Consider the following 65,518-nt stretch of genomic DNA (forward strand, 5'->3'; position numbering starts at 1 on the left):
GACACCCTCCCCTCTGACTGTCAAACCCCTCATTTGCCTTCCATTTCCACTCCACCATCTCTCATCAAAGTGACAGGTGTGAGGCCATGGATCTCAATTAATGGATGGAATTTGACAGAGTATAAAATGCTACTATTAAATGCACAAAAATAGCTAAAGGTAGGCTGAAGTGCACATATATAAACAATTATATATGTATGTATATATGCATAATGCTTTCTCTCAAGAAGCCAGTGAAAAGTTATTGACTTTTATTCCCTTCTGAGATACTTTCTGATTATGTACAGCCTTGACAATTATTCCACTGCTTGTTATATGAAACACCAGTGTGTCTCATGTAAGAAATACTCTTCCACAAACAATTATCCTTTTGACATAATGTTATATATATGCATCTTTGTTTAGGCATCCTGCAGATTAATAAAATCAAAAGCCAGATGCCTTGAGACAAATTAGCTATTTCCTGTCAATAAAATATGATATAGCACACTTAATTTATAGGAAACACTGGTGCCATGAAATGCTTTGGGCTGCCTGTGCTGCTCATCCCCATGGAAGCACCACTGCAATTGCAGCCCTACAACCACAGAGCATTGGTCCATAAGTGTGGAAGATTTATCTAAATAATAGACATTAACAACATAAGATGGTTCTGCATCAAAAAGACCCATTTGACTTTGAATTTGCTTAGTCACTCTCCAATTCATTTTTCTTCTACAGGATTCTCTATTTTCACTTATAAAACCAGGTTGTTTTTATGGATGTTTGAATAATGACAGTGCTCTGCAGCTGTTTGGCACTGCTTATGAAATGGCATTCGTGACAGGGGAGATGCCTCTGACAAGACCAAGTGATCACAGAATCATACAATCTTGAAGGTTGGAAAAGACTTCTCAGATAATTAAGTCCACATCTAACTGATCACGCTGTTTTTAATAGATTGAGAGAAGAAATATTATGAAAAAGTTTTAAAAAAACAACCCCTACTATCATCCTATATTTTTCTTGCATATTTCTAACTTGTTGTTTTGTTCTCTAGACTTTGATTAAAATACTTTGTTCCTAGTTTGGAACAAATTGGTGAGACTCATTTGCAACAGGCACAGTTATTTTTGGAAGACCTGTTCCCATGCCATAGTTAAGCTGCATTAAGTTTTATCATGTACTTTAACATGCAAAATGTGTTATCACCCTCAAATGTTTACCACATACTCTCTTTTTTAAAACTTGACATTTGTGAGATTTTCAAAAAAAGACAATAATTCAGGCTGTAAGTGCTAAGTAAGAATTAGTCCCCAAAAACTAATGTTTTGAGTTCTGTGATTTATTATTCTACATTGACAAGGTCAAAAGAGAGAAGGAGAAAACATACTGAACATTTCATGACTTCTCAGTGGCTCTGGCTTTATTTTACTCTCAAAATTCAGACTTTCAGCAGTCAATTAACATAAAACAAAATTTATGACAGTTTTTCCAATTCTTCAATGCTGTATGAAAAGCCATCTTAATCAGCTCAAGCAATAAGTACAAACTGGTCACACAGGACCCTCTGTCTCTGGGGGCTCCCAGCCCCCACCAAGGAGACAGAAATAACCTCTGCTGGGCTTTCTTCTTTAATATGAAAGTTATGCAGGGAGAGGAGGGAATTTACTAATGATTTGTTAAGACAAGGTGGAAGTCCTGAACTGGCCAACTTTAATGGAAACAAAAAAATCTGTTCCTCAGCTAAAGCTTATGATTCTCATGGAGTGCCCAGCCCATTTCCAGTTCCCTTTGATTTATAGCAAACTGATCCATTCCTTGAAACAGACAGGTTTTTTGCACTCTCCTCACGAAAAAACTAAACAACAAATCCAGCCAGTAAAAACAAACAAAAAAATTCCTCTATTTTAAACAATAGTGACCTTTTCTCAAGAAAATACCAATTTTGATAAAAGTTTATTGTTTCCCCCAGACTTCTGGTGACCAGGAAGGAAAAGGTCAAGTTCCCACTAGAGCATTTTTCATCTGGGCAGTTTTGAGAGGACAGAGGGCTCAGCCTGCTGAAGGTGAAGCCCCAAAGGTGACCCTGGCAGCCTGAGCACTGCCTGCCACCAGTGCCCACACCCACCCAGGCTGCCCCTTATCCTGCCCCAATGCAGAGCAAACCCAAACACAACCTCACCCAAGCCACCCTGACAGAAAACTCAGACAGCAGGACAGGCTCTAACAAAGCAAAAGACATCCTTTTTTTTTTACACAAAACAGAAAGTTCTACTCAGAGCTATGTGGGTCTGTGAGAAAGATTGGATGCTGGGCAGAAAAAAAAAAATCTCAAATCTTTTCCATCTATCTGAGTAAGTGACTGGTGATTAGATGTGCACACTTGGGAAATTACAGCATGTGGCAAGGACGAGGCACTGTAATCCTTTCAGGAATACTTGTGGTGCCAGAAGGGACCCCTCAGACACCCCAGCAGACCCCCTCCTTCTCCAGTTCTGCCCTGAGAGCCCCCTTACCCCTCCCCACTCTGTGCAGAGAGTTCTGCCCCTTGCTGGGAAGCAGCAGCAGCAGGAGGTTCCACAGCTCACTGCCCTCTGCCCTGCAGCCTGAACTCGGGAGAAGAGCAGGGACAAGATCATGGTGACTTTGATGGAGCAGAGGGACGTGGATATTGAATTGCAGCAGAATATGGATCAGAGGCAGCTGCACCTGGCTGGGCACAGAAAGTCTGCAATGTCTGCTGCCTCTGCAAAGCCACATTTGGCCAACCTGCTTGTAGCTTCTGGTAAGGTTTGCTTATTGCCCACCCTTTCTTTTTTGTTCATGCACAATTAGGAAGTGCAGAGGACGGAATTGAACAGGGAAATGCCTCCTTACATCCCATGGAAAATGAGTTCATGGTGTCTACCTCAGGAATTTTCTGTTCAACACCTCTGGATCATGCATGAGTTACAAACTGATGTGCTGTGGCTGATAGGGGAGCTCTTTCTGCTCTTTGACATGTGTCTTTTTGGGTTCCAAGAGGAAGGAAGGAGCTTAGCAGTGAACTCTAGAAAATAACTTTGATTTATATATGTGAATTTCCCCACTAGAGAACATACTCACACCAGGCAAATCTCATGATAAAGAACTTATTTAACCAAACAGGTTGATTTAAGAGCCCAGCATACAAGATATAAATGGAAAAAATCTGTGTATTTGGTGCATGTTTTCACAGTGTTCAACTCACAATTAAACTTTCCATTTTAAGGAATATTACAATCGAGTTTTAATTCAACAGCATCTCCAGCAAAAGATTTATACCTCATACTTCCATATTTATCATGTCAAAGGGTAGAAAAAAATGAGCACTGTCACATTCTGACACTGAATAAAATGTCATGAAAGCCAAATGACACATGTAGAATTTAAAAAGTTTTATTCCAGGAAAGAGAGAAACTGTTAAATATATTTAAGAAAAAAAGTAAAGCAATCAAACAAAAATAATGAAAGAGAGGATCTTTCTTGTTTTATTACCTCTAGAATGCCAAGCTCTTCTTTTTAACAGCCAGGCAGACAAAGACCTGTCATCCAGTATCTTCACAAATTACAGTCCAACCTGTAAATACAAACAGAGCACTTGATATGATCTTCAGGCATTTCTATTTTCTATTTAATACTGTTTCATGCATTCATGTGCTAATAAAGGTTAAACTAGGTGATCCTTCAAGCAGCCCTCTACACTTTATCTGCCAGAGCAATAAAAGCCAAAGAAAATTGGTGCATTTATATTGTGAAAAGAGAAAGACTCCAAGCATTGTAATGAAGTATGGTATTTCTTCTCGTGTATCATTTCAGCAGCAGTTGTTTACAACAAAAACATTTAGTCAGAACTGGATTTTTATGAGAAATCCTCATGTGTTACTAATCTTCTGCTGACATCAGACTGATTCTCTTGGATCTTTCATTTGCTTCTGGTGAATCACCCTGCTCATAAAACAAATTGCCTTGTCCTGACTTGGATTTCCACCTTGATTTTCAATGTGGCTTCAGATATAGGCAGCAGTTTACCCTTGAGAAAATTCAGCATAGTCATGCTAGCACAGTCTTCATCTTAAAATAACACACAACACCATTGTGCAATGGATAAAATTTTAAAAATGGAGGAGTTAATTCTAAAACTTCCAGTATAGAACAACCTTTTTACCTCAGACTCCAAAACCAGAATCAGATGCCTAATTAAGTACAAGATGGCCCACATAACCACAGATGAGAAACAGATAAAAATTTTTATCAAAATATCCCCTTTGACTTCCCAGCTTTGACTTCAGCCAAGGGTATCAATTTCTCCTACTCTATATTACAAATACACAAGTCCCCTTTAACCCACTCAGTAATCTGAAATACATACCATAATAACACTTGTGGGGCTCCACAAAGAACTTTTGGGCAAAATAAGCAGCTGACTAAAATCACCTTTTCAGATCTCCACATCTTCCAAAAGGTAAGAGCACAGTCCTGAACAGGAACAGTTGGTTTGGCTGAGAACTGGCAGATTTGGTTACAAGATGAAGAAAAGGTGCAATGAAAACCTTTGACAAAAAAGATTGCCCCATAAATAAAGAAACACAGGGATAGAGAGACTGGGTTTAGCAAAATTGCTTCCTTGGTTTCACCCAACAGCTGAGATAAACATGAAAGGGCAAATCTTGATGCATCCACTCATCAGGCTAGAGAACAAATTGTCATTACAGAATAAATGGCATTCTCCTTTGGGCAGAGCTGATAAACAGCAAGCTAGAGAAGGAAAAAAGCAAGAATGTCCCTTGCAAAGGAATTACAATAAAAACCCCATGTGTTACTATGATGTTTCATGATCACACAGGATGAGCCAACATCAATTAAAGGCCAAATTCTGCTCTGAAAGTACAAGCTCATCTCCCTTTTACAGCAGCAATGATAGAAGAGGCAAATTTTGGCCATGACCTCATCTTTTATTAACATTCTAGGTGCCAGAGAGCAGATTTACAAAGACATTTTTCAAGCTAAAATTGCATATGGGCCCATTGACACAAAAACAGGGATTTGCAGAAAATCCTCACAGGATGCCTGAAGTGGCTTTTTAAATTTTTAATCACAAACAAATGAGTCATGTTAGAAAGAGTACACAGAAAGAGAACTACTACCATCACCACCAGCACTGATTGTTTTCAAAAAACCTAAATTAAGCTTGCCAATTCTATCACTTGAAGTTTCTTTTCTCTGTCAGACACACACAGTCTGACAAAGCACTCCCAAAATTATAATATAGATTTAAACAAAAAAAAAAAAAAAAAAAAAAAAAATAAAAAGAAGAAAAAAAGAAAAAAAAACTGCACATTTTTAGAAACACCCATTATGGTGCAGCAAAATTCTTTCATTATTTTCCCATCTTTTCATTTTAATTTGATAAATGTACACATAAAGCTCTTCTCTCAATATTTTTTTTATAATCAAGTGGAATATGATTTTTTCCAACATAGTTATTCTGACTACTTCCTTCTTTTTTCAAAGGCATTTATGGACTTGAGTTGCTTTTTTACATTTGAAATGGAACAACTGAAATTGGAATTGAGCAAAACATTTCGTTTCCTTAGATCAAGAGATCCTTAGGACTTTTCAGATATGCTTTAATTATTTTGGAAGAACAATGTTAGCTTTTCTTACTAACTCAGGGCAGGTCATTCCCTGTATGGCAGGCTAGTCAGTGCTTCTTCAGCCTAAAAAACAGCTCATCTTTTAAAATATTGAGTTATGCTCTTTGAACAATGTGTTTTGCCACATCATGCTGCTTTTTGTGGTTTTTTTTTTTCTGCAATGTCTTCCTTGAATATTTTTTACATAAGTTGGTGAAACATAGATTATCTAAATGTCTACAATTGTTTGCATCATCCTCCTCCATTTACTGCAATCTACAGTCCTCAAGATGCTGGATTTGACAGCAGTGCCACTGTCCAAGGCACTTACAAAAAAACCTAACACTGTGGCTACAGCAAGACCTAGAACCATGTGCTGGAGGGTTTCTGCATTTCACAGTTGCTGTTCTTTGTTTTGAGGTGGTGCCTACACTTCTCAACAGCAAACTGATCCCTCCAAGGCATCAGGTGATGTGTAATGAAGACTGAAAGGGAACATGAAAATAATAACTTGTTGACTGCTCTTTTTCCCCCAGCTACCATTTATGCCCTCACCCATACCTTCATTTATGTTTCCAAGTTAATGTTTTCATTTTGACCAAACTCATGCTGAAATTTAACAAAAAGCTGTTTAAAATACTTAGGGTCCAATCTCACTCTTGTTCAAGTAAAAGGAAAGAAAGAGGGATTTTATTACTTTATTTTAGAGTAGAAAATATTCCTTTATTTCTGCTGAGACAAAGGCCAATGCAGGACATCAAACCTCTAGATTCCATCTGTCAGAAGCATTTCCCACATTCTTAACAACGTGAGACACAGATGAAAACAAAAGCCTTTTTCCCAAGCAACAGCACCACACCAGACCCATCCCAAGCTCCTCCTCACTCCTTTCTCAGTTGGGACAATTGCTCAAAGTCTTGTCCACATTTTTTTTTTTCTATTTACTTTCCTTATATTTACTGCCCAATTTATTCTGGCAATGAAGCCAGCCAAGTCATTCCTTTTTGTCTTGAGGAGAACAAGGTGGGTACTTGTTTGTAAATCATTTTTAAATATACAATATTCATAGTGCTGGAGATGAACTGAAAAATGTACTGTAAGGACTGAGCAGCTGTTCTTAAACAAACTTGCTTGATTTTATTGATGGTGCTTTATTTTTCCTTTCTCTCTCCTCTCTTGCTGTCTCTGTCACCAGACCCAACCATTTTCACCCCTGAGATCACACTGTAATTTAAGAAAGTTCTTGTTCTACGGTTTAAAAAACTATTTCAAGGATCTCCATTATCTCAAATGCACTTTCAAGTCTTTATGCTATAGCGATTAAGGCAAGCAGAATTCTCAAAACATCTGTGAAAAGTATTTATTGAAAATTTTACATCTAATAAGACTAGTTAAGAAATCTTTTCACAGGCTTTGATTCCATGAAGCAGCCATGATCTTCCTCCAAAACCAGACAGACAATAAAAAGCCACTGAGGGGAAAAAAAAAATCATAACACAGAAAATACTATACTGAAGTAAGAAGAAACTCAAGGACTGCATAACATCTACTAGGATGTTTGTTGTAGACATTGATGCAATGCTTACATCTCTAGTAGAAATTACATGTGTACTACATGTAAATGAGTGTCTCTAGTGAGATAAAGGATGGTAGAGCTCAAGAGAAACAGGGCAGCACCTGAGCCCTTTGTTTTAAGCATAGAATCATCATATAATCATTAAGGCTAGAAAAGACCTCTAAGATCACTGAGTCAAACCATCCAGCTTTATGGCACAGGAGAGGTGTCTTTTGAGATACAGCAGCTGTTTGTGTCCTCTTGCTTGAAAAAAATTACCCTGTCACATGCCTTGAGTTTGCAAACCACATATCCTTGCATGTGAAGAATAATGTGGAGCCAGACTCATGTGAAGCAGAAGCAAGAAGCCCACAGGACAAGCATTCCTCTGCCATGGCCTCCCTGCATCACCAGAACAGCTTCTGCTGGCTCCCAACCCAAAAGGCAGGACCCAGGAAAGGGACAGAAGGGGTGGGAAGCAGGACCATGGGGAAGCTTGGCTCCCAGAGCAAACCAAAGCATCAGGGGACACAGGGACAGGAGACCAGGGGGGCCTGAGTCCCCTCCCCCTTTGCTGAAGGAAATCCAGTGTTCACATCTGCCTGCAGCACAGCACTCCCACTGCAGAGCAGCCTTTGCCCTGCACCTGCACAGCCCTGCAAAGCCTCATCTGAAACTGTTAAGCACAAGGAAGTGTAGTTTTAAGTTCTATCTGTAACTCACAGAGCTATTATAAAAGGAGGAACATTACCCATATTATAAATGTTACATGAGTAAACAAGGAATATGAATGAGTGAGAGCTATTCATCTCAATGAGCACTTCTCTCCTGGAGAGTGTTACAAAGCCACAGGATGTCCCCAAGTTTCAAAATTTGCATTCCCACCTTCGAGTTAGATGAAAAACTTGCAAAAGTATATGTATCTAGATAGCTCCTTAATGACCCTGCCTCTCAGGGGAATCTTGTGCATTGAATATTCAGGAGAAAGATGGCACTAGGTTGTACCACGAATGCTTACCAATAATAATTGCTATTTAAACAGTCATTTTCTCCTGCAAAAAAAGAAAAAAAGCTTTACTGGGCACATACTATGAACCCTCTGAATGAGGGAAAGACAAACATCTTCCAAAGATGTAGATGGGGAGCAGTGGAGCAGCAACCAAAACCATTTCCATTGCCTAAGGCTGTGTCTGTACTGCAATTAAAAGATGTATGGGGAGACAAATGCTTAGTCCTGAAGACCTAATGCCACATTATTTAAAGAAAAGAGGGAGGGTGGAGAGTGGGGATGTATTCAGGCATGGTCTAGTCTGATCTGATGTGCTGGATTAGCAATGTGAGGTCTGGTCTCCATCCAGGAGGAGCTGTTCCAAAATGCATTCCAGATCTGAATAAAACCACTAATGTAAATGCACACCTCTTCATCCTGTTCCTCAATACCTTTGGAAACACTGAAATAAGTCATGCACAAAGGCACAACTCAAGGAGAAGAAAGATGGCACATAATTTCTCTTTTGCCCAAGCTTCTATGCTTTTCATCTTGCTTTGATAATTAAGGGAATGAAAGTCTGAAGCAGAACTATTCAACTAAACTACACTCCATTGCCTGGGTCTAAATAAAGAAATTTCAAGCTTTTCTACCTTGCCTATTATGCTATTCCAAGACAGAAAGATTTCTATAATTTTCAAGGTTTGATGAAAGATTTGTTGACTTTTTTTCCTTTGCATTAATGAATTTTTTTTTTCCCTCTGAGAATTTAGCACTTTTCTCACAATTACCATTCCACCTCCAGTTTCTTTAACACACCTGCTTTGCACAGCAGACAAGAATGAGCTGGTTTTCTTAGGTGGTGTCTTCCCAGTGAGATGCTGCCACTGCAGTTCTGAGCCCTTCTCACAGCAACACCAAACTCTCCTTTATGAACCTTCATTGCCAAAGCTGCACTTGGATTTTGCTGCACCAGAATTCCATTCAGCAGAATTCATTGCTGCACCAGAAGCATCCTTCCTGCAGAATTAACAGGGGTGCATCTGTGCCACTACAGGAACTGTAATGAAAGCAGGCAGAATTGCAGCCTCTCTCTTTCTTCCAGGCTGTCTGTGAGGACAGGTGCTTCATTTAGCATATTTCATAAACTAGAAATTATTAAAAAAAAAAAAAGAAAGAAAAACACACAAAAAAACCCTCACTACTCCTTTTTCAGTTCTGGTGCTAAAAGAAACACCATTTCTTTCAGGTACAGGGGAGATAAATGACAGCTTTAAACCAAAGTGACCTGTTTCAGACAAATTAATTTGATTTTTTTTTTTCCTGAAACTTCTCTCCTTCTCTTCCACATGCCCAGACTGGAGAACAGGCAGTGGATGCAGAAACTCCTCTGTGCCAGGAAGCCAAACCACAAGCAGTCACCTCTGGGTGTGAGCACAGGGCAGGACATGAGCCCAGTGAAAGCTGTTTATAAACCAGACCCACACCATGGATGCCCTCATTCCCCCTGGGGCTGCCCCCTTACCCAGGCAGCCAGCAGCTCCTCAGTGGCTCTTCCCTTTCCAAAAACACTGTGGCCCCAACCTCAACCCCTGCTTTGGTGTGGGCAGCTCTTTCCCCCTGGGCTGGGGACATAGCTCTCTCCTGATTTTGGAATTTAACCACTTGTCTAACAGGTCTCCCAAGATCTGGGCACCATCACAAGATGCTCAAATCACCAAAATTTTCACACCTAGCTGGGTTAGGAAGTTAGGTGGACAGCAGAGCAGCATTTTCATCTGGAGCCCAAGGAAGGAACATGTTTGCTCCCACTGTGAAAGCAGCAAAGATTCACACTGCCCTGCAACCAGATCGTTCCATGATGCCAACCTGAGCTTTGTGAAGGAGTGGGGAACATCTCCACTGCCTTCACATGGTCCCACCACAGGATCTTACACCTAACTTTACTATGCTTAAAAAAATATATCTGATTTATAGGATTGGTCTGTTTCTGCTCCTTGGTGATGTTCATGACAGCAACACAGCAGAAATATAGCACAGGCCCTTAATTTAGTCCCTGTAAAGCTCTCCTGTTACTTCTTAATGCAATCAATTACTGAGTAATCTCAACTGTGCCCACAAAATGAGCATAAATTGGCTTCCAAGCTAGGACAATGCAAGTGGTGGTGTTAATTCCCAGCCATCTATTGTAATTTGGTATTCATTGGAGAGGTTTCTCTCCTGGTAAATTTTAGAAGCTCTTTACACAAATGACTACTTTCCTTTGATGCGGAGCAACAGGGAATGTCTTTTTAGCACTAAAATTACACAAAATATACTATGCATATATGCACACAAGCAGAACTGAACAAACAGTATTTATAGAAATTCTGGACTCATTTGCTTCGGTGGATAAATACCATATTTAGGTAAAGTCCATTTACAAAAATACATGACAGATCTATATATGTGTGTGTGTATATACATACATACATATATATATATACACATCCCTTCAGCAAAGAAAATTCCCTTTAAAAGTGTTCAGAACTACACTGTGCATTAAGTACAATATAAGCCACAAACTGATGACAAACAGCAGAGAGGGGATGATGTGCATTATTGTGCATTACTGTGCATTACTGTGCATTCCTGTGCATTATTCTGCACTATTGTGCATTATTGTGCATTCCTGTGAATTACTGTGCATTACTGTGCACTGTTGTTCATTACTGTGTATTATTGTGCACTATTGTGCTTTATTGTGCATTCCTGTGCATTACTGTGCATTCCTGTGCATTATTCTGCACTATTGTACATTCCTGTGCATTCCTGTGCATTATTGTGCACCATTGTGCATTATTGTGCACTATTGTGCATTATTGTGCATTACTGTGCATTATTGTGCATTACTGTGCATTCCTGTGCATTATTCTGCACTATTGTACATTCCTGTGCATTCCTGTGCATTCCTGTGCATTATTGTGCACCATTGTGCATTATTGTGCACTATTGTGCATTATTGTGCATTACTGTGCATTATTGTGCATTACTGTGCATTCCTCTGCATTACTGTGCACTATTGTGCATCCCTGTGCATTATTCTGCACTATTGTGCATTCCTGTGCATTACTGTGCATTATTGTGCATTACTGTGCATTACTGTGCACTGTTGTGCATTACTGTGCATTATTGTGCACTATTGTGCATTATTGTGCATTCCTGTGCATTCCTGTGCATTACTGTGCACTATTGTGCATTATTGTGCATTCCTGTGAATTACTGTGCATTACTGTGCACTGTTGTTCATTACTGTGTATTATTGTGCACTATTGTGCTTTATTGTGCATTCCTGTGCATTACTGTGCATTCCTGTGCATTACTGTGCACTATTGTGCATTCCTGTGAATTACTGTGCATTACTGTGCACTGTTGTTCATTACTGTGTATTATTGTGCACTATTGTGCTTTATTGTGCATTCCTGTGCATTCCTGTGCACTCCTGCAGAGCCCTGCCCTCCGTGTTTCGGGAAGGGAGGCAGTGCTGGTTCTGGGGAGGCTCCCGGCCGCGCTCCTGCGCTCCCTCTGCCTCTCGCCCTCCCCAGACTTTCCCTCCTCACACTGCCGCAGAGCTTTCCAAATGAAGAAGCTGTTTCCATGACACCAAACCCTTAATTTGAAGCATACATATAAACAGCCTATGATTGTGATCACAATGCACCATTTCTTATTTATTTTATTCCTTTTTTTGGTTCTGCTTTGGACAGAGACAGGCAGTTCTTATGAAATGCAACATAAAAAGCACTGGTTGTAAATGGCAAGCAGTTTCACCTTTAGTGTTTTACAAATACCTTGATTTCTGTATTAAATTTCTTGTCATTTTTAATAAACCTAAGAAACAAACTATTTGAGTAATCAGACTCCTTTGTGTTTATGCTTTGTACTTGTATCCAGACACATCTCCGTGGTGCTTTGTTCTTTTGGTGAGGTCTTAGCTTAGTGCATCCTTTCCCCTCACTATTTACTTTTCCTCAAAAGCTGTTTTTTGGACACCCTCTTCTCCAAAACAGTGTTTTATAGCCTTCTGTCATGGCAAATTTACAATAATGAACTACAAATGTAAGTATTCTTTCTTTTTAAATTTCTCTAAATTTTTATCTATTTATCTAAAAGATAAGTAAAAAAACATTCTTCTTGAATTAATAAAAAATGGAAGAAAATATGTGTCACATTAAGAAAGACATAAATTTAAACTTACATTGAATTTATATACCGTTAGTGGAACACACCTCATAAGCAAACATTTTATTTTTTAATTACTTAATTGTGCCTTCTTAATCACAGAATGAAGATTTATTTGTCCTTCTAAAGAGAAACTTTAATCAAAATATTCTCTAGTTAAAACACTGTAAATTTGTTTGATTCCCAGTGAAATGGAATCAGAAGGTAAAGATGGCAGGAAGACTAATTTTGTGCATCCACAGCATCCTCTCTCTCACCCAACTACTGCTACCAGTGAACTGCAGTGGCAGGAGCACCATGCAGTTAAATTTTATTCATATCCTTAACTTTATTAACAAGTCTGAGACACCTACAGCATGCACACCCACACACCTGCTAAGCCAATTTACAGGCAGGGAAAGCAGGCATTTGCTGAATTCCTGATTCCCCATTGCTCCACACCTGAGAGGCAGCTGCCCATGGGATGTGGTGCCCTCATCTCCCCTCAAACACAGCAGCTCCTGCCCCCCTGCTACAGGCAGGAATTACAGGCAGGTAGGGACCACAGGTAGGGATTACAGGTAGGGATTATAGGTAGGAATCACAGGCAGGTAGGAATTACAAGTAGGTAGGGATTATAGGTGAGGGATTACAGGAAGGTGGGAATTACAGGTAGGAATTACAGTTAGGAATTACAGGCAAGTAGGAATTATTACAGGAAGGGATTATAGGTAGGAATTACAGGCAGATAAGAATTACAGGCAGATAGGGATTACAGGTAGGGATTATAGGTAGGAATTACAGGTAGGAATTAAAGGCAGGTAAGGATTACAGGTAGGGATTACAGGTAGAAATTACAGGCAGGTATGAATTACATGTAGGGATGACAGGCAGGTAGGAACTACAGGCAGAAATTATAGGCAGGTAGGAATTACAGGCAGGTAGAAATTATTACAGGTAGGCATTACAGGTAGGAATTACAGGCAGGTAGGAATTACAGGCAGGTAAGAATTACAGGTAGGGATTATAGGTAGGAATTACAGACAGGTAGGAACTACAGGTAGGAATTATAGATAGAGATTACAGGTAGGAATTACAGGCAGGAATTAAAGGTAGGGATTACAGGTAAGGATTACAGGTAAGGATTACAGGTAGGAATTTGCCATAGCTGCAATTCCCATGCCATTCCCTGAGTGTGCAGTGGGACACAGGAATGTGGCACATTTCCATCTGGCCATCACTGGTATGTTCACTGTGGAGAGCAGCTTGTATCTTTGGGCCAGATGTTTCACTGTCCTGAAAGACAGGAAGCAACAAACAGCCAAAACAATGTTGGGAGCAGCTTTTCAGTATGGAGCCTGGAGACCAATCCTGAAATCAACACAAAAAAGACAGTGCTAAGTATGCACAAGTAATTTGATGTGACAGCAAAATCAGCACCATCCCTTTTCCTACCCCCAGATTATCCAGAAATTCCTGCACGCAAAGGAAAGGAGAAAATTCCATGGCTTTATAGGAAAAGTCAACCACTGATATACTTGCTTGTATACTAGGGTAAAGGTTGCAGGGGGATTTCAGAATTGGAGCAATAAATTGCTTTATTGATATATTTTCCCCATTCATTGAGGCTTTCTTATGATATAGACTTTTCCCAAAAGCAGCCTGCTCCAAAGGCCAAGGAAGGCAGAAGGAGTCCCTGTGCTGGAGACACCAGGTGTCCCATGAGGTAAAATGTGCTACACATAAACATGAGCATGTGGCTGTACTATCCATGAAGGACACATCCACAGAAACTTGCAGGAAGCAGCAAGATGAGTAAAGCCTGAAATCCCATAAATAGCAGAGAACACTCAGGCTGTAGAAATGCAAAACCAAGAGCAACCAGCAAAGCCTAGGGCATGGCACCCAGAGTTGAAGGGGATAAGATTCTAGGTGACCACAGGACTTCATGCCTGGGATATCCATTTTCTGTGTGCTACTTCAGCCAGGCATGACTTCCCCTCCACATGAGACCACACAAGAGCCAGGCTCAAGCCTGTTCCATGCAGGTTTTCTCTGCAAACTTCAAGCAAGTTTTCAAGCCATCTGTCAGGGAGGAACAGCAGCAAGGCCACACATCACAGGGACAGGGTGCAGACAAATACATGGCAGCACGTGAGGCTGCAGCAGCAGGTACTAACAGAGATGAAAAACCCTGAGAGAAGAAGCAGATCTGGGGTTTACAGCATCCCCATCCCTGTCTTACTAAAGGGCTTCCTTACCTTCAGGAAATCCTTGTGCAACAAGAGAGAGCACCCAGCCTGGAAGGTGAAGTGTGATCCAGGATCTGTTGGGGGCTCTGAGCATCAAGGCTTGTGCTCACAGCTTTTTCATTGCCTGTGGAGAGCCCAACAGACTCTAAAAGCAATTTGGAATGTGACAAGGAAATGAGATAATGATGCATTTTAAAGTCAGTGATAGGAGAGGGATGGGGTTCCTCAGGAAGGACAAAGCTACTTACTGGATCACACTGACAGGGTGACACCAGAGACAAGTGATTTGAACTGAGGGAAAGTTTTTCAATTGTAGTGTAGAGTTTATACCATCAGGATGCTGCCATTCTGTGTGTTATTCTGAGAGCTATTCATGCATCTCTATCTTTTAGTTGAATTGTATTTTTTCCCTTTAATAAACTTGCTTATTCAGTCTCACTATCACACTAAAGGACTAATTTGGATTTAATTTATCTTTCTCTGTGTACTTCCCATAGCCATTGCTTCTTTTATTTTTTCTCCTCTATCTGCTAGTTTTTTTAATTCTCTGTCTTTTGTGTGAGCCTTGTAGGGCAAGGATTATACCTACTTCTATTTTTGGAAACCATCTACAGGGAATAAATTATGGTAATTACATCCAGCAGAATTAGATTGTAGTGACTGCCAGACACGGAATAGCCACTGTCAGAGATCCTCAGAACAAGATCATCTGGTTTTGCCCTCAAGTAAGAAAGAAACAAGGAAGATCCACCACCAAAATGAGTATTATGAAAGTGTCTCTAATCTCTGGGAAAGTACATAGTGAATGCTGCCTACAGCCAGGGAATCACGGGCAGAGCCAGGCATTTGAGCATTACTACAGAAAGGATATAATAACATTAGTGACTGCTGAATTTAAAATTTAATTCTACTGAAGTTCCCATATGAAGCTACACTTATTCCCCTGCTCGAGGCTTTGAGGGTGGGTAAAAGGGTGGGAAATAAACTTTGAATGCAATCTTTATTTTACACATTTCTGATATTTAAAATGTTTCCAAATTATTAATGTGCTACACTTGCTCTCAGTCCAAGTGGTAGCTTATCTAATACTACTTCGTGAAAAATTTGGAAATAGTATTTTCCATATAATTCAGCTAAAATCTGTTTATTTATGTAGCAGAAAAAATGGTCAAATATTTTAACATCAAATTAAGTGTGTGGCATAGATGTCCCAGAGGAAAAGAAATAGACTTGTGTGAAGGTGCTCGGTTCAGTAGCTCTAAGGTGAAGGATGCCAATGCTGATGTAGCTGCCCTGTTGACTCAGACACTTGAGTCTATGTTGGTGTGATGCTCCAGAGGTAAGGTAGTCTAAGGAGACAAGGTGCAGCCTGAGTTCCCCTAGCTTGTTCTTAACTGCTTTAAGCACTTTTCCTCTACTGGTGCCTCTATCAGTGCTCAAAGGTGGCCTGTGAGGAGGGAAAGAAATGGTCCTTGTACCCTTATCTTGCTGCTTCTTGGTGTGTTAGAGATATCTGCAGGAGCTGGAGTCTGGCTAGTTTGGGTTTTTGTATGAGGAATGCAGGTTCTGTGTCCTCTTTGAGGGGCAGGCAATGGTAACCAGAGCCATGAGAGTCCTGCTGACTCTGGAGTCAGGAGCTTCCACAGCTCCAAAGAAGATTGTCACCTGGCACCCAGAGCAGGTCTGGTGTCTGCATGTGTGAAAAACAGGTTGTTCTGAATGTGGTTCACTTTTTTATCTAACTGATGTAGCCATGTGTATGTTAATGTGGATTAACATATACATATTCATCTTTCTGTACAAAGTATAAATTGCAGAGTTTCACAGAGCTCTTACTACAATGGGTTTGTTTCTGTGGGCTCTCTTCCCACATGGATATTCCTGATTTAAGGAGCTAGTATCCATAAAAAGGTACCTTTTTTTCCAGTAACAAAACACCCTGCCAGTGTACAAGGAAACCAGAACACTCCAAAAATTTTTCTCCATGCTGACAATCATGACACACAGGTGATATGATTGATGAAGCATCAGGAGAGCAGAAGGGAATAGACATTTTGGGCACATGCCAGATCTTCCTTTAGGCTGTTCCACTGTGAGCCTGCCTTAGGGCAGATTTATTTCTTCTCCAGCAGCACATAATCCCAGAGCAGCAGAGTTCCTCCTCTGTGCCATGCTCTGAAGGAACTCAGGGAAGAGCAGTAACCACCTGGAATACTTCCTGATAAAAGAAGCTGCCAATATCTCCCTAAAACCTGAACGTTTGTAAAGAGACATCTGGACAGATGGGGAGATGGATCCCTTTTTAAGTCAAGATTTACATTTTCTTGCATTAATATTGCAAATGTTTTGTTGCAACCAACCCTTTTGGGATTTCTGTGATGGCTGAAATAAAAAGAGAGGATTTCAGGCAACACCTGACTTTGAATGCAGGGGCCTAAGCCCCACAGTCTTCAAAAGGTCAGCACCTTCCCTTGTGAATCTGTGACTGATTGCAGGTATTAACGTCTCCTCAACCACATAAATAGCCTTGAGTAAGGAAGGATTTCAGAACATTAACCTCAGTAATTAGTGTCCTGTATCACCTCCTTTAAAGGACATATGCTGAGAAGGAGGTGATAAAGACATTCAAAGAAATTAATCCTTTTTCCTATACCTTTTCTTGTTTCCTCAGGCTGGCCCTAGAGAGGAGAGAAATTTCACCCCGATAGCTGGAAAGGCTTCTAAGGTTGAGCCTTTGGACATCTACTCTCTTCCCTCTCTTAAGGAGAAGTCAGTTTTGTGAACTTGTGTAAAGTGTAGTAGATGTTTCTCTCAAGGTCACTTGGCTGAAATAGCCCCCCAATATTTTCTTTCCTTATTCCAATGTGATTTCACAACAACTTTGTGTATATATGGCAAAGCAATGTGTACAGCCAAGCAGTTTGGATAGCTCACCCAGCAGTCCACTGCTCATCACTGGCACGGGGAAGCCACCATGGTACCTACAAGGTACCTATCACAAAGATTTTTACCTTATTTGTTACTGTCAGGACTGGTGAGTAGTTTGGAGGAAAGCAGCCAAGGCTGCAGAGTTCAATTAAAACTCCCCCATTTAATGACAACCCTTTACCAATCACAGATTTCTGAATCACTCCATTCTTTCTGTCTTAATCCATCTTCTGGCCTCACATCACCCCAGCTAAAAAAGCCTGTATTGGATATGAACAACACAAATAAGCAACCCACACATCTTGCCTAACACCATGATTTGCACATAGGGAAAGGAGCTGAAAGAAACACGAGATGCAATTGATAGGAGAGCAGCACCATCCCTGCACTGTGCACACAAACTCCACAAACACTCCCATTGAAAAAGGAATCCCTGAGGTGCCATCATGTGGGGAACCCACAGCTCAGGCTCTGTAAGGAAGCAGTGGGAAAACCTGCTGTCTCCTGGGAGTGATACAGTGCCACTGTCACAGAGCTACTGAGGGAGGGAGCAGCACCAGCTGCCTTTTCACACTATGAAACCATATGTCTTTTTAATTTGAAAAAAAGTTGGCTGATTGAGGCTATTTATATATGTATTTCCTATGGAAATTTTAATAGCAAAACACCAGATAAAGATATCTGCAATAGCAATGCTGACAGACCTCTGACTATAGTATCCTAAACTCTGGCATTATAGCAACTTGCCTAGAAATTTCTACACCTACAGAATTTCAGTCCTAGACCAGTTCTTGGGACTGCTATATTCCACTTTTGAAAGTAAACCCATGAATTATCTGGATATTGAAGGAGTGAAGGATAAACTTGAACAAGTTACATGAACATTTTAATTAAAGCACATCTTGACAGAAGATCAAGAAGAGAACAGTAAGTTAACATCCATAAAAAATGTGTTGAAACATCTCTGATATATTTTCCAGTTGTAGAAAAGGTAATTGGATGAAATGAAGGAGAAACAAATTCAATGTGATAAATGTAATAAATATTTATTGCTACAAAGGATTAGCTAGAATTACCTTCAAGCACAGGCTTGATGCTAGATATGATAATTTGATAGGAAGAAACTGCCTTTTGCTTTCATATTATATCAACTTCTTTTATTATGGCATATCATAAAGGGGAGAAAAAAAATCACATTATGGATTTGCTGACTTGTGGGATAACCTTGACATTGTGTCACTGAATTTCCACGTCTTCTTTTCAGACCTCCACTATGGAACAAAATAGTATTGAAAGTACATGGAAGATTAGAATATGAGTAAATACAGAGTGTGACCTTTTCTTGCCACAGAGAAAATCCCTGCCACCTCCACTCATTGGGAGCCAAGGCATAAATGAAAGTGCCTAAAGAGGCAAGAAAAATTTTACCCAGGAAGATAAAACTTTCTCAGCAGTGAGCATTCCTTATTGAATGAGAAAGTGTTACTTTAAACCATCACTCCATACATCCTGTGTGTATGTAAATAGGGGCAATGTATTCATCCCACATCTGGACTGGTTCCATGCCACAGGATGTGATGAGGCAGATGGATTTTGCCTTACCAGTAATGACTCACGTGCCACCTACAGCAAACTCAGCAGAGGGGTGGCACAGTAACTACAAATACAGAACAAATGCGTGGTTGTTTATCATTTCCTTCTTCTTGTAACTATCCTCTTCTGTTTTCCTTCCAGAAAAGAAACCAAACCTAAGTAGCAGTTTTGCCTGAACAAAGAGTGCTATCGATAAGTGTTACAAACAGGGAGTGTTATAAGCAAGTGTTATAAAGAAGAAATGTTATAAAGAGTTGAGAACTCCTATTTTATCTGCAAAACAGACATGCTGATATCTATAGCATTACAAAGCAAATGGATTATTTCTAGACTGCAGGTTGTGCAGAGGTGGGACCTGTGTCTGTAAGACTGTTCCCATCACAGTAGTGTTGATACTAAAATGTTATTAGCAAATTATATACATAGGGTGGGATCTTTTGCTTAAACTCAAAAAACCCCACAGAACAAGTGTATGACACCATCAGACACACTCATTCCAAATTGTTCTAACTCAGTATTGAAATTTTCTACATTATCCATCACATCCCTGAGATTTTAATATAATTATTTCAGAACATTGCTCAGCTCTTGTCTGCTCTTGGAAATATACCAAAATAGGTACAATTATTCTGAGATGGTTTATTTCAATATAAATCCCAAAGCGGATCCTCTTATTCCAAAATAAGAGTTCTTCTTTCCAATTTAATTTAATCTAGTTCTAAAATATCCTCCTGGGATCTTATTCTGGAATAGTTATTTTGGTTCCTTTCCAAATGTAGGCAAGCCCAAAGTCAGGGATTGGAGACTGGAGCTTGTTGAAGAGAAAACTCTGTATCCACTTGAAAAAAAATCCAAACCAATAAGCTTAAGAAGCCCATCCCTTTCAGAAATGCAAACCCTTACACAAAAAGAGTAGAGATCCCATTTCAAGAATAGCAGTTTGCTACCTCTGCATGTGTAGATACCAATTAATGTTTCATCAAAGGAATCACTCACAGAGCTCCTCCACCCCCTTTTTTTCATCTAAACATACACTGGCAAAGCAAAAGAGCAAAAAATAAGTCAGAAACTAAACCAAGAAAATAATCCAGCTCAGGCAGCCTTCTGATCCTGATAAAAGAGAAATGTAAAAACCTCCACTAGCTCAGGCAAACATTTCCATCAGTTGTTAATTTTACACAGAAAGTGTTTGTATGCTGAGTGCTAGGCTGTATACAAAACCTGCAGCAGGCAACCCTTAAGAGAAGTACAATGAAGAAATGAATCCATGTAGGGAAAAAAGGATATTTGTTGCTTCTGAAAATCAACTATATCTTTTAGTGCACCAAAGCCTAAACTTTCTAAAATTTCTAGAATACAAAATGAGACTTGGAGAAGATCTCAGTCTTCTTTACCTCAAACAAACTTCGGAAAGTAGAATCATTGAATGGTTTGGATTAGAAGAGACTTTAACAACCATCTAGAATCTATGGCTTAGCAACTTCCTTGCTGAGAATAACAGCAGAGATGGTAGAAGAGGGCACTGGGAGTGTTTAATGTCAGAGAGGTTAAAGTCATTAGAACACAGCAAACATGGGGACCTATCTATGACTCAGCAGCTTCCTCTCTATGCTTGCGCTTCACTGACCACTCAATAGTATTTTCAAGGCTGAAACAAATTCTGATATTAGCAGATATTGACAAATGGTTATTACATAGAGCATCTGCCTCTGAGTGTATGTGGGCACAAACAAACAGAACCAAAAAAAAAAAAAAAAAATCAAAAGAGCTCCCTAATACACTAACTGTAGATATTTGACCCAAGCAAGTTGTTTTTATTACATACGTTCCACAATTGTTAATAAGACACGTGATCTATCCTTCATGGATTTTGAAGACTGTCAACAACACACCTTTTTTCCTCATTTTCTACTCACCACCCCAACAAGACAATTCAAGGCTTTCTTATTTTCTTTAGAGCCCTTTTTCAGCCTGACCATGCACAGAATATATGCAGCAGCATTTACCAACACTGCCACCAGCATCCCCAGAGCCAGAGCACATCAGCTCTATGTTGCATCCCATGGGCACCTTTGCAATCTGTCCCAAGTACCAGAGACATGTGAATCCCTGTGCTTGTGGCTGTGCTCTTCCCTGGGACTGCCCTGAGCCCACTCCAGCCCAGGGGCTCTGCAAGGGCTGCAAAGGCAGCAGTCGTGTCCCTGTGACAGCCCTGGGCACACATCACGGGCAGCCAAGACTTCTGGGTCAGGGAAGGAGTCTCCTGCTTTAAACAACATTGATTTGTAAAGGAGAGGAATACAAAAAATAGCTTCATGTCCCTTTCTTGCCCTCAAAAACACACCAGTGACACCTACAGCAGCAATGCTTCAGGCCCACAAAGGTAACATTGCCATGGTTTTGGTTCTCCCATAGGGAAGATTTGCTTCCTTCTCCCAGAGGAAGAACCAGATCATCCTGTCCCACATGATGCTGACCTGAGTTTCACAGCCAGAAGAGAGATCTCAGCGTGTCCTGAGCTGTACAGACCAGCTGTGTTTGAGATGGGAACTGCAGAGTGAGAAATGGCCACAGAGCTGTGGATTGCCCCTCAAGTCCCACACAACCCCCTCTGGATGTCACCAGCCTTCCTTGTACCTCAGTAACATCACCACCAAAGCTGTGAGGGATACCAAAAGCCACAAAGTAAGCAAATATCCCCATCTAGTGTCCCTGAGTACTGCAGAGTACATTCTGCTCTTTTCCATCTCTTTTATCCCTTTCCAGTTTACTCAATCTTAGTGAGAAAGAAGCTCCCTCCAAAAGAGACACCAAAAATTACCACTGCCCCCCAGAAGAGCATTATGCAGGCTGTAGGCATGCAAGCAGCTCAGCCAGAACGCTGCTAATTACATTTCTGCAAGTCTGGTCTGAGCTTTCTCTTGAGCAACAGCTGCTTATTATTTCAGCTCACACGGTCAATCTCTATGAGGTTTCTTTCTTGGCTCCATTCTGCTAATCTGACCACAAGGAATTGACAAATTCGTTCTAGAGGATAAATCAAAGGGGTTTTTGTGTGGCCCTTACCCCCTGTTTTGCATACAGTGCTTCCAGCTCATGGCTCTCCTCAGTTCTCCTAGAAAAGCTCCCTGGCTACAGGGGCGTGTTATTTGAGGGTGAAATGCATTAGCCTCTGTTTGCTCCAAATTTAATTCATCTATTTAAATAATTTAATACAGCATCCATCAGTATGAAAGCTGGGCAAATTGAATCCAAAGGATTTGAAGACACATAGATTAAATAAACTACCTTCAAATCCTGGCTCTCAAATTATCCCTGCCCCTGGATTAATTCTACCTTAATTAGACAAAATAATCTTCTCAAAATGATTAAATTTGTGGAGATGAAATAAACATAAAGCAAAAGGAATATAAACAGCCAGAAAGCATAAGACATAATACAGAGCCTTAAATCATACTGGAAATCATTCAGTTTAGGTTCTCATTAGAATTCTAAAAAATCTTGAGTGGACTCAAAGGGATGAATAAAAGGCTTTGTTTCCCAAAATACAAGAAATAGGGGTGCATCACATGAAATCTTCAGCCAGGGCTTTAAAAGAAACAAAAGCGAGAACTTTCTGACAGAGCGAATCATTAAATTGCTAAACTCGCCTCCAAAAGTGCTGCAGATGCTGAAAGCAAAACTAGAATCTGACAAATCAACAAAAGATAAGGCCACAAAGACTTATTAAACACAGAGTTGAGAAAATCTTTAAGCCATGAACTGCTGAGGGGTGGGAGAACATACTGGGGAAATATCACTCAATACTTTCCCTGCAGTTACACCCTTTCCTTAATTATCAGCTACTGTCAGAAACAGGATACTGGGCTTGATGGGCCTTTGGCTGAGCATAATGGGGCTATTCTTATAATGTGACAAGTCAAGAACTGGATTTACTTTCAAATGTTGACACTGGCTTCAGAGTCTTGTACCAGAAGGTGGCTAAAGAGCATCCAAGTTAAACTCAGCTCATGGAGTTTAGGATAACAATTAGGCTCTCAGACTTACCTAACTTGTAGGAGTTGTTCATGTTGCAACTCCACTTGATTGTCAAGTCCATTAAGCATCACTACTGTAAAGGCAAAGGCAGACATTTCTCTATGGCTATGGTTCATGATGACAGCAAGCCAGCAGGTTGCAGAACAAAAGACAAACTTCTCTACAAAAGGTTCTTAGCAAGCAACTTCATTAACAGTAAGGATTTTAAGGACAAAAACCAAAAAATTTTAAATAGTAGTATCTCCAAAAAAGGCCCCAAAAGTTGAGGACAGGATTGAAATTATTTATAAAATCTGTTCCATGCAGGTAGCTGGAAATCATAGTCAACATTGCTTTGAAGTCTCTGGAGAGTCCTTTGGAAGTAAGTATAGAAGAGCACATAGTCCCTGCCCTATCTGGACTGTAATGAAAAGCAGCACTTGGAGATCAGGGTCAGGAAGATGCTTGTCCAAACCTGCCCTCAGAAATGAGAAGCAGAGCAGGTCATCACTGCAGAAGACAGTGTAGAACTGGTGCTAAATTCAAGGAGAGGGAAGGAAACAATCCAGTTTTATACCCTTGCAGTAAGTGGTGCAGGTCCATACCATAACAGGCAGAACCACTTGACAGATTAATCCTCTCCTCTTCAACCACAATGCCAAAGTTTCTGAACAGGAAAGCATCAAGACAGCTCAGTTTTAAGATAGTTTTAACACTATCTGGAGAGTCACCAGGACTCTGAGAGCAGTGCAGCAGATGATTGTCAGTATTGCCATATCCCAAGTCTACTGCCAGAGCTGGATCATCCCACTAACTGCATTTTTCAGAAAAGCCAACATTTTATTTTTGTCTGCTAGGAAAAAACATGAAAAAAAAATCCCTAGGTTGATGCAGCCTGCAGACCTGACTCAGTCTTTATTGTCTTCAGCAGAAAGACCCTTGATGCCCTCCTGAGAGTGGAGTGCAACTTTCAAAGTTGCCTGGAAACATAAAATATGACAAGACTGTTCAGGTATTGAACCTGCTCTCAGAAGCCAGGTGAGGACAGCCTCGGGCTCCCACAAAGTTTGTGGATAAAGTGATAAAGCAGCAGAGTGAGTTCACTGCCTTTTTCACCCACATCAAGAGCCCTCAAAGGCCAGACAAGTGGGTGCTCCCAAAGGTGGCACTGGGATATGCAGGCAGGTGTGCCTCACCACTGTGACATTTCAGTCACATCAAAACAAGTTATTTTTTCCCTTGTTTACCCTTGTTCTTGCTCCCTCAGTTCCCCATGCAAAGTCTGTCTCCATCTTTCTATAGCAGCCAAATGCCTCAGCCCAGAGTCAGAAAATGCAATGCCCACCTGGCTGTCCTGAGCCAGGTCTCACTCTGCACCTTCCTTTGGGGAACAGTTCTCAGCCACACACATTTCCTCCACCAGACTTGTACTGGCACTGACCTCTGCTCCTGAAACAGCCTTCAAAACCCTTATCAAAGCTTCCCTTCACCTGTCACCATCCTGACCCATACACAGCCTTAAAATCAGAAGCCCTGGATCCCTGCCAGCTTAAATAATGCAGATCCAAATGACTTTAAATCTCTCTCTTTTTTTCCCCTCTGTGTTTTCCATACACAGTGTTAAGACCCACAGCAGAAAATTCTGTCTCCCTGTGTTATTCTGTAATTTGCAATGCCACCCACCAAATGGTACTGTAGAAATAGTTAATCACATAGGCTTGGGATATGCATAAGCTGAGGTGTAAAGGTGCTAATAGATATATTTGAATTCAAAAGAGATCTGAGAGGTGGAAAATAATATCCCATTAGTATGCTATATGTGTGTGCAAAGCAGCAGCCTGTTCTCTAAAAGATGTGGGGAAAAACAGTAGAATCAAAGCCTCCAGCTTTTCCTATAACAACACATTAAAATCAGTAATCTTTTTATTTTTTTCTCATTAGAACTATTAACACTATTGATTTCTGTATCACAAAATTTTGAACCATTACAAAAAATATTACACACAGTAAGTCTGCATTTCTGTATGTTAACAATCACTCATGTCTGTCTCTGGGTCCAGCCTCAGATACCAGAGCTCAGTGTTTCCATAGAGTTTGCAGTTTGCCTGGCACTTGGAGAAATGTGTTGAACCTGAATCATGTAGGAAATGGGTCCTCAAAATGAGCTGTTAAAATGTTCTGAATATGGGCTGAAACAACACAGCATGGAACCATCTTCAACTTGCTTACCTTTATTTCCCAGAACAGACATATTCCTCAAATACATGTAATTTATGGGAACTGCTGTTTGTGTCTTTAACACACTGCTGGTTTTTTTGCAGGCTGTTTTCTCCCATTCTCTTTGCTCACTCTATGAACAACAGCCTTCACAGAACAGGTCCAATTGAATGTATGACTGAGCACTTATTTCAAGGGGCCAGGGACAGAGGCTCTCCATAGAGGCAAGGGAGAATAAGATCAGTGAAGCACACAGATTATGTGTGGGCAGAATCACAAGTTAAAAACTTTAAAAAACAAATATACCCAAGCAATTAATCCAAGTTTCATTATGACTACTTAATGTGTTCTTGTTAGTCAACTCAGTAATTCTATCACATCCATCATATTTACATCTCAGCTACAAAATTTGGAAATTATTCTGTGAGATACAACTGGGGGAACATAAAGGTTATCATTTCTCTTTATACCTCAGAGCATGAGGGGGAGAATAAATATTGGGCTATTTGAACTTACTCAGAGCTTTTTCACTGGCATAGAGAGGTACAAGATTTCAACCAGTTCTCTTTTTAAATTGAATCTCAACATTAAAAATGGATAAATGGGTTGTGCCATCCACAGCACACTCTGGGGACTAGGGGCATGACTGAATTTTAAAAAACATCAGACAGTCCCTGCCTGTAGACATTCTCCCCACCATCCAGTTCTCTAATGTACAGACTGGCACAGTGAAACCTGCCACTAGAGACTCTGCTTCCATGAGCAAGGGGCTACTCCTGCAGAAGCTCTTCTTGGTTCATCTGGTCTCAAACAGCAAACCCAGATGAGACAAAAGTTGCTCCTATGGGCTTCCATTGGGAAGTGCTTTCCTTTGTACTTAGAAAGTAAAACAAAAACCAAATCCCTTGGGCATATTCCACTCTAATCAGCTGTTCAGCATCAACCTCCCAGAATCTTTACCAGCACGAGTCAGGTTGAGCAGTCTCTGCTGACCAGGGCAGCTGGAAGATGCCATCCTGAGCATGACACACACCATGCAGCTGCAGCAGGGCAGGGCTGGTGAATGCCACACCAGCCATTTCCAGCAGGGAGGGCAAACACCTTCCAACACTGGGCTGTGACACTGCCTTTGCAAGCCCCATCTTTCCACATCATGTTGCCTTGAACAGCAGGAAGTTTGTATCCATATAGTATTCAGCACACTGGCTGCTTTGGGCACAACAAAAAGATTAAAAAACCCTAAAAGGAAAACCATCTGTAGCAACTACTGTCACCTCTGCAATCACAGAAGCTGACAAGAATCCAGAAGTCTAGAAAGTGAAGCCTCCTGTTCATTCTGAGCACAGAACAGGCTGCCCAGAGAGGCTGTGGAATCTCCTCCTCTGGAGATCCATTGCCTCCACACATTCCTGAGTGATGAGCTTCAGGGGAGTGGGGAGGTTGGACCAGATGACCTCCAGTGATCCCTTTCACCCATTCTATGTGATTTTGTGATTCATTCATTTGGATAATGGGAAGCACATACAACCACTCTGTTCTGCAGGGATCAAAACATCCATTCCCTTATCCATATCCTTTTTGCAAGGATGAATCATACCAATAGCAATTATGTTTTCATTAGTTAACACTAATCTAAATCTGTATTTCCTGAATTAAAAACAAACAAACAAACAAACAAACAAACAACAACCAAAAAACCCCACAATTTCATTTTAAAAAGTTATGATTAAATGAAACAATGCTCTTCTGCAGGACATTTAAAACCCTGCTTAATCACATGTAAATCTCTAAAATCAACATTTACATAATCACTTTTTTAATTGCCCACATAATAAAATATTTTATTCTTTTTATACTGGGTCCTTTATATCACCTTTGGAAAGTACCCCACAAAGTACAAGTGTATGTACATTCAAAACATTGAATGTACAGTTGAAAAAAACCTCTAGTGCAAAACACAGAACACCCAAAACTAGTTCATGTGCATATGGGTTTTTTAAAGTTGAATTGCATAATTCCCAAACAGAAATGCACCCCAACAGAAATGCAAAACCCTGAAGACTTGATTACCATTTCTGTACCAATACAGCTTCCAGGAAGATGCAGTATCTTCTCAGTATTTTTCAATTGAATCTTTATCAAGAATATCATTAATTTGCTGTCTCTGGGTTTTGATTAGTACCTATTCACAAATGTTTGAGTTTTGGTTTTGTGGTTTTTAATGTTCTGCTAGAAATCAGTGTTTCACCAGCCATGGGCATCATGAGAAATATTTGATACTTTGGGGGTTTTCTTCTGTCCCTGGAGTTACAGGAAAGGCAGCTTCACCATAGAGTTTAGGATCTCCTTTAAAAACAATCTCTGAAATGAGAATGAATGAAACTGTTGCTGCTGGGAGCTCAGTGGGTAGCAGACACACCAGGTGCTGCTGAACATTTAGTTCATGCATTGGGCATAACTGGAATCGGAAATAATGAGATTATTTCAGTTCTGAACTGTGCCTGTTCCTTTAATCCTCTCTGTTGCAACTGTATTTGCTGCTTAGCAATATCAGTTTTAATTCCCAGTTCCTAATAAGTGCTATCAAGCAGGACTCTCTCAAGTTCATTATACAGAGCTGGATGAAACGTTGGGTCAAGTGTAGCTCCCAGGTGAGCCCACATTACCATTTATCTCCTGGTTTCTGTGTGTGCTGTGCAAGTCCCACCTCAAGTGATGGCAGATCCTTTGTAAGTGCTGAAATTGTTCAGCTGGGTCGCCAGGGCACCCCAAAACTCAGCAGATACCACACAACAACCACCACAGCCCCAAGGTGTTTAGCTATGGCAGTACAGCTGGTAAAAGCAAGCAGCTTAATAGCTGAGAAATGTCATCAGGGTTAGCACAAATCATCCTTCAGTCAGTGTTTTTCCCATTCTTCCCATCCTCTTTCCTGACTTTGAAATAAAGTTACATAAGAAAAACTGGTAGTTCACATCCACAACAAATTATGAGCATGGAGTACCTGACAACTTTACATATTTACAAGGCTTGGAGGAGGCATTTGGCTCATCAGGAGCCTTAACCACATGGTTTTTCATGTGCATTTCCAACTCTCAGGGATATGATGAAGAGTGTTTTACTGCTGGCTGAGCACTAATGGATTTGAAGTTGTTAACTGTAGTCCAGAGGCATCCTGTAATGGTGAGCTAATGTGCATTTAATTTTGCTTATTTGGTTTTAGCACAACCAGGTTTAGTTATAACACTGTGTCAGCACCAGCCATCTGGGGGCTGAACACTGGGGGGAAAGGGTGTGGGTGATCAGTGAAACCCTTTGAGAAGGGGAAATTTAAAGAGAAGCCGATGAAAAACAGAAGAGAAACAGGCAGGGATAAGAAAAAAAAAAAAAAGTCAGAGAAGCAACAGCAATAAAAGGCAGTGACAGAATAATGCACCAGAAGGGAGTGCTTCAAATAAATATTCACACGTCTGGTTGCTCCACACATCTGGGTAAAGACTGGGTGCTGCCAGGAAATCCCTGAAAACACTAATATCAGCAAACTGAGAGATGCCAGTGTTCCTGTTTTAGATATCAGCCCTCAAATTAGGATTTGAGTACTGGATCCTCTCCTGGAAAAAGAGCAGTCCTGAAACCATTCTGTTAGTCCTGGGAACATTTAGGGGCTGCATGGCCATTAAACAGCTCATGTTAAGTTTCCTCCATGAAAAGTATTCAAAATACAATATTTCAAAACAAAGTGGGGAGGAAATGCTTTTCAGAGAAGAAACTTAACATAAGCTACTTTGATATTTTACTGTGGACTTTCACCTGTAAGTTTTCCAAGTTATAACGGGCTGGCAGGATGCTAGCACAGGAACTAAAGGACAACAAACCAAACAATGATACAGAATCACACAATTTTCTGAGTTAGAAGGAACTCACAAGGATAGTGTAGAGAAAAACAAGATCATCTCAGGCTTTTAGAAGTGCTGATACCAGAGGAAGGGAGTCCAAAGAAGAAAAAGAGTCAAAGACATGAAGAATAGAAGACAGGAGCAGGGACATCTCTTCTGCAAACCAAGAACACAATCCTCTTCCTCAGCTCTAGATGTGCACCTCAGGTACATTCCAGCTTGTAAGGACCTGAAACCCAGACACACCCCAGGCAGAGGAAGGTGTGAACACAAGGTGCCCCCCATGTACTTCAGGGTGAAGAAAAAACAAGAGTGCAGTAAATGCCATGTCCAGAGCTGTATGCACAGAGCAGCAACCAGACTGACACCAGCACAGAGCAGCAGCCTGGCAGGGAGACCATGAACCAGCCCCAGCCTGAACAACTCTTGGCACTAACAAATGGACCAACCATAAAAAAATCGTAATAGATCATTTTCATCCTTATAAATTTTGCTACTAATGATTTCACATCCATAGCTCTTACCCTGGCAGGGCCTGAAGCAAGGCCAGCTCTGAGCTGACAGTGGACATATTCCCCTAATTTTTAAGACTAACTGTGTAATATAATTTTGTCATCACCAGCAACAAGGATTCTCCCAAGAGGCAACCTTGGAGACCCTGAAAAAAAAATATGTCTGTTCTTTAGCACTGGCCAAAATTTCACTGTTTTTCATGTGGTAAAGTAAACTGAAGACAGAGGAAAATCCACCATCTCTGAGTGACTTGAAACAAGCACCAGTTAAAACTGTAATGTCAGATGTACAAGTCCTTACCTGGAGCATAGATGCAGAACCTGCTGGCAAATTAATATTTAACAGAAATCTTAGGACTTTAGAAGTATGCTGCACATTTGCAGGCTCTTTTATAGTAAAGAAAAGAAACTAAATACCAGCTAAGGGTTCACTATGCATTCATACACCTATTTATAATGGGACATTTTTGGAGTGGGCCCTCATACCAAAGTCCTGCAGCAGTTTAGGCCAGGAAGGAGCAGGGATCACAGCACAGATGTGTTGCCTCCATCACACTAAAGCTGCATCTCATATGTGGGAACACCACTTGAAGCTGGATGCTGCAGGGCTGAATTTCACTGGAATGGTGTTTTGCAGCAGAACTTGCAGACAAATCCAGAAGGATTAGTGGCTGGACCTAGAGCAGGAGCTGAACTGAGAAACCTCCTTCTCCTGCCAAATAAATGCAGTAAATGAGTTTTGGGTAATGGAAGTAGAGGGTGTTATGTGAAGGAAATGCATATCACTGTCTCCTATAATGAGGGCCCCAAAGGAGTGGCTGCACCAATTAAATTAAATCAATTTCATAGCCAGTATTGCACTATTGCACAACCAACTGTAGAAAGTGATATTTCAATTAAGAGCATTTTCTCTCAGTTTAGATTAAGACAGTTCATGGTAAATTTTTTAAAAATTAATATAAACCATTTCTGAAGAGAAATCCAAGCCTTGACAGAACAACATTAGCTGATTTCACGCAAGTCTAGAAAAAGCAACTTCTCAGCAAGATACATAAAGTTATAAGAAAGATTTTTGGGTTTGTGAGAACATTTATTATTACAACATCTTTTCTAAAATTCATTCCTAAAATATTGTGAGATTTTACTTTATTGTGGCTGGTTTTGTGCTTGAGTGCTGCAAAGCAGTTTGTATGGGGTTTTTTGCTGATAAAAGATACTGAGAGTCCTCTTGAGCTTGGACTATTAAATGGCCAATGAAGATCTATCAACTTCCAAGAAGTTTTTTTTTAATTAACTAATAAATTCATATGACCAATCATTACATAGCACTTAAAAAACTTTGGAAGATTGTTTTGTTTGCTTTTATGGGAAAAGTAAACTCTTGAATGGCAAAACTGGTGAACAGTGTTAGTAGGTAAGCCTGCCCTTCAGAAGCAAGAACATTCAGAATTTAAGTGTTCAGTCAGACTGACATAGATTTACTGCAAAAAGTGAAAGCATGCAGACATTTAAATTAAGCTGCATTGTGGGAATACCTGTTGGAGTTTTCTTCCCTTGCAGTGAGATTTTATTGTCACTTCATCTCAGGCAAGGTCCACTCTTGGAATATTTGCCAGTATAATCATCTTCTATGGACATATAGGGAAGAAGGGAGCAAGGAGGGGAGAGGGGGAGGAAACAAGGGAGAGGAGAAATGAGATCATAGGACATTTTAGACTTGCCAGCATAGATATATTTCTGTTGGAAAATCACTTTAGCTAACCTCATTTGTTTTATTCCTTGTTTTATTATATACTTGGTATAAATAACACCAAGTGTAACTTTCTGTTGTTGGAAGCTTATAAAGACTCCAGCTGTATTAGACAACTGTGAGGAATGAACCTACTGCTCATCTAGAGGTTATCTGAGATGTGGTGAATGGTTTTTCACATCTCCTCAGTTCAGTTTAGTACAAAGTGCAGTGGCTTGGATTATTTCAACTCAGATGGTTTCTGATAGCAAGGTAGAAATCACAGCACCACATTCTGCACCAAACAACTTTCTGTCTGAGAGCAAACTAAGCAGTCACAGCTTCTGCACTGAAAACCTTTTGAACCACTTCAAGGTCGTGCATGATATCCTGAGTGCCTGCTGCTATGGGCTGGGCTGTGGAGCTGTCCTGCTGCACTAGACATGTTCTAGAGCAGCCTAGGGCCATGACTCTACAAGATGCATCCTATGGCTCCACTTGCATTGTTCTGTCACAATTTCTGCTCATTTCTCCATCCCTCTTATGAACAGGCAGAAACATCAGCCCCCAAACCACAGATGAGCAGAGATTTGATCCTGCCCCTCTGACCCTTCCAGACCTCAGATCCCTGGCCACACGTGGCACTTCTTTGAAGCTACACTGGTACGACTGGTGTAAGCAGCTCCAGCCTATTAAACTGCTCCCTGGGGAGCTTTCCTCACCTAGAAAAGTCGATCATGTCCTTGTTTCAGTTAAGCATTCATTAGCTTTCTGTATGCAAGCCACTGAGTGGGCAGGGAAGAGCAGAAGGATGTGTATTGAGAAGACACAATGTTCTCCTTTGGCAATGTGGGAAGACTGGCACATCATAATGTTCAGGAATAATAATTGCACCTCTAGCACTTCCACTACCTACTTGATCAATGTTTTAAAAAGATTTAACATACTGATGTTTTTGAAAAGTTATCACCAGTTCAGATACACAGCTTGTGAGGGTCAGGATAAGGGTAATGGAGGAGAGCTCTTTAAAATGGCTGAGTAAGAAGTCTGATTGAAAACAAAAAGAGTTGAAAAGCAAGTTACCATTTCTAACTTATGGTATGGAAAACCAAAATCTCAAATAAAAATTTTTTAAAAAAAGAACATATTTCCACCAAAAATACTGGAAAAGCAGGAATAATAACTGTCATTTGAGGGACTTATGTTGCCCTTGATGTAGGCCAAGCTCTATAGTCCAGTTGTACATCCTGTCATGCCTGAAGATATCCCCCTCACTCATGAGAACCATTGATTCTGGGGAACCTTACAGCAAAATGCGGGCACAAGGGAAAGTAATGGCAACTTTCTGAAGGGTTGGGCACTTCCAAACCAAAGGCACAGTTCTTGGCTGTACTGCCTCTGTTTTCAATGAAAAGCACCTATTTTTGCCAAAATGCTATTGAAGTTCAAGTGATTATTTTATTATATCTTAATTGATTGAAAATGTTACCTCACAATTTTTGTAAATTACCTTCCTTGAGCCATTGGAGCCAATGATGGACTAATCTTTTTTCTTACATTAAAAAGGAGAAAATGTGGTGCTATTGTACTTGACTAATTTTGCAAGACTTCCAAATCTAATAATAGCATTCTTCGTAATTGACTTAGTCTTTCTCAATTCCACTTAAATTAGCTTTCTGCTTTAATTAAATCACAACATATTTTATGGAAGGAGAGAATTGGTCATTTTTACCTGCTGGTATAATTACAACAATGCACAAGAGAATCTTGAGGCCTATAGCTATAAATAAGTTTAAGAGTTAATTTTATGCTTCTGTTTTCCCTCCAATATTTACAGCATATTTGCATTTCTGATATATTTTATGCTGCTCTGTTTTACAGTGTTTTGCAGATGGTCTTGCAATTCTCAGCATGCAATAATAGGAATTAAATATTTATGGTTGTGCATAACTTCAGTTGTCTCTGCAGTCTTCAGAGTTCCCTGTAGAAGTCAGCATTTGTCAGCTCGGAGCCTGTGCTGGCACCACTGATTATTGTGCTGGCAGCAGCAAAGACTCTCTCTAGCCCAGCTCATCCATAATTTCAGTGCATTTCATCCCACCCTCTTCAAAGAAAAAAGTTAGCAAAGTCAGAAACATTGTCCTACTTTTCCAGCATGAGGAGGACATGGTCTGAGAGCTGAGATTTTGCTTTGGTTTCCATGCATCTCATGCACACCTGGAGTGGGAGGTTTGACTCTGCATGGGACATTTGTAACTCATGCCTCCAATCAGACTTCCCTCCACCTGACAAGAGGTCACACAAAACACACAGGAAGAGATGTTCACGCTCTCTCCAGGGCACCTGAGTCTGCCCAGGGGCTGCAGGGAGGACTGAAGGAGCAGGTTCAGGGACAGCTGCTCTTCTTTCATCTAGAGCCACAACAGGCCAGGACCAGGAGAGCTCTCAGCAGAACAAAACCTGCAGCTGACACACACAACAGCTGAGACAAGTCTTTGCCTACTGCTGTCCTGGGTCCTACTCCCTCCTGGGTCTGGGTCTCCTTGTTAAAACCACAAACTTTAGGATCCTTTTCTAAGCAGAAGACAGAAAAGCCTTATTAGTACCAGGCCATCCCATGCACTTATTCTAGAAATTTCAAAATTAAGTAAGAATTAAAAATTAAAAGCAATGCTAGTGTCTGTTAAAAATGTCTAGACTTTTTCTTTCTCTGTTCCCTTATCTGACCATCTGTGCTGCTTTGAGAACTGGAACTCGAGTTGTTATCTCCACTGTACACAATGAAATGGACCCCAGTAAATCTGCAGGTCCCTCCCCACAACTTTTGCCCTCTGCCATGTAAATAAAATTATTTTATGAAGTTATTTTAATGATAATATGGTACTCTTACATTAGGCCTAATTTCCTTTCAACAGAGCCTCAAAAGAGGGAGTTCATTTACAGTGTTCTGAAACACTTGTACTTCCCTGTTGCCTGAACTTTTCTAAGATGAATTCTTGTAAAACAGGGCACAACATTAATTATATGTATCTGTATTCACTCATAAGCCCATAAAAATATGCATCTACTCCCTTCCTACTTTTTCTCCTTGTTGGATTTCAATCACTGTTCTTACATTTGAAATCACTTAGATATTACCCACAACTTGCTGATGTAGCAGCTGAAGGCAAAAGAAGTAAGGTGAAGAATAATTAAGCAACTCATAATACATTACTGCTATACATATACAGAACATGGAATGAAAAGAAATCACATTAGCAAGAACACATGGAGGAGACCTAGTGCTTTTCCTGAAAAATTGTCCAAACTTCTTCCTTTAAGTAATACTTGGGAGCACATTTGGTTTTAAGGCAAATTGTTCTCACATATTGAAATTGTGGGAACATTGACTTTCTTCATCAAGTCAGAGCTATAATCCATAAGACTGACAATAAAAATATTCATGGTACTTTGTCCAATTTTCAGCTGATTACCATCCTCTGCAAGCGAAGCTGCAGGAAGCAAAAAACTGAGTAACTCATTGAAAAACAGATCAAACTGCTTTTCTCTTACAAACTAAAATGTCCATCTTTGGGAACACGCTGGAAAATTGAACTAAAATAAACATATTTTTCCATGATCTGCTCAGCATATAACCTACTTCATATATTATTATTTATTTGAAGTAATTTAACTTAAGCATTGTCAGTTATCAAGCCTTTATTTATTGAGTATCACTGGGATTGTACCCAAAAAAATCCTAATTTAGTTTGAGAGTCACTACTCTTTTTAAAAACTTTTGCAAGTCTGTCCTGTACTGATAGAAAGACAAAGTTGTTCTTACACAACTCTACTATAATCATGTAGCATGTTAACTTGACAGAACTATTGGTGACCAGCCCAACCACTCACCTGTAGTGTGGCTCATGACATTTAACCTCTGGCTTCCTCTGCCCTGCTCCTCCAACTGGGCCAAGATCAGCATTTCTCACAAAACTGGAGTGATCTTCCCTCCTGTGGGCCAGAGAGGTCTCCAGGATCACCTGCAACACACTGGAGTGTTCTTCTCAGCTTAGAGCAATAGAACCAATTAGACTGGAAAACACCTCTAAAGTCATTAAGTTCAACCATTAGGGCTCTTTCTGCAACAAGTCCAGACTTTTGGCCTGAGGATATGAAACTTGCTCACAGATTTTTTGGTAGATTTGCAGTGAGTGAGACCCTAAGCCACAAATCCCAAGTATTTTGGAGAGTGTTAAGGAAGTATCACTGTGTACTTTCTCTTGCATTCCTCTCTCACTCGAGTATCTGCACCTCAACAAAAGGCAGGATAACTGGTCTGAAATGGTATTTCTTTGCTTATGTTCATTAGGAATTACTGGGCAAAATTTGATACCCAGAATTCAGAAAAAGAACGAGATGACATAAGTTTCCCTCGTTCCCTTTTTCCCTTTTCTTTTTGATATTCCAAGGAGTGCAAATAACTCACTGATTTTAAGAAATCAATGAAGACTGTCATGTCCCTGCAAGTAAATGAATGACATTTAGACTTTCCACTATACAAGTTTGAATATCTGATTGATTTTATGCTGGAGAATTTAGTTTAGGCAAGCAGTACTGCTAAAGTCTCATGCATCAAAACAAGACAGACTTTCATTTGAGATCCCCTTAAAAACAGAGTGAAACTGTCCAAACTCTTCAAGTACACTTGGATTGCTTGACCTTGCAGAGGAGCTACTTATATCACGCAGGGAAGTGCAGCACAGAGTGAAAATATGCTTCCATCTCTAAGGCCTCCACTTTGCTATACCCTTCTATATGAACTACAAAAATTATCTCAGGTACAAAAGTACAGATTAAAAACAAGTCCAAGACGTTCTGAGAACAAGGGTGTTAGTAGCACAGCAGTAGTTAAAGTTTACAAACTGGGCTAGCAGAAAAAAAGCAGTGCAGAGACACTTCAGCTAGAAAACTTCCTGGGGAAATAAGGTTGGCAGCGGCTGAAAAATTTGTTCAGACCATGTGCACATTAAAGCAAAACTGCACCCAGCTATGTGAGTGACTCCAGGTCACCAAGAGCTATAGCTTCCTTCCCTATACCAAGCTGAAGGTCTCAATCAGCTGACTAGTCTACAGTTAAATCTCACTATTTATTTAATTCTGAGTTTTAAGATTAATTCTTTTTTTCTGTCATTTGACTGGATTTTCTCACCTTCCTTATTAAAGAGAAAGCTGGACTTGAGTTTTATATTATGAACTTCCATATCCATTTTTTCTTTTAGATCCTAACCAAAGCAATAACAATTTTATCTGAAGAACACAAATACATTTGAGGTGACCAACAAAGAGAAATCAGCTTTTTATTACCTGAAATATTCTACAAAGTTGTCAACAAAAGAAGAGTGGGTTGACTGAAATGCACATCAGTCAATAAAGCAACAATCATCATTTCAAATCACTCAGGGAAAAATATGTTTATCTGTGGCTTCTTTTATGAGTGGAAATTAATTCAGCCAAATTTCAGAGAGGAAAAAATGGCCTTTTGTCAGAGCCACCACAGCCAAATGGTTATTACTTTCTGACTTCTATCACAATGCCAAAACCCAGAATCTCAGATGACATGTGAGTGCAGAGTCCCCTCAAACAGAGACCAAGGAGAGGATATTGCACAGAACCAAAGCCAACCCCTTCCAGAGCTGGATGCACTCACACCTACCCTGATTTGGGTGAAGGAAGAAAACAGTGCAGGGTGAATGTGCCAGCTCAAATCCATGGCAGGATGTGCTGCTGCACTTCAAATGAATTGCAAGTGGCAGGTCAGTTTTGCCAAACAAGGAGGGAGCCATCTCAGGAAAGCACAGGTTATGATCACCAGATCAATACAAGATAAATAACAGTGTACCCCACACAGCCTGTGTATCTTAAATCAGTGCTGCCAAACTATGCCTTTTGAAGGAGAGTTAACATGACATTGAAGGTTTTCATGTGGCTTTTACTTCAGAGCAAATCCATTCAGCCTTGGATATAAAGATCTTCTCAGAGAATCTGCTCTTATCTAGCAGCAGCATTCCTGGTTCACCAGGGCTGGCACTTTTACTGCATCTGACCAGCAGGGTCACTCAGGCATCCCTCCCACAGAACAGAGCCCTAATTTGATGTGTGTGCAGAGCATAACACAAAGGCAAATCACGACAGCTTTAGACCCTGTGCCCTGCTCATCTCCCCAAACAACTCCACTTCTGCTTTCAGTGACTAGTTACCAAACTTTTCTGACAAATGAGTCATTACCTCTCCACCCATGATTCTTTTGGCAGAAAAAAGAAAAAAAAAAAAAAAAGGGCTTATGCAATATCCATCACTCTGAAGGATAGAAACAACTAAAAAACAGCTCACAGAGAGCAAGGGACCAGCACACAAATCCATGTGCCAGGCTCTCCCAGGCCACAGCATCTGCAGACCAGCACCTAGAACCTCTAACAGAGGGACAAGGCTGGATCTCCAGGAGCCCTCATGTCAGATTTTTCCATGCTGAGGAAAGCTTGGGCACTGCAACTGAGTGCCAGACACAGCCAGATCTGCAGGAGAGCTGGTCCCAGCATTGCAGCCCCACTACTGCACACAAAAGACTCCCAGGGAGTGGCTGAGGTCTCCAGTTACCCTAATACAATCACTAAGAACCTCATACAGCAAAAAAATAAGACTTTTAAGCATTTTTCCTGAACATTTGAAGGAACCATCTCCTACATACCACCTTTCCTTTGAAATTCTGAGTTTACCTAAGTAGCATCTCACTCCATGCCCACCTCACCCTGACTCCACGTTTCCCTCCTGCATTCCTTCCCCCTTTTGTTTTCTCCATCATCAATGTGCTTCTGCTTAGAATCATTTCAAAAATAAGTTTTCGTGTTAGTTCTTTATTAAGTAGCTTGATCTAAAAGTTTGTTCTGCTGAAAAATAAGTAAATGGCATTGAGCAAGTCCATTCCAACACAGGCCATTCTATGATTCTGTGGCTCTATACTTGCAATTTCTTGTGCAGAGTATAATCTGTGCTGCATCCTCCTGTCATATCATACTGACAGAGGCCCTATCAGCTAATGAAAAACTTTTACCCTTTTTCTTTCCTCTGTTTTCTCAGACACAAAGTTCTGATTTTTTTTAGTAGCACCTGATTTTTATGGAACACATCTCTTCCGGAGAGACATTTTGGAAGCAGCAGAAATAATTTCTGACCTATTATGGGCAAATCAGCACTATTAAGTGATCTTAAAAGCACTTCTGTAGATGGTACAAAATGTATATAAGCTGCTTCATTGGCAAAATTATCTACCTTCTGGTGCCATTACACAGAACAGCCTAATATGCATAATTACAGTAATTATGCAGAGTACAGCACAAACAAAAACAAAATTATATGCTGCTTCACACTGGCACTCTTTCAGACAGAAATTCATTTTCACATTTACAGTATTGCAAATATGGACAACACCATTAAAGCAGAATTTGAACATAATTATACATACCAACTCCACATTAAATTGGTGTTTTCCATCCTCAGGTGTAGGTAGCTGCTGTGATGTCTTTTTGATAGTACACTAAACCACCTAAACTTTAACAACATGTAAGTCCATCTCTGCTTTTCTTTCAACAATATCACTGAAGTTTCACAGCATCTGTAACCACCTGCTGCCTTCAAGCTGACTCTGCTTTACATAGCATACAACTGCTTTACATAGTAGCAATTGCCAGCCAGAAAATCTTTGGGACAAAATAGATCTAAAATCACTTCTTCAGGTAATTCTAAAAAGAAACATCTATCCTTGCTTAGAATCTAAACATACTTTTCAGCAGGTTTCCTCAATAGAAAAAAAAGAAAAAAAGGGAGAAAAAATATTTGAGCAGGATGGCAGGATGGACTGTTTCATTTCAGTTCAATTATTTTTAATCAAAATGGAAACTTGGAGCCCAAAGTCTGAGACTTCCTACACTGCAGTTAACAACTCTGCAGTAACAACCTGCATGAACACAGCTCTTTCCAAAACATCCCCTATATCCTATGATAAAATTTCAAGCTACTGTGATTTTATGCATATGGTTACATGAAAGGAGACTCCCTGTTGGGACACAAGACTGCTCTGACTTTGGGCCTGGCACATTGGCTGGGAGGTATCCCAGACTTTTCCTCCTGTCAGCCCCAGCAGCTGGGCAAGGCCCTGGGGTAGGAACAAGAGGGAGATGAGTGAGTACTTAAGTGTTGAGGGTACCTGAAAAGGACTCATCAGGCACCAGACCCTGCTGTGACTGTAGGAGTGCAGAACTCATCTAAACAAGCAGAAAGTGCTTGTAGTGCTGGGGTGTGACTGCAGGCAGGGAATTGCTGCTGGCACAGAAAACCTGCACTTGGAAACTCAGTAGCTGGAAGAGGAACAATAATAACTGGCCCAGTTTAAAGCCTCCAAGAGAAGAAGGCTGATGCTAGAAGCAATTTTGGAAGTCTTTCTCACCTGGTGCTTCACACCAGCTCTTTCACACTGGCTTCATCTATCCAGGGTTTTGGTACTTAGGAGTGGGAGGATGGAGAAGGATCATTGCAAGCAAGCTGCTGAGGAAAGCAAAACTGAATAATTTGTTCAAGGACTGAATTAATAGAACAATTTTCCACATGGTCACATTATGATGACCTCCTTTAGCTCAGAGTGGATACACTGGCAGACATTAAAAGCAAGACCACCGGGAAAGGCAAAGATTGCACATGTGAGAGGAAACCCAGGAAGCCCTGAAGGGACAGGGATGTTCAGACTTGTCCAGACTGATCAAACATGGGAGAGGTGATCAGCCCGGCTCCTTCAGCCACCACCCTGTCCTGAAAGACCCCAGGTCTGAAGAACCATCTGAGCAGAAAAACACTGCTTCTTTCCAGATGTTCTTCTAGTCAGCCCTGAGTGAAAGCTAAAATGCTAACATTTCTTTAGGAAACAAGGCTCTTCGTGTCTGCATCCAGAACTGTTTGTCTTTTGTTGTGTCTCTTTCCTAACCTTTTGTGAGCCTGTTGGACAATTTAGATCTAATAAGACAAGCCAGAAGTCTTACAGTCATTAGGTTCCTACAGATTTCCTGAAAATAAGGTGTGGGTGGAAAAGAAAGAGCTCATTAGTGCTGCCTGTGGGGGAAAGGCTGGTGAACAAACTACCGCCTCTTTAGCAACCAGATTGCACAAAAGGGACAGAAAGCAAGTGGCTGTGAGCATTCCAAGTGTGGGGAAAGCTTGAGGTCTGCAGAGGACCCAAACAAAAAGATCAAAACCACAGAAACAAACACAAACTTTCCTTCATCATATGTTTTGACACTCAGTCTCATCGTTGGGGGTAATCTATTTTAGTTTTGGGACCTGAAAAGAGAAGGGGACCAGACGTATTTGTGCTTGGAGTCTAAGTGTACACATCATCTGTGAGCCCACATAAGCTTCATCAGGAAGGAAACATTCCTCACTAACATGAAGTTGTCATGTATTTTTAACATGTATTTTAACTGCCCTGAGACTGGGGAATTGCCATCTGTAACTGCTGATAGTAGGTGACCATTGATAAAACTGATGCAGCCCTGGTTGTCAAGTGGACTGCCCTGCACAGGCAGGGCAACAGCTGACAAGAAAGGAGAAGAAGGGTTTGGTTACCACAAAACAACTTAAAACTAGAGTGTAAACTTTGTAATCAAAGTTGTGGTTCATGTATTAGGTGAATATTCTGCTTGGATCCAGCTTGAGCATGGATCCAGCTGAACAAATCAGTTTTGACTCTTTGATAAAATTATCTCTTTAATCACATGTACAATCAAATAGCAGCCAACTTCTTCACCGTTAATTGTGGGGGGGAGGCCTTTTTGAATATATATGTTAGCATGTTACATGCTGTATGGTCTCTGCCTGGATCTCCATCAAGTGCAAGGACTCAGCCCTTCATTTTTCTTGGCAGAAAATAGCCTACAATTTTCCTAAAGTTCAAGCTTTAATTCTCACCCCTGCAGCACTCTGACTATATAATAATCTTCAAGTTGTCACTAAGGAGCTATGGCAATTGCTTGGAGACAATGACCTAATGCAGCTTTTCATCTACTTTTTTGTCTTATATTCTTTTAATCTTAATAATCACAGAAACAATATATAAAAAGATTTAAATATTTTAAATAAGGCAGAGGAGATTTTAATTTAATTTCTTTAATCAAAAGATTTTCCAAATGTGGCCATTTAAAAGAAACATTTCCACTGCAAACACTTGAAAAATAAAATGCATTACATAGAATGATTTCAGCTTCCAGTGTTTTATTTCCATATCTGATTTATTTTATGGGAGTGTTCTGTCCATTTTGCTTTATCCTATGATGCATTTAGAATGAATTAACTTTATTCCCAGCTCAAAGCACCTCCCTAGTAAGCTCATTTATCCTTTTGGATGCAGCACTGCAGGAAGCACACCCAAGCCAATCACAAATGAAGATTGCTCTGAGTGGAACTCACTTATGTCCAAAGCCCAACTTCTCACAGTCTGCAGGGGTGGCAGGTTGATAAATCTGGAATCACAGCCACGTCCCAGGAGGTAAGTTGTCTGAAAGTTACATGGGACTTTGGTTTTGCAAAAGGACAAAAAGTTAAGCAATGCAAGGAGCCCAGTTTGATGCAGGAGAGAGAAAAGCTCTCCAGAGCCTTCTTCCCCTGCAGGGGACCTGGGCTCTGCTCTCTGCACCAGTTTCCACAAGAAGGTCCTAGCCACTCATTAAAAATGTATTCTGTGTTCACAAAGTCATAGATTGGTTGGGTTTGGAAGGCAGATCATCCAGTCCTGACCTGTGCTCAGAGCAGTGTCAAAAAATGACAGCTGCTCAGGGCTGTGTCCAGCCAGGTTTTTAACATCTCCAAGGGGTTTGCCCTTGGGGGACTCTTCCTTTGATCTTCAATAGTAGAAGAATTGGTACACTATACAACCTGTATCAACAAATTTAATAAAAGCAACCATGTCTCCTTAAAACATCACATCTCTTATCAGACCAGAATGGTCTTTTCTACTACTGCTGCTATTGCTACTATAAAATTTCAATTTCTTTTTTGGACGTTAAGAGTGGGTTTTAGAGATTCTTTACAAGTAATTAAAGTCTCCTGCCTCTTACCTCTGCATATTTGAACAGATTGCCTCATATATTCTCTAAAACTATTATTAATCACATTTATTACCTGAAGATTTAAGCCTTCATTTGGGAGATCCATATAGAGACTAAGGAGGCACTGTTGGAGAGGAACATTTCTGAGCTGTGTACTTCTTCCATTAATCAAGGCACCAAAGGAAGGATCTCCACCAATACAGCTACACCAGTTCTCAGCAGGCAACAATCTCCCTCTAACATCTGTAAAGCATTTCTTATTTAACAATACCAGCTAATTAAATAATCAGAGAAGCATATGTCTATGGAGAATCAGGTAAATATGTGCCTGTGAAGACTGCTCAGTCCCAGGCACACTTGTGAGAATGTGGTTTTTTCTTCTAATAAGTATTGAAGCTAAAATCTTCCTTAACTCTTCATCTTACTGCTCATTTGAATTTCTCAGAAGCATTCACTTTGACTGTAAGAAAAGCTGTGACTTAAATCCTTGCAGCTTTGCTGATGCTCAGATTAGATCTTGTGGAGCAAAGTGTTCCCCAGGACAGCTCCGCTTAGCAGGATGCAGGGTTTGGTATTTGTGTGAATCAATCCAGACCATTTCAAGGTCACTTTTAGCAAAGGAAAGCCTGCCTGTTAAGACCAGATAAGAGTGAGGTCATTGATTTATTTTTTCCTCATTATCTGGCAAGGTTTCAGTTGAAGCCTAAACTCATTATCTCTGTGGAAATACAAACACAACTTGGTCCCTTGAAGCAAGTTAATTTAGTTTGAAAACAGTTAGAGAGTTACCTTCTGAATTCAATTAGCTAATAACTCTTGATGGGTAAAGGTCACAGAAGAGCAAGGCACTGTGCTGGTTAAAGTTAAATGCAATTCTAGGTAACATCAGAGCAGCACTTTTCCCCTTCTTACTGAGTCATGGCTGCAGCTTCTGGCCATCCTCTCCAAATTCTCTGTCAATAAGAGAGACAAATTTATGCCAGAAGGGATCAAATTCAGGGATGAGAACAGCAGCGTACCTTTGAGCCACAGCTCCTTCAATGTCTTCCCTTTATATTGGAAGTAAATCAGCAGGAGAAGACGTTCCCCCTTTCAACCACACTGAATAAAGTCCCTCTACTTACCCATGTTAATCAAAATAATCTGTACAATAAAATCCAAATCCCTCTCTGCAGCAAAATGCAGTCAAGTGTAGGATTCACTTTCTATTCCCAGCTGTAGAGAGGGCTCCTGTAAGGACTGATGCTGTAGGAGAGCCTGTGTTCCTGCAAAAGATATGACACTTGTGGATCACCCACGGACCACCAGCTGCAAGAGGCTGTTTCAGGCTGGGCTGGGAAAATATTTCCAGCTTACCATCCAAGTTAGAAAATAATACTATGATAGAAACACTGACAGGCTTGATCACAGTATAATAACTGTTGGTATTACTACTATAATAGAGGGGAAGTAAATGGTGGAAGGGCGGCACATTTTAATTGTTCTCTCAAGGAAACACCGGGCTCTGAACTACCGTAGGCAATCCTGAGCTACAAGCAGTTCCCTCTTAGAGAAACAATTTTTCATTTTATAATGTGAAAGCAAATTTCTTGCCAGTATTACCTCAGGTCATTAGCTATATTGTAATTCGTGTGTTTTTCCAAACTGATTTCCCCCTTAATTTGATTTTGAGCAGCTGATTAAATTTACCCTCCTTGAAGAAACAGACATTCAATTTAACTCTAGTTCAACATTCTCCTGGTATCAAAATGCAGTTCTGATGGTCACACTTCTAGCTACAGAGTAATTTTGTCACTGCTTTAAAGGAGCATTCTTTAACCAATGACAATATGTTGGCTTCCTCCTGCACATCCATGTTACACACAAGCTCAGAAAGCAGAACAATAAACTGTACAATGCAAAAGGTACTCTTCAGACAACTACAAACCATTGAATTACAGCATGAAGGAAAACCCAGTGCAGCACTGGTATTCATTTTACTTACTTATCCCACAAGAACCAAATTCCACACCCAGAGGCATGGGTGCCCCTGGTTCATTACCACAATCCCCAGGGCTCTCACCTTCTCAGGTGGCTGGATCATGAGACCTTCCAAACACATTCTCTTTCAAGACTCTGAGTGGACATCCAGGCTGGGTCTAAATCATTTAAGTAGGGATTAAACTTTGAAATTCTGTAGGTCTCTGAGCTATTTTATGTGCAAAAGCACAAAAAAACCCATTAAACAGAAACATTATGCAGAAGAATTCTACTGGACCAGATCAAAGGTCCACTTAGTCCAGTGTTCCACTGCTGACAGGAGCCAGCAGCAGACACCAAGGTAAACAATTTTTAAAAGGGGTAACCACGCAGTCATTTTCTCTACTCTCTCCTCCCCACATCCACAGCCTTCCATGCAGGCAGCTTCTCAGGCACAAATGTCATCTTCTTGCCTATTAGTCCCCGATAGTTTCTTTTTTTCTGTTAATTCACCTGATTGGTTTTGAGGCCATCTAACCCCTTGACACATAGCAGATACTGTAAGACTGGTTCCAGGTTAATCACACACCACAAAAACCCAAGTTTGCTGTTGTTTGCTTAAGCCACTACCCAGTAATTCCACCTGATGTCCCTTGTTCTTGTTCTGGGAGAAACACAAACAATCATTTGCTACTTATTTTCTCCGTGCCACTCCTGATTTTAAACACCGCTATCGCATGCCTTTCCACCTTCCCTTTTCCCATCTAAAGAGTCTATCTAATCAATCTCAATTCAGAAGCTGTACTTTGTTTGTGAAAACATTTGTCAGGTTTCTCTGTCCCCTTTGAACACTGGCATACCTTTTCTTAGATGTGGAGAACAGAACAGCACACAGTAATCTAGAGGTGAATGCATAGCAAAATAATTATTTTGTTTGCTGTGTCTTCCCTAGCAATTTCTGACAATCCATTTGCTTTTGAGCATTGCTCTTCCCTCAGCCAACATTTCTTAAAATTACTGACAGCTAATTCGACCTCTCTTCCCTGAGTCACAATAGGTAGTTTAAACCCCATTTCAGCATTGTACAGTCAGGTTTATTTTTTCCCATGTGCGTTATCTTGTGGTTATTGGCAACAAATGCAGACTGCCATTTTACTGCAGCACCACTCACTAAATTTTTAAAAGAAGATTTTTATTTTTCCTACTCTGAATAACTCAGTCAAAGAAGCTATTGCTATTTAGCACTATTTAGGATATTTTCCAGACCACTTATGAATATGCCAGACATCACAGAACTCAGTGCAGATCCCTGTGGGATTTCACTTGTTATCTCCCACTGAAATACCTGACTGTTTATTCCTACTCCTCACATCATTTCCAGCAGGGAACTTTCCTTTCATCCTGCTACTGTTTTGCTTCTTTATGATCTTCCAACTGAGGAGCTTATCAAAAGCTTTAGGAAAATCTGAGCACACTGTACCAACCAAATCACCCTAATCCACACTCATGTCAGTGCTTCAGACAAAGAGCAGTGGATTTCTCTCAGACATGATTTCTCTTGACAAAAGCCACACTGATATGTTTCCAAAGTCCTTTTTAAATACAGGTGACAAATTGCTATTTTCCCTTTCTGTGGCACAGTAGATGTGTGGGGCAGAGGTGCAGGAGTTCTGTTCCACTGCTGGAAGCTGGCTGAATCTCAGTGTGCAGTGGCTGCAATGACCAAAGGTCCCTCCAGCCCTGACCATTCTGAACGATGCCAAGCACTGCTTTTTCTCCAGGGATTCCCCACCCAGTGCCTTCAACGTGCAGTCACTTGTGCTGCTTTGCAGCAGCAGAATCCCTCTCATCATGACTCTTTCTGCACTAACACTCCTGCTTTCTTCTGCAGCTGCTCAGTTCTGTGAATTACTTCCACACCTTTAGTGCCCAAAACACCCCCAAAGAATAACCTTTCCTTCAGCAGCCAGGCTGCTCCTTCCTTGTGAACTCGCCTTTCTGGAGCTCACAGAGAGAGCTGGGATCTGCCCTCACAAGTGACATGCCCCTGCCTTTCTCCCCACGTTCAGCCATCCCTGAAGAACATGACACAACAGAACTATCTTTTAAGAAGGTTTAAAAAAACTCCAAATTAAAATTCATGTGGGTTGCCCAGTGAGGAAAATTTTGAACGCACAAAACTACACCAGTGCTTCCTTTTACAATCAGAGATTAATCATCTTAGTGTTATGGCTACTCATGTAAAGCCTGAGGCATTAATTAAATTAATGTAAGTGACAGAGTTTCTCTAATAACATTCAGCTATTTGACAACAGATCTGGTAGTTATTCCAAATTGTTGTGGTTAGTCCAAATAAAATTTAATTATGCAAACACACTTGGTTTCTAATTTTATCTGGTATTATGTTAATAGGCTTATTCTTATCTTATTCTGATACCTTTTCAGATTTTTCATTTAAAACTTTGGAAAACATAAATGTGCACGTTTCAGTGGCAACTCAGTTTTTCAGAATATATCACAAGTTCTTAGAGATGTATACATAAAATCAGTAAAAAATCCACCAGGATCTTAGGCACTGCTTTGCATGTATGAGGTGCTATCTGTAAAAGAATTCAATCAGAAAATTCATTATAAAATGTGAGAAATGGCCCAGAACCTCCAGTCTAGTGTATGCTGAAATTTATGAACTGGTGTTAAGGGAAAATTGTTTCCAGAAGGCATCAGATAAGATAGCAATGATAAAAAATTCCAAACAAGGAATTGGAAAACAGACACACATTGACGCCCAAAATTTTTAATTCCAGGTACCAATGCTCTAGTTAACAGGTAGATCTGTGTTCACTCATGTGAAGCAAGACCAGGGATTAAAAATGTTCTTGTCCCTGAAAACAGTTATTATGAAGTGTGTTAATAGCAATGGAATATTCTTAACTGAGGAGGTGAAACAATTCAGTGGAAGAAAAATGCTTAATTTGAGTTTTTTCACCGACACACTTAAGTGTCTCTGTGTGTACATGTACATACAGAGGCCACATGAGCTCACAAAGCACTGTAAAAACACAGGCCCTGAGTTTCTCAGTCTTTTTAATATTGAAAGATGAAACAGCTAAGGTGGCACTACTCTCTTGTTGTCAAACACCCTCAAATGTTTCCTTTCCCATAAAATGTCTTTTGAGCAGGACCATTTAAGTGCCTGGGCCTGCAGTAATTACCACTAGGCAGTAAATGGTATAATTTACTGCAAAATTTGTGTACAGAAAATCTCCCTCCACAGCACTCCAGAAGCCAGAAGGACACGTGTACAATGAATATTTCAGGACTTAGAACTCATAAAGAAAGGAAAATTCAGAAATTATAGATCCCAGACCCAACCACATTAGGACAATCACTTCACAGAAACCAAGCTTGAATGAACACCTTCCAACTAATTAAAACCTAATAACCATAGCAATGTTTCCAGCTCTGCATGCTTCACTAAATGTTTAATTTTTTCCACTATCTTTCATTTCATATATTTTAGCAATATTTGTGTCTCTTGATGCATTGCTGATGGCTGAGTCAACCTTTCAGAGATGATGTTCCTCCAAAGCCAAGCCTAGTCCAGCTGTTCTGGGGTATTTAAGCAGGGCAGCAGTGTCTGCTGGGCTGAGTGGGAGCAGGGTAATGCTGCATCTCTCAGCAGCAGTTTTCTGCTGGGGAAGGGAGGGTGGAAGGAGCTGCTGCTCTCCCTCAGCCCACAGCAGAACAAGCCTGCAGGCACAGCAGGGCAGCTGTTCTGACCCCACACACTCTGCCCTTATAGAACCAATGTGACCCATGGCAAAAGGATCCTCCTCACTCTTCTGCTTTCAGCCACCCAAAGGCTGGGCACAGCCGTTCAGGAACATCACAGTGTTTGCTTCCCAAAGTCTTTCCTTCAAATATCTCACAACTGGAAGCTTATCTACCATTTAAACAAGGGCAATCTGGGGCCTCATGGAAACCCAAACATGAATCCTACATGCACACCAGGAAGCAGACAGGTCCAAAGATCTCCAAGTCTCTTATTGCTATTGCTTCCCATCTTCCAACTTCTCAGTATTTGAGTTTAGCAACACTGCACAAAAGCTCAAGGCATAGGATTCACTGTTTCTTCCTTCCAGGCTTGGGGCTGTTATCTGGCTCACTCTGGGGAGTGAGGGAAGAGGAAGAATTTTAGCTGGTCTGCTGGGAAGAAGCCACTGCTGCTCAGCAGAGCTCACACTCTCCATTGTGGAAGCACTGCTGTCACCAACAGCAGGCTACACACCACAAATGTTCAGGCTAAAAGCAAAATTTTTACAGTTTCTGAAAAACAGACAGCCCCTGTAGCTCCAGACTGGACAGACTTTGAGTGGGTGCAGAAGGATTTAGTACACTTACTGACCAGGCTATACGTTGTGTGATCTGGAGCCTTCTGCTTGCAATTATTTGCAATTTTTCAAAGCAACCACTGTGTGAGACAGGACATTCTGGTGACTGGCTAGCCTTCCCTGCACAGTAACAACCCCACAGCAGCTCTCCTGCCTTGATCAGAAGCACCCAGGAGCACCAAGATGGGCACATGAATGCACTGAAGCACAAAGTGCCTTGGGATTATAAAGAACCACTGACCCCTAACAAACAATTTGGTAAATATAAGCAGTAGTTTGCTGTGGTGACCTACTCAAGTATGTCCAGGCAGCAGGCACAGCAAGCAGGTGACTCTCAAGTTGTACTGCTGCTGCCTGGGGAGGAGCAGAGCACAAAGCCCATGGCCCAGCCAAGCCTTTCAGTATCAATGCAACTTGCCACAACAGTTTCTAGATGGCTTTCCAGTAAGAAAACTGACCAAATGGGTAACAAAAATGAAATTACCAAAGAGATTGTGTCAAGTATTTTAATGAGGCATTTTTTAAAATTAATTATTTCTTGCTAAACACTAAGAGCCTCCAGTCTGTTGGTAATGTGGCTGCAGACTGACCAGGACAAAAAGCATCACACCAGGACAAAAAGCATCACTCCAGGCCTCTGAGGAATGGCAGCAAATGTTGCAAATGACCTTGAAGTCTGCTTTCCTACAGGATAATCAGGAGATACAGAATCTAACTTTTTGGTGGGCTTTTTTGGTTTTTTTTAATGCTGCTTGTTTCATTTCCATTAAAAATACCATCTGGCAGAAAACTTATCTCAGAAAACAACACCCAGGTCTAAGAGAGTAACTCTGCTCCACGAACTATTCTCTGTAATCAGCTTTCTTAACTGGCAACTTCAGCTCACTCAAGAGTTGCTCACAGCAACTATTCTAAAGCGTGGGCTTGAGGAATACTCTCTTGCAACAGCTACTTGTGCAGAAGGTCAACACATCATTTTATATCTCAGCAACATTTACCATCTTCAAAATCTTAGGAAGTTTTTAAATCTTTTTTTAAAACAGGGGGAATTATTCAGCAGTGCCTCCCACACAGTGAATGACAGGGATGACACAAATTTTGACAAGACAGCTGCAGTTGTGGAGTGGTTCAGATACACTCATCCCTATGTCCAGGGACAGGCTTTGGGTCGTGCCTGGAATGGCACAGGGAGCATTAACTGTGCTCATGCAGAACTGCTATTTTATTTTCAGATTACATGATGGTGTGAACCAACCCATTCCCTTTTCCATCACTTCAGGCCCCACACTGAGGAAAACAGTCAGAGTATTTTGGCTCTCATTCTTGTATTACAATTTAAGTGTGCAAGTTGCACGCTGTGCTTTATTTTAGGCTTCTAAAGCAGCAGAAAATAGAAAAGCAGCTGCACCCAACTGCAGCAAGTATTGGTATTTTCTAAACACTTTCATCCATATTTTGATTCTATAATGGTGAATGAGATTGTAGGGTATAAACATATAAATGCTTTGCACACAGGTAGTATACTTCAAGTGTACTACCTAGAGTACCTATAGTATCTTAAAATCCCTATGCTTTCACTTAAGAATTTGTAAACTTGCAAACTTCTCCAAACTTCTAAGAATGATGCCTTTCTAAAAAATTAGTAAACATGTAATAATAAATAAAACTCATATCTACATACCACTGGCTTTTTTTCCTTTAATCATGGGAAAACAACAGAACTACATTTCGAGTTTAGTTGTGGTTGATCAAATATTTACTCTTGCACAGAGGCATGCTTCCCAAGGCCACTTGGAAAGTTGACAAATCAAAGCAGAGAAAGAGTTTTGGCTCTAACAGGAGTTACTTTAGTATTAACCCAAAGTAATTTACAGTTTTCTACACAACTTATATGCTAAATTGGACTATTGGATTTATCTGAAGGAGACTTAAGACATATACCTATGGTCCAAGGAACACAAATATTGGGTCCATTTCACTTCCAATTACTAAGAAATTTTGCTTTGTAAGGAAACCTCTAGGTCCTTTCATTAGACCAAGCAGGCAAGCTGAAAGTGTTTAACCTCTGAAATATTTGCCAAATTGAACTGGGATAGGTGAGATGTTACCATAACTTTACCTTTGTTCATTTATTTACAGCAATTCCAAATGGAGCACAGAGATTTCTGAAAGAGCAGAGAAGAACCAGGGCCTGTGCACTCCACTCCGATCAGCTAAAGCAGAGATGATAGATTTCTGGACTGCTCCCTAAACTCCCAAAAAATTGTGTGTAGCTAGCAAAAAAGGAAGCAGAAACAAAAATCCAGTATTGATTTCAGTACTCCAGTAACCAGGTTATAATTCATTTTCTGTCACACATCTTTACCTCTTTCACCAGAATTTTTACAGGGTTTTCTGTAATTTTTTTCTCCCTTTTTAAGAGACTGTTCTAGTATCACCAGCATCTTCACTCCCAGAGTTTACTTAATAGAGTAAACTTTTTACTGAAAAATTATATAAGCTTGATTGTTGTAACAAGTTCAAAGGAACTGGGGTTGTTTGTGAGGACTGCATATAGACTTCAACTTGCATTTCCTACACCTGTGGACCTTGTATTTTAGAGAAGAAATTACCAGATGCACAGGTTTTAGGGATTTTCAGACACTTGGAGAATAGATGACTTCAGGTCTTTCAATCGGCGTAACAAGCATCATACTGCCATCTAGCGAGCAATGTGAAAGCGACTGACACACCAAAGTGCATAAATATTTCTCATTACAAGCCATTTTTCTCTTTCATAAGAACAAATAGAATAGAAAAGCAAATTTAGGTATGGAACACTGTTAGAAAGTAGGTAATATAAAAAAGTTTTGCAAGATAAATGTGAAGAAGCACAGGCAGGCCAGCATAACAAGAGTAGTTTAGAGCTCTTTGCAACCATGTCATCCCCCCATCCTGGGAATGCAGCCTTCTCTCCTACATAGGTCATGGGATCACCCATACTTATTTCTTGACAATAGCTAAATATTCCATTTTCCTTCACTGCCCAAATGCAAGGCATGTAGCATACCCACAAGCTGTAGCAGCTTCCCACAGAAGAGTCCCACAGGTGTCACCAAGAAACATCAGCAACATCTTTTCCATCCTGGTTGGAGAGAATATGAAATTAGGTGGCCACAGGGCTTATTCCCACCTATGAGGCTGTGGTTCAGGCACCTATGAGGACAAGACACTGCTTTGCTTGTCTGAGCAGAAAGGTGACAAATTTTCCACCTTTTCCCAAAGTCTGACTGAGCTCAAGGCTTGGACTAGAGTGCTCCAGGTTCAGTTCAGATGTGAGACAGCAGAACCAAGGGTAGAACCCGAGGGCAGGAGCCTGTGAGCCCCTGTGAATGTCACTGATGGAGATCACTACACTTGACACAGTGGGGTTACTGCTCTGTGGGTGAAGGTCTGTTGTGGTCAGCACCACCAGACAAAGCTAGCCAGGTGATTTTGGCTAGCAAGCTCCTGGCTGTGATGGTCACAGGGCACAGCAGCAGCTTGCTGCCAACAGCAGGTCCAGACTGTTCAGTGTTGGCTTTCCAGTGCAATTCCTCAACTGTCCTTCACAGTTCACTGACTTGTAGAGAACAGCATATGTCTAACAGGTGCAGTTCAGCACTGACTTTCCCTGTCCTCGTCAGTACAGCTGTCCAAAAATTGTGCCAGTGCACAGAGATGTTTTGGGCACTTTCTTTGAATACATACTTGTTAAAGGAAGAAAAAATGAGATAGAGCATAAACACACTTGTAACCCACCCCCAGGTGACAGCCAAAGGAATGATGAGATCCTGAAAGGACTACACAATTCGTCAACTCAAGAAGGTGGTTTCACAATGTTTGTTTTTATTCACAAACTTGTAGATTCTGTCAGCATTTACAAAGGCAGAAGAGAGCTTGGAACAGGAGGTGCTTTAGAAACCATACTCCCCCCTTACCCAGTGACTAGCAGTACCAACCACCCTCTGCTGCCATGCTCAGCCAAACACATCAGTAACTGCACTGCCCTGCTCCTATCACACAGGCCCTGCAGGGTTTCTGACACCAGTGACATAGGAAACAGAGCTGGCTGGAGGAGAAAGAAATAAATGAAGCAGAACTTTCCTATGGCAGGTGTGTTTGCAAAGGAAAAACATAAATTCATCTCTAATGCATTCCCTGAAGGTAGGCTGCAGGAATAAACATATCTATGATGCTTCTATAGTATAAAATGGCAGGTTTTACAAATTCTATGTTTATGTTTACACAGTCATACTGCTTCCACTAGCTGACAACACAAGCAGCAGTCAGAAGTCAGGATGCAGCTCCTGTTAAAGCAAATGGCACCACCCAGCACTTCTCAAGGCCCCTTTGCAGTCAGCACACACACAGCTGATCCCACCAGCCTGGCCTTAGCAAGAGCCAAAGCAAGAAGTCTTCTCTAATTTTTAATTTTAATTATGGTCATTCTGTTCCAATCCCTCTCACAAAACAGATATTTTTTACCCTCCTGTCTCCAGCAAAGTTTCCTATGCTATAGATTTTTTGTCATGCATGATGAGCAATGCAATATATTTGTTAAAATGTCCCTGTAAACCATGAGGAGGATAAAACCAACTGCAAGTTTCACCACCACAATATTGAACATCTGTTCTATCTGTTCCAGGAAATGGTGACAGGTATCTTGCTAAAATATATTACACTAATTTTTTCAAGATATTTTTATGTTCAGTCATTTAAATTGCAGTGAAGTAATTTTATCACCACACAGAACCTCCATAATCACTTCTAAACTGCTTCAATAGTCTAAATCACTCCCTGCTTACATAACTTTAGTGCCACTGTGGCAATGACATCCTGCCACTACCAAGCCCTTTACCAAAACTGAACCTTCCTCAAGGAAGGATTTAAGAGATTTCCCTTTACACATGCAAAGCCTTCCCAGCTTCAGAAGAGCAGGATGAATGCAGCAGTGTTTCTCTTATCACATTTTAACAGCATCACTTAATATCACCAATTTAAACACAACAATCAGCATTCAGTCAAGTATTTAATCACTGGGAAAAGAAAGACTGCTGCCCATCTTCTCCATTTAGACACTGAAGAGTGATATATATATTTGGATTTCATCTTGGATTCCATTTATCAATTTATTCATTTTTTAATCACTTGCAGAATTCTTGGGAATACATCAACCAGAAAGTCTTTCTTGTTGCTCTTTTGAACTCTGTTCCATGGCTATATATACTTAATCACATATGAACTTCAAATTAGTGCTATTAAACTAGCATTATATTCTGCAGATAAAACCCATTTTTGTCCTTCAGCATTTTCTCCACTCACAAGAGGCCTGCTTTTTTCTATTTTTACTGCATTGATTTTACTGGTTTTCTCTCTCATTTAGAGATATGTGGGAATATCTTTCAACTGAAAAGTGCAAAGTGCATATCTTGCAACTGCTCTTTTTTTTACCTCACTGTATGTCTACCTTTCAAATCACTGCCATTTCCTATGGCTCAAAACACCAGCACAAAAAAAAGAGCAAGGCCAACCAAAATAACTTTCTCTGTGAACTCACAGAGGCCATGACTGTCACTTTTCTTATGAGCACTGAGATTGAGGAAAGCTTGATATTAAATTCAGTGCTGCTAGAGTTAGAACATGTAAGACAGTAATCTATCAACACATTTTAGTAAGCTTAAATGTAGAGCTCATCTGATTCTGAGATCAGTGAGAGTACACAGATTGTTTAAGTGCTTTTCTCCACCACAGTCAGAGTGCTTAATGTGAGCAAAGGGGTTTTCTTCATCGTCCTTTTAATGACATGACCTTGATAGGGGAGGGGTGTCAAACTCAAACAGCAGCACTGAAGAGGTTTTATTTATTGTTTGCTTTCAACACTTTGGGATGCATAAACAGAGACTGATGACCACCAACTCCCTGTGAAAAGAAAAAGGACACGGGGATCTCATGTGCCATCAAGTCTATTTCCCCTTTAGGCAGACATTTAATACAATCTGTTTCTAATTCCACACATGCTGATCAAGCCTGGTAAACATGCAGGTGTTTTGTTCCCGTACTCATCAGAGGGTTGTTCCAGAGCCTCAGGCTTCTGACCCTCAGTAATCTTCAATCCTTTCTTTCAGGTAGGCAAATGCACCCAAGGAAGATTACTACTGTGGCAGTAAGGATGTGAGTGGCATGACCCTAACTTGTAGAAGTTAGACTGGAACTTAAAGGCAAATGTCACAGGAGATGGGAAAGGAGACCCTTCTGGAGAGAAGTCAGAGCTTTGGGAGAAAGGAACACTAAAACCATAGGTTAAGAAGTCCAAGCATGCCTGCAAGATCTTGTTTCTTCCACTCCTGTGAATTTAATTTTTTGAAGTATCTTTCAAAAGAGTGAAATCTGTTGCAGGAAACCACAAAAATATTAGGATTTTTTTCAAGACAACGGATAATCACAAGTGCCTTGGTAATCCTTCTCTTCTTTTACAGAGCCTTTATTCTTAGAAAATGGCCCTTGGCATTTTCTTTTACCTCTGCTGTTTATATGCCTGTTCTGTATAATTAAAAAAAAAAAAAAATGTACTGTCCATTCTGGTACAGGTACCACACCATCCTGAATCATCTGCAGAGACAGGCTGCAATGCAGACATTCCTGACATTGTCAGTCTGGAGAACTTTTACTGGACCACCAGTTTTCCCAGAGGATGGCATCCACAGTGCTCAAAGCACAAAAGATCAACACTTTTGATAAGGGACAGCTCCAGCTCTTGCACACCCTTATTTTTAAGGACTCCAGGTACAATTTAATTGATACACTTTGACAGATGACATGACCTGTCCCTGTCCAATAGGTATGCCTAGTTCAAGCAGAAATTGTGCTGCAAAGTCTTACCAACTGCTTGTCACAGCCTACTTACTGTCTTCAAAATCCTATTATTAAATGAACTGGGCAATTACATTCTACCTATGCTTGTCTCTGACATATGTAATTGTTTTGTGATATGAACCACAAACTACTCAGCACTGAGAAAAATGACCTCTCACAAGGCAAACTTGAACCAATGCATCTGGGTCACAGAGATGATCACAGCACTGGAGCATCTCTTCTGGAAGCATGGAGGTTGTTCAGCCTGGAGAAGAGAAGGCTCCAGGGAGACCTTAGAGCAGCCTTCCAGTACCTAAAGGGGACTTAAAGGAAAGATGGGGTCAGACTTTTTAGCAGGAACTATTGTGACAGGGCAAGGAGTAATGGTTTCAAATTCCAAAACAGCAGATTAACACTGAATAGAAATAAGAATTTTTACAATTAGGGTAGCAAAACACTGGCACAGGTTGACCAGAGGTGGATGCCCCAATCCTGGAAACATTCAAGGTCAGGCTGGACAGGGCTCTGAGCAACCTGATCTAGTTGAAAATCACTCTGCCATTGGAGGGGTATTAGGATAGATTATCTTTAAAGGTTCCTTCCAACGCAAACCATTTTGTGATTCTGTGAATTAAGGGACTTAGTAATTTCTGTCAAACCTACTGTCACATAGTCACCACGTGCAATGCATGGTGCCCATTCACAAGCTGCTGTCCAGGGGGCAACAATTCAAGGTTTTGGGTCCCAGTTCCGCAGTGCCCGCATTCACGAGGCCAGATGCACAAGCTGCACTTGGCAGGGCTGGCCTGACCGCGAGCAGCGCCGTGCCCACAGAACCCACGCTGCCACAATCAGAGACGATAGCAGATGGGAAGCCTCTCACAATCATAGCTTCCTTTGCAATCACACGCTCCGGATACGTGCCGCTCTCTCTCCACACACGTGCACTTTTCCCCTCTTTACATTGGTACACAATTCCCCGATTCCTCCGAGGCCTCAGCCCCGCCGGCACCGCCCGCGCTCATTGCCCGGCGCCACGAGCGGGCAGGCCGGGGCGGCTGTGCTGTGTCCCGGGAGTGGCTGTGCCGGGCTGGGGCTCCTCTGCCGGACCCGGGATGGTCGTGGAGGGCCCGGGACCGGCACAGCCCCCGCCTCCCGTCGCCCCGGCCCGGCCCGGCCGTGAGGCGGGAGAGTTGCGGCCCAAGCTCCTCCCCGCCGCCGCCCCTCGCCGCGCCGCGGGACGTGCAGTCGCTCGGCGGGCCATGGAGACGGGCGGCGGGGCCGGGGCGCGGTGCCCCGCGCTGCTGCTGCTGCTGCTGGCGGCGGCGCTGGGAGGCGAGGCGGAGGCGGAGGAGCCGCGGGCGGCGCGGCAGCGCGGGGACGAGCAGTGCCATTACTACGCGGGCGGGCAGGTGTACCCCGGGGAGGCGGCCCGGCTGCCCGTCTCCGACCACTCGCTGCACCTCAGCCAGGCCAAGAGTAGGTGGCGGGCGCGGCCGGGGCTGCGGGAGCGGCGGGGCCGGGGCGGGGTGTGCCCGCAGTGCGCTCGGGGCTGCGGAGCGGAGCGGGGCGGCGGCAGCGCCACGTCAGGCGGAGCGCGGGGCTCGCCGAGCCCAGCCCTTCCCCAGCCCTGCCTTTCCCTTCTCTTACCGGGGCCTGTGCTTGCCGAGCCCTGCGCTTCCCTTACCGGGGCCTGCCCTTCCCCAGGCCGGCTCTGCTGCGGCTCCGGGGGGCCTCGGCAGCCGGGGCGGAGGGGGGACGGGCCCCGCCAGCCCCTTCCTGACCTGTGTTTCCATCCTGGCCACCGCGGGCGTCCCGCAGGGTCCGTGGTGCCAGAAATGGCGAACGAGTTCAGGGCAGCGCTTCAGGGATGCCCGGGAATGCTTTGTGCTCGCCCTGCCGTCAGAAACAATGAATGGGCTCCTCTGTAACCCGCTGCCACCAGCGGCTTTGGCACTGCTGCTGTGCCTGTGCTCTCTCCGATTTAAGTGCTTTACATGACAGACGTGGGGACAAACACCGTAAATCGCGTCGCTGTGAGATGTTCAGGGACACAAAGGTCCCGTCCTGCAGGACAGAGAGAAATTATCTTCCCTGTGAGAACTGACAGCTGTAAAATCCTTTTCCTTTACTGAGCCAGGGCGTACGTTCTGTTTTAAATGTTTGCAAGCAAATGCTAAAAAAAAAAAAAAAAAAAAAAAAAAAGAAAAGAAAAAAAAAAAAGAAAAGCAGCCAAGATATTTGTAACTGATACTGTTTGGGTTTTTTCTCCCTTTATAGTGCAAGTTATTACAAATAGATGTTTATAACTGTAAAAGCAAATACCTTAATTTAGGAAGGGGTCAAGGTATGCAGTATTTTGTTTAATATCTTTCCCTTCTCCCTCCTAATCTGAAGGTCCTTGTTATATATCCTTGCTAACTATTTTCTGCAGCTGTGGGTTGTCTCCAAAAGGAGAGCCAAACAATTCCGGCACCATCCAGATAATATTCAAGATTCCACATGTTTTTCTCAAAAGCTTTTCCCTGGATTGCTGGAGATGTATGTCAATGTCCTTGACACAGCAAATGTGTTCAGATCCCCTTGTAATTTCAGTATATCCTGTCCTTTGTCTCAGAATTCACAGTGGCAGATTTAATTTTTAATATTTTAAATTCAAGGTTAATACCTTCTGATAGGAATAGTAAATATATTTAATGCTTTTCAACTGAATATTTTTTTTAAAACACAGCTGTTTTCAAGTTAAAATTTGCTTAGGAGCTGTAATTTAACAAACATATACTGCATTTTTAGGCAGTTGTCTCTTAACCATGTTGTGGCATATATTTTTTGTGGACCAGAATTCCAGACAGGTTTCTGTGGCTGAAAAGTAGCAAAGTGAATTTGAACTATCTTGTGCTTCTGGTTCCCAACAGCTGTTCCTAACAAAACAATGAGAATACCTGAAGTATTAAAGAGCTTTCCCCTTCATTCTAGCAGGTGCCTTGAGCTGGCAGTGCACACAGGGTTTGTTCAGCAGGCCCAGATAAAGTTTGTGTGGCCTTGATTATCAGTGATCAACAGGGCTCATGTATGAGCACAGGCTGGCCAAATTATTTACTTTGTATGTGTACTAAAGCCTTCATTTCTTCATCACTCTGTACCCCCCTGTTTAGAGCTGGAAAGCAGTTTAATCTTGGAACCATGCTGCAGGTTGTTTTTCAGGCAAAAGAAGAACAGCTGTCCTTGGACAGCTTGGTTTGAACACAGGTGTTATTTTCTGACTTTTAATTCAACATTCTTTGTATTTCAGTCTCCAAGCCAGCACCTTACTGGGAGGGAACAGCTGTCATTAATGGAGAGTTTAAAGAGCTGAAGTTAACAGATTATGAAGGAAAATATCTTGTCTTCTTCTTCTATCCTCTTGATTTGTAAGTAAGAGCATTGTAGGGGTACCAAGACTGAGTGCAGCTATACTAGATTAATAATTCATTAATTCCTCTCTTTTTTTGAGGTCTTGTATTTTTGTTTGGTAAGAATTTGGGAGAGAAGAAAGGAGTGACAGAAGAAAATATATTCTTTGCATTTGTTTTCTCATCATGTATTGGTAAAATTGCAACACAATCTTTGTCCTAATAACTGTACTAATAACCAGTTTGTGTCTCCACATAAAACAAACAACTTTGTAGTTACCCAGTTTGGCAGACTCTGTTTTCTGTTCCATGCTCTGAGTCAGTGCTGCAAGTAGAAGAAAGCATCCCATTCACTTTTTTTAGAGTGTATATAGAGGTGACATTTTCCCTTTAAGCTCATCCCATAACATCCTTTACTTTACTTTACTTTAACATTAACTTCCTTTATTTAGAATGCAGTAACTTCACTGATTGAGTGAAAACATCTCTGCTTTTTAAGGGACAATCCCATACTTTTCCACAAAATGAAGAGAGAGATGCATAACTGTTTTTAATATTATAGCATCACTAGCTTTACTGCTTTAGTTCTTCTGTAATAGAAAAAGTTGAAGATATATTAGTTGAAATTTGCAGATTTTCACAGTAACAAATTATGGTATGATCCTTGGGAAGAAATTAGATTACAGTGCATAAATTCAGCTATATTTGTAAAGTCTGAAAGAAAGTAACTATACAAGCTCTGAATCCAGATTGTAAAATAACCATAGATTTGTAGTCTTCTGAAAGAACCCATTTTTAACTAAGCTGGAGTCTGAGGGTGGAAGATTTGCCAGGCAGCATTTTCATTGAATACTTGAAGAAGCAATAAAAATAAGCAAAAGCTGAAATAATTTATGATAAATACACCATTTTAAGTTAAGCAGAGAATTTACTGGCTTTCTCATGAAATTTTGACTTTTATCTTGTCTTAAATCATCTAGTACGTTTGTCTGTCCAACTGAGATAATTGCCTTCAGCGACCGAATTGAGGAATTCAGAGCAATAAATACTGAAGTGGTAGCATGTTCTGTGGACTCAAAATTCACTCACTTAGCATGGTATGTATCTTCCTCTTGTCTTTCACTAAACATTACTCATGGTTCCAATTTAGCAAAAGAACAGTACTCCCCAGATTTTTAGCCTGTGTAGGTATATCATAATGTGTGAAAGTATGATGCAATTGACACAAATGTTTAAAATCAATTTTAACCCTAGTGTGTGGGAGTATCTTCATTTTTTAAGCTTGTTTAACATGTATTGCTTACAATATGTCATGTCTCAGTCCAAAAAATACTACAGATACAAAAAGAAAATATTAATGAAACTATCAGTAAATGCTTCACATTGTACCAGTTCATGAGCCTGTAGGCATAAAGCAGTGTGACTGGTAAGGAGAAGGTCATCATTAACACATGTTGCCAAAACCTGCAAAAGATCTACTGAGCATTTTGTTCAAGCCACAAATACTGTTTGTCTCCTTTGTGTGCAGAACAGAAAGAATGTCACTTGCACTAAATTCTTCTCTCCATACTGATGTAGTTTGTGATTTTGTGTAGGGAATATAAATCTGTATGAGAAATACATCTATATTTCCTTTCCTTCAAAGGATTAATACTCCTCGTAAACAAGGAGGACTTGGACCAATGAAGATTCCCCTTCTTTCTGATCTGACACACCAGATTTCAAAGGATTATGGAGTGTATCTGGAAGATCAAGGACATACACTTAGGTATTTCACTGGGTTGCAGTTTGGTTGGGTTTTTGCTGGGGTAATACTTACTGTTTATATTTAAAGAAGCATTTGAAATTTTTCTTTTAGAGCAGCTTTTACTTGGGGATTCATGGTGAGTAGCAAATATTGAAGAACAAAAAAATACAGTCATTATGAGTCAGAAGAGGGGTCCAGGTTAATATCCTGTTTAACAGCAGGCATCAGAAGATAGCTAGGGCAGGGCAAATATGCAGGATTCCCCAGAACTGCAGTTGCTCAGGGACCTCCCAAGTCCAAGTGGAGTCAAGACTAAGGCTACCTAAAGAGATACATTTCCCTAAAACTGAATAGTTTCTTTTGGGATCCCTGTAATGCCCTAGCATCTGCAGTATCTCCTGGCAGGGCCTGTCATAGCTTCTATGTTCTATGTTCTATAGTTCTATGTTCTGCAAAGAACAAAAATTTTTTGGTTTTTAATGGAGCTCAGCTCATGTCCTCTGAAACCCAGGTAAGGAATAGTACTGGTGTTTGCAAAGATCAAATTCCTCCCAACCAGCAGACAGAAAATAGTGCATGAAAACACCATTGTCATTAATTCTGTTTCCTAACACACACTTTTTTTTTCCCCACAGAGGCCTTTTCATTATTGACAATAAGAGAATCCTTCGACAGATCACCATGAATGACCTTCCTGTTGGGAGATCAGTGGATGAAACACTTCGTTTAGTACAAGCATTCCAGTACACAGACAAACATGGAGAAGGTGCTCTTTTAAACACTGTCATATTGAAGATTGTTTTACTTAGCCTGGAAGCTATATTAGCTTTTTGGAAGAAAGATGCTCAGTAGCATTAAGGACTGGCCTCATACGCTGAAGTGGTTTGATTGCCCTGCTTGTTTCTGTGGTCCCAGGTCCTTAAGTTGTTGTTTCTAGAATAGTAATTTACATTTTAATTCACATCCATGAGAATGAAAGCATAAAGCATTCCTTATGTACCATGTGCCACAAGCATAAATTTGTACAAAATATGAGGCTGTGAAGAATGAGACCAAATATTTCAATACATTTTTGCACACTAAAATAATGGAAATGCCAGCCATCCTTGTCCTGTGCCATTCAGTGAGGACCTGTGACAAGTAATTGAGTGTGTTTCATGTCATGATACATGGTGATACTATTGAAGTTATAGTGCCATTAATTGTGTTTGTAGTTTGTGTGTAATAGCTGTATGATCATCTTTCCCCAACAAAGAAATTTTACTGTCTTCAGATCATTACTTTGTATCAAGAATTCTTGTTCCTCCAGTTCAAGCATGGGGTGAACTTTTTCACATTTCTTTAAATAATTTATTTGAAGATTTGTTTAAATATGAATACACATTTAGCAGTGTAACTTCCAGTTCAACTCAATGTCACCAGGCATTTGAAAATACATTTATATGAAGGTACAGATCATTATTCTGCTGTGCTGTACAGACTTGAAAAAATAGATGCTGATACTTAGGCTGTGCACATCTGGCTAAGGAAATTTAGCTTACATTTAGTTACAAAGCCAGTTTACAGAATGTTAATTTGCAGTGTTTCCAGAATACCACATTTTTTTTCCCAGCTTTTACATGAATGTTGAGGAGAGCCTCTGTAGACGCCTCACAGGTTTCTTTGCACAGATTAACAGTTCTCCACAATTCCTACTAGCATGTGGGTCATTTTGTCTGTCAGCATGTCTTAAAGCAGTGTAATATGACATAACTGCTTAGGCTGAAGCATCAGAGGGAGAGCTCTGAACAGATGAGAGCTTTACTCTAGAATATGCAGCTGTACAGGTGGTCCCAGGGCTCCCAGCCACACTGGTAAGCACATGCTGTGATCCCTTTGCTCCTAAGCAAGGCTACAAATAAAATTAGTGTCTTGAACTTAGAATCTTTGAACTGATCTCTTTGCTAAAAAATGCCCCTGGTTTTGGTTTTAAAGAAAGAAAGGTATGTCTCTTTGTAGTCACCTGAATTTCACTGCAAAACTTCTGTTTTACTAGAATAGTGTTCATTCTCAGATACTGCTTTGCCAGTACTTCGTGTAGAAGGGCACAAGAATTAAACTAAGGTATCCATCCAGAGATCTGCAGTTTTCAGGTAACAGAAATGGTGGATGGTGTCAGGTATAAACTGCTAGGTCACTATCCCATGTGTCAAGAAAACTGCACATTTAATAGTTTCAGATACTGATATGTGACAGTTCATGGTGTTTTCCTTCAAGGTCAGAAAGAGAATATTAAGCCCACAAAGTCTGTGTATGTAGAAGTACTTCAGCTAACTTTGTCCTTTTGTTCTTTTTTTCAGTTTGCCCAGCTGGTTGGAAACCTGGCAGTGAAACAGTAAGTCACTGTTTATATTAACATGCATGGAGTATTAGCAAACAGTTACCATTTCTACTAGGGCCAAATCCAAAATCTTAGCAACTGTCAGTGAGAAGGTATAAATAATGTCACATTATTAAGCTTATACCATTTGTATTATTACTGATTTCATTAGGGGATTGTTTCCCTCACACTAGACATGTTCCAGTTGTTTCAAACTGCTGGGGTGTGAACTATTCACTTGATCAGCAGTGAGTTTGTGATCAGGAATTTTTTTCTACTAACATCTGATGAGGAAAAGTACAAAACTCCTGAGTTTGTTGTATCTTCCTGGTTATTTGTCCATATAAATTCCTGGTGGTTCTTACTGCAGATCCTGGGCACTACCCAGAAAAATAAAGATAAAAGTTCCCAGGCTGCTGTGGTATGTGCCAGATCCAGTACCACTATCAGCACTCCAGCGGGGAGCACTGCTTTGCTGTGCAGTTGCCCTCCCTTGTTACTCCTGGGCTCCATGTGACTGGAGGCAAAGGAGCCAGAGTTCACATAAACACTCACTCAACTTGTTTGTGTTCCCTGGCCCAGAGTGAGTCTCAGCAGAATAATGAAACTTCCCCCAGAGGTCTGAGCTGCCTCGTTCAGATGAGATCACTGTCACTTATTTGAACATGTGGCTTCCTTCTGAACCAGAAGTGACAGAGTGCTGTTGTTAAAGAGCTGGCTCAACAAAACCAGGTCCCAGCAGCCTCCAAACAGAGTTAGTGAGCATTGTACTTGAAAGTAAAAAAGAGTGGAATGTTAAACCATGTTTCTTTGCTGGATGTAAAAGTTTCCTAGGATGACTTGAGGCTGGGAGTCAGTTTTTTCCAGCTAGCAGAGAAGTGTCATAATGGGGGAAGCTGGATATTAAGACTGTAAAATGAAGGAGGGTTGGCTGGCCCAACATTCGTATTTTGACACTGAAAACTTCTGCCTTCCATGACTAGGATCACCTAGATAACATGACATTGATGTATTTTCTAAAAAAGAAAAAAAGAGCTTTACAATGCTGACATTAACAGCTCCAACACTGCCAGTTTAATAATCTAAAGCAATACATAAGCATTCTCCATCTCCTCTGTGCAGAAGATGCAGACAGTAGCAGAGTAGTTGAAAAAGCCTTTCTCAAAGATGTAGTCATGCCTTCTAAATGTGTTTGATTTAATTAGATCAAACCAGAGGAAGCCATGAGAGTGTGGTGGCCAAGGGAAGAACTGTAAGTAAATTCTAAGCCTCTAGCTTACAGATACTAATTTACCAAAATACCTTGCTTTTGGGGCAAGCTGTCAAAATTCTTCCTTTAGTAGGCTGCACTCTCTCATGTCTCAGTCAGCTCAATCTCTGCTGCTGCTATTAGGTACCTTTAGAGATGAGCAGTAATCTAGTACCAAATCAACAGATAAATTACTCTTCAGTGTTGCTAGTGAGTTGGCAGTAGCATATTACTATAAAATACTGTGCTGTTCTGGCTTTATAGTTTGGTGTGTTTTCATGGCTTTGGTTTTTGACTAATATTTTCATTTTCTTTCTTGTACAGATAATTCCAGATCCAGCTGGAAAACTGAAGTATTTTGATAAACTAAACTGAGCTCACCTCTGTTGAATTAAATAGGTCACATTCAACTTGATTTTTGCCAATAAAATGTCATTAATTTTGGTACTTTTGTGAGTTTGATTAATATGTAACAGCAGTGAAACATTAAAGGGCTCATTGTTTAAAGAGAAGTCTAACCTGTGTGAAGCATAGGTATCTCATAAGTTATCAGAAAATATTCTTATTAAATACAAGTTTTCTCGTTAGGTTTTATTTAGATGCTCAGTCTTCGCCAAATCCACTTAGCATATTTGGCTTAGATTCATGACTTTTGCTATTAATAGATTTCTGATTTCTGCAAAATACTGTGTTTGGTCACATTCTCGCAACTACAGCTGTAAAAGAGGTACTTGGTTGTGGTACATTTGTCTGTAGTCCAGCAGCAATAGCAGCTAACTTAAAAGCCAGGAATAAGTTACAGTTGCTGAATGAATTTTCCAGTGTGTGTAAAGCTTGAAAACATTTTTCAGCTACTAAGATCATACCCTACACTATATAAATCAGTATATCTGCAG

General features: G+C 40.8%; 1 protein-coding gene and 3 long non-coding RNA genes across 5 annotated transcripts; 2 read left to right on the plus strand and 2 right to left on the minus strand.

Moving 5' to 3' along the window:
• The first annotated feature begins 11,814 nt into the window (after nucleotides 1–11,814).
• On the plus strand, nucleotides 11,815–13,650 carry LOC130260539 (uncharacterized). Its single transcript, XR_008841807.1, has 3 exons — nucleotides 11,815–13,020; nucleotides 13,350–13,366; nucleotides 13,440–13,650. It is a non-coding gene; the product is annotated as an uncharacterized LOC130260539 (long non-coding RNA).
• Nucleotides 13,651–13,670: 20 nt separating this feature from the next.
• LOC130260545 (uncharacterized) lies at nucleotides 13,671–23,262 on the minus strand. Its single transcript, XR_008841808.1, has 3 exons — nucleotides 23,200–23,262; nucleotides 14,641–14,755; nucleotides 13,671–13,750 (listed from the first exon to the last, which is right to left on the minus strand). It is a non-coding gene; the product is annotated as an uncharacterized LOC130260545 (long non-coding RNA).
• Nucleotides 23,263–27,082: 3,820 nt separating this feature from the next.
• On the minus strand, nucleotides 27,083–44,896 carry LOC130260551 (uncharacterized). The gene is made up of 5 exons (XR_008841809.1): nucleotides 44,715–44,896; nucleotides 43,777–43,917; nucleotides 35,415–35,545; nucleotides 31,330–31,422; nucleotides 27,083–30,506 (listed from the first exon to the last, which is right to left on the minus strand). It is a non-coding gene; the product is annotated as an uncharacterized LOC130260551 (long non-coding RNA).
• Nucleotides 44,897–56,975: 12,079 nt separating this feature from the next.
• Nucleotides 56,976–65,069, plus strand: PRDX4 (peroxiredoxin 4). Of its 2 annotated transcripts, XM_056506090.1 has the most exons (8): nucleotides 56,976–57,354; nucleotides 59,168–59,285; nucleotides 60,248–60,364; nucleotides 60,913–61,035; nucleotides 61,650–61,780; nucleotides 63,354–63,388; nucleotides 64,579–64,625; nucleotides 64,947–65,069. In XM_056506090.1, exons 1-8 carry the CDS (start codon nucleotides 56,991–56,993, stop codon nucleotides 64,948–64,950), a joined length of 939 nt encoding a protein of 312 aa, XP_056362065.1. In that variant the 5' UTR covers nucleotides 56,976–56,990; the 3' UTR covers nucleotides 64,951–65,069. The 2 variants fall into 2 exon arrangements, with proteins under 2 accessions (XP_056362065.1, XP_056362056.1); XM_056506081.1 differs by lacking the exon at nucleotides 64,579–64,625.
• The last annotated feature ends 449 nt before the right edge of the window (nucleotides 65,070–65,518 follow it).

This window comes from Oenanthe melanoleuca, chromosome 1 (assembly GCF_029582105.1).
Source record: "Oenanthe melanoleuca isolate GR-GAL-2019-014 chromosome 1, OMel1.0, whole genome shotgun sequence".
Lineage (NCBI taxonomy): Eukaryota > Metazoa > Chordata > Aves > Passeriformes > Muscicapidae > Oenanthe > Oenanthe melanoleuca.

Coding starts and splice junctions, on each gene's coding strand:
- PRDX4 (XM_056506090.1), top strand. CDS start 56,991: ATGGTCGTGGAGGGCCCGGGACCGGCACAGCCCCCGCCTCCCGTCGCC. Junction 60,365..60,912: donor AAATTCACTCACTTAGCATG/GTATGTATCTTC, acceptor TTTCCTTCAAAG/GATTAATACTCCTCGTAAAC. Junction 61,781..63,353: donor CACAGACAAACATGGAGAAG/GTGCTCTTTTAA, acceptor TCTTTTTTTCAG/TTTGCCCAGCTGGTTGGAAA.